This window comes from Coffea arabica, chromosome 5c, assembly GCF_036785885.1.
Source record: "Coffea arabica cultivar ET-39 chromosome 5c, Coffea Arabica ET-39 HiFi, whole genome shotgun sequence".
NCBI lineage: Eukaryota > Viridiplantae > Streptophyta > Magnoliopsida > Gentianales > Rubiaceae > Coffea > Coffea arabica.
Window position 1 is genome coordinate 5,187,878 of NC_092319.1, and position 72,089 is coordinate 5,259,966.

At 33.8% G+C, this 72,089-nt stretch overlaps 4 protein-coding genes and 1 long non-coding RNA gene across 5 annotated transcripts; 1 reads left to right on the forward strand and 4 right to left on the reverse strand.

Moving 5' to 3' along the window:
• Positions 1–10,224: 10,224 nt before the first annotated feature.
• On the reverse strand, positions 10,225–15,932 carry LOC140007415 (uncharacterized). Its single transcript, XM_072050173.1, has 12 exons — positions 13,193–15,932; positions 12,883–13,089; positions 12,689–12,778; positions 12,492–12,587; positions 12,109–12,414; positions 11,942–12,025; positions 11,705–11,836; positions 11,496–11,550; positions 11,186–11,269; positions 10,949–11,080; positions 10,740–10,794; positions 10,225–10,475 (listed from the first exon to the last, which is right to left on the reverse strand). The coding sequence occupies exons 4-8, from the start codon at positions 12,516–12,518 to the stop codon at positions 11,497–11,499; spliced, it is 603 nt and encodes a 200-aa protein (XP_071906274.1). The 5' UTR covers positions 12,519–12,587; positions 12,689–12,778; positions 12,883–13,089; positions 13,193–15,932; the 3' UTR covers positions 10,225–10,475; positions 10,740–10,794; positions 10,949–11,080; positions 11,186–11,269; position 11,496.
• A 7,386-nt stretch (positions 15,933–23,318) lies between these two features.
• LOC113691125 (AP-1 complex subunit sigma-1) lies at positions 23,319–27,192 on the forward strand. Its single transcript, XM_027209335.2, has 7 exons — positions 23,319–23,476; positions 24,121–24,207; positions 24,595–24,686; positions 24,841–24,949; positions 25,840–25,875; positions 26,849–26,935; positions 27,014–27,192. The coding sequence occupies exons 1-7, from the start codon at positions 23,474–23,476 to the stop codon at positions 27,083–27,085; spliced, it is 486 nt and encodes a 161-aa protein (XP_027065136.1). The 5' UTR covers positions 23,319–23,473; the 3' UTR covers positions 27,086–27,192.
• Positions 27,193–30,278: 3,086 nt separating this feature from the next.
• LOC140007630 (uncharacterized) lies at positions 30,279–30,949 on the reverse strand. Its single transcript, XR_011814946.1, has 3 exons — positions 30,860–30,949; positions 30,653–30,765; positions 30,279–30,416 (listed from the first exon to the last, which is right to left on the reverse strand). It is a non-coding gene; the product is annotated as an uncharacterized lncRNA (long non-coding RNA).
• A 36-nt stretch (positions 30,950–30,985) lies between these two features.
• On the reverse strand, positions 30,986–39,700 carry LOC113690477 (uncharacterized). The gene is made up of 10 exons (XM_027208394.2): positions 39,538–39,700; positions 39,288–39,392; positions 37,279–37,340; positions 37,095–37,178; positions 36,922–36,953; positions 36,662–36,743; positions 36,138–36,366; positions 32,661–32,888; positions 32,245–32,537; positions 30,986–31,530 (listed from the first exon to the last, which is right to left on the reverse strand). The coding sequence occupies exons 1-10, from the start codon at positions 39,559–39,561 to the stop codon at positions 31,170–31,172; spliced, it is 1,500 nt and encodes a 499-aa protein (XP_027064195.1). The 5' UTR covers positions 39,562–39,700; the 3' UTR covers positions 30,986–31,169.
• Positions 39,701–51,365: 11,665 nt separating this feature from the next.
• Positions 51,366–53,448, reverse strand: LOC113690143 (pentatricopeptide repeat-containing protein At4g21065-like). Its single transcript, XM_027207965.2, has one exon. It carries the CDS (start codon positions 53,377–53,379, stop codon positions 51,514–51,516), a length of 1,866 nt encoding a protein of 621 aa, XP_027063766.2. The 5' UTR covers positions 53,380–53,448; the 3' UTR covers positions 51,366–51,513.
• Positions 53,449–72,089: the final 18,641 nt, after the last annotated feature.

The window sequence follows — 72,089 nt, forward strand, 5'->3', positions numbered from 1 at the left end:
ACTATTCATCTGAAGGAGGAAAAAAAATTTCCATCTTAGGGTTTGAATCTCCACAGTTTTATTTGTGTCATTCATTTCTAGTTGTTTCCTTAGTATCTTGTTGAAGTCGCTAGGGTTTGTGATCAATCTTGTTGTCCGCATTTGTTTCCTTTGCTAGTTGCATGTTTATCTTGCTATCCATGGGTTGTTTCTATCCTTTGAGCAGTGTCTTGATTTGTGTCTTGTGTTTTGGGGCCTTGTAACAAAACAAATTCTGTTCCTAATTTAGGTTGGGAATCCACGGGCTGTTCTTGAGTTTTGAGAGCAATCTGTTGCTATTTTCATTCACTTAATCGGTAATTTCATTTGCATGAATAGTAATGAATTCCATAACCATAGGAGTTTTCTATTGTTATTTTTATTACTTTTACTTCATGTTTATAGTGTAGATTTAATTTATTGTACTTGTGATAGTCTAAATAATAAAAGACTTTGAAAATTATTGGTAATTGCCAATTTTTCCTGTGGGATTGACACCTAATATTCCCTATATTCGATAAATGATTTGTATACTTGTAGAAATGGGGTATTTAGGTTTTATTAAAAATTGGTGCATAGTAGAATCTTGTCAAGTTTTTGGCACCGTTATTCGGGAAGATTTGGTTCAATATCGATGCCAAGAACAATTTTATTAATTTAGACACTTTTACTTGCTTTTCTTAAATTTGTTGTGTCAAATGTCTTGTTTGTTATGTTTAATGTCTTGTTGAGTCTTTTGTTTTGTGTTTTTGTTCATGTCTTTTAAACCATTTTTCTTGACTAATTTTGCTTTTGAAAATGTTTGAAAGCATTTTTAAGTTCTATAGAGGATAGTAGACAAAAGAGGATAAAAGCTTGAGAGAAGGGAGCTTAGCAATGGACCCCAACTTTCAATGCTTCTACAATAGAGGTAACCAAGGAAGACCTGCCGGTATGTATGAAAATGATGGTATTAGTGTATTAAATGCTCAATTGGACATGTTGACATATATACTTGAACAAAAGAGGAATGTTAATGCTTTCAAGTCTAATCATGTTATTTGTGACTTGTCTGGAATTTATCATGCTACTTATGAAAGTATGCAAGCAAAAAATATGGATTATTATGATGAATTTGGGCATTACAATTCTCATTTTGATCAATGCAACCCTAGTTGGGGTAATTCTTATGAATATGGTTGGAATAATCATTGTACATATAGTGAATTTTCAAATACGTATGACTATCAACGCGAATGTGTCCAACATAAATCTAAGCCATCTTGAGAGTTAATTATAAAAAATTTAGCTGATGCACCTTTGTCTTGGGTGCAAGCTAGTAAAAGATTAGCTAATGAATTTAAACCAACTTGGAAGGTAGCTATAGAAAGGTTAGCTAATCAAATTGATTCAAATTTAAAAAAACTAGCTAATGCGACTTCCAATCGTTTTGATAGAGCTGAGGAAAGGTTAGATGAACTAGCTTCTCACTTTGGGACAATTCAAGATCAATTATATGTTTTGTATGAAGTTATTTTCTTCTAATGATATGCAAAATGACCCTAGCATGAATGGTGGGAATGTTGTATGTAAAAATGGATTACATTTTGACGAAAATGATGCATCTAGCCTATGTTTCAATGAGAAAGTATCTATTTCACATGATTGTATCTATTGGTGGTAACCAAAGAATGCCCACAGGTATATCCTTTGAAAATTGCGTGCAAATCTCAAATGCTAAACTTGATCATTTGATGCTACATGCTAAGTTGGATGACTTGATGCGCTTGATTGAGCAAAAGAGAAATGTAAATGCTTTTAATTCCAATCATTTAACTTGAGCTTCTTGTGGTGGATAACATGATATATGTGTGTGTGTGTGCGCGCGCGCATGCAAGCACAAAATGGGGATCAATTTGATGAATTTGGACATTACAATTCTTATATTCATCAATATGTCTCTCATTGGGGTAATATGCATGATTATGGTTGGTATAATCATTGTGCTTCTAATGATTCTTCAAATCTGTATGATTTTTGACCTAATTGTGTCCAAAAAGATACCATACCATCATGGGAATTGGCAATTGAAAATTTAACTAATGGCGGTAAGCAATCTTGGATATAGCTAATTTAGCAATTGAAAGGGTGGCTAACTAAGGAAAACAAGCTTTGAGCTAGCTCTAGAAAGGTTAACAGATAAAGTGGATTTAGATATAGAAAGATTTGCTAACAAGATGGATTTGGATTTTGAAAGGCTAGTTAATATCATTTTTTGCTGTTTTATTTGTATTGAATCTAGATTAGACGAATTGACTTTGCACTTTAGTAGCTTACATATAAATTACATGTTTTGTGTGAAGTTTTTTGTTTCAAATGGATGGGATACTAGCATGAATGGTAGGAATGTCACATGTGAAGGTGAATTATATTTTGGTGATCATGATAAATCTTATTGTGTGTTAATGATGAAATGCCCATCTTGCATGATAATTCCTTTGGAATTAATCTTGAATCTCAAGAGATGAGTTTTAGTGGTTCATTTTTAACCCCTCTTGAGGAGTGTTTAGAAAGTGGAGGTTCCAAAGATAAAATTGTCCAAGCAATTCTTGTGGAAAGCCTATTGATGAATTCGCAAGTGGTGCACATTCAAGGTGAAATCTATAAAACACTTGGGACAGGTAAATCCTTTCCTACTCTTATCTTTCAAGATTGTAAGAATAAGGGCAAAAGAAGTTATGACAGCCCCACCTTCCCTTAGGACGTATCCCAAGAGTTAGCAGACTGCCTGCGCAACTCTCGCTAGGATTCACTAATCCAAAAATTCACAGAAGGTACTAAAATGCACGATTAACTTCAAATTGTCAACCCAGAACCATGTAAAATAGAGTTACTATCGATTCAAACTTAAGATACAAACCAAAGTATTCAATCTTATACAATACATGTAAGGTTTACTAATACAGAGGAGCTTAAACAATATGCCTAAAAGCTGTAACTAGTTCAACTCTTCCCCAAAAATCACGCTCCCAAAACTTCGCCCCCTGTAAGGAAAACAAAGGTGACAGAGTGAAGTTTCGCTCAATGAGGTACCACAGGGTCACGCAGTCCAAAAATCACATAATTCGAACTTTAAACTATCACATATAAGCATCAATTATGGAGAAAGTAAACACCACAACTAACACAAAGTGTTTCAAGTAAAAGGATACAGATGGTTCTCAAGAGCCAAAATCCCAGTCGCATTAGCTTGATCCAAGCCCGTTGACACACAGTCAACATTTAGAGAAGTAAAACATTGACTGTAGATCCTCACCTTACATCAATTTCCGTCCACCAAATATACCCCTTATTGGGCCCGAATACCAAATAGAAACAGTGGTAGTAATACTCGAGTATACCAAGTATCAGAAGAATCCAGTATTCAGTAAATCAGTAATAGTTTCCTCATGGCTCGTCAATCTACCTTGACCAAGTCCTTGCTGACTCGATTCGATTAACTACCAATAAGGTTTGATCTCAAATTCATAGCAAGGCTGTCGGATATTGTGCTCGAAACGACATCAAAGTCATGCACAAGTAATATATTTCAAATGAACAGTAGACTAGTCAAATAGTCAAGTGGTAAAGTAAACACCCGTCCAATTCAGATTAAACCAAATCGCATTCATACAACTCATGAATTTCAGTAACAAGTAGTTCACTTTAAGCAACAAGTCATGCAAGTGGTACACTCACCGATTTAAAGTAGAGTAACGCTAAACGTTCGATCCCAGGTTGTTCTCGTTTCCACCGTCAAACCCTAAAAATAACCAAAACAAGATGTCATGGTCCGACCATTCAAAACTTTGGTTAATGAAGTGCACATTTTAAACTCAACTATGAGCCATACGCCTATCCAAGTTTGGCTTCTCAAAACACAAAGTTCAAAGACAAATTTGAAAGTACCAACTGAGAAAGATTCAAGTGCATTCTAGGGCTATGGTTCAAGTAAGTTATTAGAGTGAAAAGGAAAACACTTAGACTCACAAGATGTAAGAGGCCAAAAGAGGAAAATTAGATATTTATAAATCATGAAGCTTAGCAAAACATACGTAAGATATACGCACAACTTTTAGAAGAAAATCAACTAACGTCGAGTCTAAAGTTGGGCAAATGAAACTAGAAAGCATGTTAGAAGAAACCATTACTTTCTCTTGTTTTACACATGATTTTTGACAAAATTTCAACTTATACGTCACCAAGGCGGACTCAAGCAATCATAAGTAACCTAAGTCCAAACTAACCCAAAATCACCCCTTTAACATCACTCATATTACAAAAAAGAGAGAAACAAAATTTCAGCGGTACCTCCCCTTATTTCCTTGAATTTCCCTTCCAAACTCAACACTTATCTTCCTAGCAATCCAACCTCAATCACAATCACAAGTTATAGGCTATAAAGGACACTTGTTTAAGGCCACAAAGCCACCCAAAATAGCCAATACTCTAGCTCAAAAACAACCATAATAAAGCTGAAAAACGTTAACCCTATGCTAAAATTTATCTCTACAAGCTGAAATTTCTATAATGAAGCCAAAATAACAAATAAAAACTAGAAAATTCACATGGCAAAACTAATAGATCATAGCCAAACTCAAATCAACATATCAAAGCTGAAATTTCTCACTCAAAGCTGGAATTTTCCAATCACCACACAAACTATGAAATTTTCCATGAAATCTACCAAAATCAAGTCTTAAATCTACTCATATGCAAGTAACAAAAGAAAAGATGGCTTCTTGATATGTTTACCTTCAAGCCCTAAAGAGAAATGCAACCAAAAGTTCCTTTTCCTCCAAAGTCCTTAATCCTTCCTAAATGTCACTTTTTATGGAGTGGTTTGCAAGTTTTGGATGAAACTTCAAGGATTCAAACAAGAATGGAAGGTTGAAGTTGGAGTTTTTTTCTCTTTTCTCTCTCAAAGTGGTTGACCAAGAAGAAGAAAGACGAAGGGTTGTTTTGGTCAAAATTTTTTTTTAAAAGGCTAAGAATGGTCTTCGTCCAAGTCAAAGCTCCATGGCTTTGTTGACAAATGGCATTCCAAGGTTAATCATCATCTATGTGTCTTCCAAATACTAAAATATCTAGTCAACCTCTAATTATCCCTTAACACCTTATAAAATAATATCCCTTTGTACAAAACTCCTTCTAATCTTTAAAAATTTATTGCACACACCTCACTAGTAGGTCCTACTTTCATAATACACTACGAACTTAACATGCACTAACTTATACAAGAAAAATGATTAAAAATCTTAACTCTCTTATAAAATATCTAGGAAATCAAAGCAATAAAGTAAAGTAAAGAAAATGCATTCAAAGAAATAAAATAAAATAAAAATAATTTTCGAGTCCTCACAGAAGTACTATCAATGGAGACCTCGAAAAGAACCAACAGTGCGCAACTACAACAAATCACCTACTACACTTCCATTTCTTTCCTTTTACCTTTTCACATTAAGGACACTGTGTAATTTAAATGTGGGATTGAGGTTGGTTAGAATCGAATGCATCCCTTGGTATTCATGTGGGAATTAATGTAATTATTAAAAATTTGGATGGTTGGTATAATTGAAATGTTGAAATTTGCGATTGTTAGCAAGGAGTTTTGTCCAATAATAGGGGGAAACTCTGTCAAAATTTTTTTAAAAATTTGTTGTCTGTTTTGTGGTTGTATTTTAGTTGAATCACACCAAAACTACAAGGGGAATATCATTTCTAATTCTTCTTATCTCCTTTCTTATTGAGTATAATGTGAAATTTAAGTGTGAAGGAATGAGTTTTGAATTTGAATTTGATACTTTTATACTTGTTGTCATGAGATAGTTGCAAGGATTTTTGAGATTGTTATTGTGTGAGTCTAGAGTTTTGATTTTGGTAAATTAATAGCTTATAAGGTTGAGCTCATTATGCCAAGATTTCTTTGAGTTCATGATGTGCATTGTTCTTAGTTTGTTTGTGTAAATTGTGTGATTGGTATGATTGATGAATGTGAAACTTTTCTTATGATTTTCCCCTTAGTTCTAGTTTTTCAAGGAATAAGTAATATGTTTTCCCTTTCACATTAAAAAAATTACTTGTTCTATTTCAAAATATGAAAGGAAAAATACATACAAAATATAATTTTCTAGAAGATCTGCTTTTGTAGCCTCTAGGCCGTCTATTTCTTCTATTCCAAAATATGATCCCTCTTCTCCAATTCAGAATCTCAATTTACAAGGTGTTAATTTTAGACAAAATATTCTTCATCCAATTTATAAACAAGAAAAACAAGATTCTAGTCAATGGTCTTCCCTTACTTATTCTCAAATGAAAGCATCAGATAATAATCAAATTAATGATAATCAATTCAATGTGATTACAACTAAATTTTCTTTGGATAAAAAAATTTAAAGAAATGTTCATGAGCTCTTCAAACTTTGAAAAAAGAATTAGGTTTTACTCATAATTATATGAAAATAAAGGAAGTGATTTTGAGTAATATATTTTTCAAAATTAAACAAAGTTAAAACAAATATCAAGAATCAATTTGATGCCTCTTAACTTATCAATATTCTCTTTTTGAATTCTTTCAGGATCTGAAGTTTTTCTTTCATCATGTTCCATTGTAGAATTGTCAAATTTGACTAATTCATAGTGAAATTTTTTCCTTTCATTTCAATTGAGAATACCTAATTCCTAACCAAATTATTAAAACACAAGCCATTATTCTTGTAAAAACAGCACCCAAAAATACTATGTGAATGCTAGTCTAGATCCCTGCCTAACTATAATTCTATGGTCTCTCTATTAGATCTTCAGTTAGTACTAGTAGTGGAACATGATCTGTCTCCACTACACCTCATAGACCACTAACTAACATACTAGTTCAAATTTTCACAACCCAAATGTGGAAGTGTTCGTCACTAATAAATAGAGGTTTAGATAAAACGTTCTTTCCTATTATGGTTTTCCGCAAATAAAAATTCCTTACTAAATACACAATCTTAAAAAAAATATGGGCCCTAAGATTTAAGCTCTTGATTAACAATTTGTTGGAAAATAAATTATAAACAACGATATCAGACTTGTATTGAAAGCTGAAAAATGAATGTGGATTTCTCTTTAAACAACTCTCTAATTACACACACATATACATATATACAGTAGCAAAGTTAGAAATATTATTCAATGGGGGGTAGAAATTAACAGTCATACTTATTTTTATCAACAAGTGACTAGTAATAATAAGTTTGTATTTGCAAAAAAAAATCTATTATTTAATATCAATAATAGCACTTGCTAAGCATAAAAAAATGGTAAACAAGCCAAGCTTGAAAAAATGAAGATGTACCTGGCTTTGGAGCATTGGGATCGGATTCTTTAACCGTTACTTTTGACTTTTCTAATGAAGTATAAGTACAAAAATGAAAAAACAAAGGGAAACTAAGTGCAGATGGTGGCCACCGAAATTTCTTATACTTGATCAGTTGATTAGAGAAGAGAGAAGACAAAAGGTTGCTTTCTAAATAGGTTAAATATGATAAACTAATCAAATATTATCACTTTCTTAGTAGCAAATACAAAAGATGTGTTCCTAAACTAAAATGAAGATTTAGTACAATGGAATTTGGAGTTGTTTTTTTGCTAAATGCTTCCTCTGTCATTTACTTTTTGCAATTTACATTTATAATCTTGTTATGCTGTAAATATTTAAGAATTCAGTTGGGGCACAATTTAAATTTTTTTTTTAAAAAAAAACCCTAAGACTAATAGTAAAATATTTTTGGGTGCCCCATTGCCCCCATGTAAATCCACCCCTGCACACGTGCATGTGCACGCGCGCACACACACATATATATATATACACACAAATAATTGATGTAAAACCCTTACATAGGTTGGCCTTAGATTCTACAATTCTATTATATTTTAGAGATGCAAGACATACTTCAATTCAAAATTCTTTGCCCGAAGCAGTTGAATCAAATTTAGAAAATGGTCTAGTATATTTTAATCACCAAATTTCTTGATAGATTTATCTGATCCTAACATTTTATCTACTTTAACTCTAAATGTTTAGACTAAAATACTGAATTCGTAGAACATTCTAAATTATTAGCCAAAATTTATACAGTTTATTAAAAAGTTATGAAAGCTGCTATAAATCCAAAAGCTTCGAACACGTCTATAAAAGGAGAAACTATGCTAATGAAAGCAAACCTTGAGCATTCAAATGTTTTCATACCCTGGGATTCGATCACAAGTGATGCCAAGTGGAATTCAGAAAAGATAATTAATCCAAGACCCATTGAAAAGGAATCGAGTTCTATTTTCAATATTGTAGAAATAGAAGATAGAACTATAGAATTATAATTTTCTAAAAAAAATGCCTTTACTGCTCCTATGCCTTCCACTTCTTCTCTTTCAAACCTACAAAACTGCCAAATTAGATAAATTTAAATTTCCACCATCAATTCCTAAGCCTATTTATAAGCAACAAACAGAAGAGGATGCCGAGTTCCATTATTCGCCAACTAATTTCCAAATGCATGTTCTAGACAATCAATTAAATATTATTTCCTCTGCCTTTTTCATTAGAAAACATGTTTTTAAGAGACGAAAATAAAAAATGTTATTTTTCACAATCTTCTCAACAAAATTTGAACCAAATTTGAACCGGTTCAAATATGTAGATCAATAAAACTAAGTTACACATAGAATGTTTCATAAAGTATGAATTATATTGTCATTATTTCTGGCAGTGTCAGTTGGGGATATAAAGTCTTGAAGCGTCCCACAAAACCAACTAATGAGATGGAGCTCCAGCTGGACATATATTGGAATTGGAATCAACTATTGCCCACAAGTACAAGCATACCCCGGAAAAGCTTGAACTAGTTTCCAAGATTCACGAATTGAATATAAAGAATGAGAAGCAGTCCACCCGATTGAAGGGGTCCACCCAATTGGAGGCTTGCAATCGGCGAATAAACGATCTCTCAACCATGACATCACTCAGTTCATGCTTAGTGATACAGAGCGAGGACCTTCGGATTCAAGTCTATATCACTGATACTTTATTTAGGATTCTAGATTATGGCAGATTTCTGCATTTTTATTTATTTTTAGTTGGTAATATTATTATTAGTGTTAAATGTGTCAATAAGATTCCTCCATGCATCTAGAAACTTAGTTGAGTTTGTTTAGAATTTTACATATTATTTTCTTTCCTTTCATAGTGTATTTAATATAGCCTATAAATAGGCATATCTAGGGTTTTGTAATCAGCTTTTTATCAAATATTAATCAAATATCTTTGATATAAACCAAGTTCTTATGAGTTTTCTCATGTTCCTATAAATCTCTGATTCATGTCCGAGATTCGTTCATGTAACATTTCTCTTTTGAAAGGTGTTCATCAAACCTCTTTGTTTTCTACACTTCTACTGCCGCATCACGTGGTATTGGAGCAGCCTTCTGCTGCAACGACCGCTAATGCTTCCATAGTAATGTGAGATCTCAACAATTGGCGATCACATAAATGGTGTCCTTGATGAGATGCTGGGGATTATGTCATGGTTGAACTTGCATAAAAGCAAGAGATCTATACATCATGGGTGTGCAGTTAGAAGATTCGCTCCTGACGACTCTAGTGTTTCTGTGATCTCTCCATAATCTCATAGTTGTTCAGTCTATGGGAATGCCAGATTTATGGGATTAGGTTGACAGCTGACAAAATAATAAATTCTGATCCTATAGCATCACAACTCGAGGATAAGGAAGACAGGTTTGTATGCCTAATTGTGACGAAGTTGAACTCATGCTACACTACAAGAAAACTGACTTTTCACGAAGCCAGAAATGTGCTGCAAAAAGTCAAAAAATCGCCGCGAAAACCTTTTTGCGGCACAAATGCGACAGAATTAAATTGTGTCACAAAAGTAGCCGTTACAAAAGAAAACGACACAATTTTTCAATATGTCGCATGCCTTTGCATCGCTCTTTGCGACGCCAATTTGAGTGTCACCACTCTACTTGTGGCACAAAAAATGCGCTACAAAATGTCCACAATGTCATACGACAAAAACTTGCGTCGCAAAAAAGCCACCAATATAAAGACCAGAAATCAATTTTTTCATGGTACAATAATTATCATGCTCAAATATCCTAAAATTGAATATTATAACAAAATATAGTTCCACAATACACTAGAATAAAGTGCCATACATTGTTTTAGTCAAATTCTACAAATTTTATCATTTAATATTGTTCGCTCCAATTACAAGATGTTTCATGTATTCCAAAATGTGCTTGTCTTCAAAAGTACAACACTTCATCATACATCTCTCAAAAACATCCTTCATATCTCCCAATCCGCGTGCTTCCAACGTACCATCCATCCCCATTTGAACCAAACCATGAAACCAACTCCACATATAACATGAAGTCCAGGGCTGCAAAGTGTATTCTATTAGTCCCCTGCTCATATAACCCCAGTCCATTAAGCATGAAGAAAACGTTAATATAACAATAGATACTGAAACAGAATTTGTAATTCAATTCTAACATCAAGAAAACCACCAAAAAAAGGAAAAAAGGGAAAAAAAACCCCTACTTCAACCTTTTCACAGACATTGAAAATTAAGACCACTTCTACTACATTATGTCCCATAAATAGCTTGACAGAATAGAGTTATTTCCAGAAACTTTTCCAGTACCTCAAGCAAGTCGTTTGCAAGTAGTCCTGCTCATTTTCTTCTTTGTATGGTGGTTCTGGTATAACAAAAGACTAGTCAATTAAATATCAACAAGGAGCTCATGCACAAATAGTCATCAACAAGGAACTCATGCACAATTCAATATCAACAAGGAACTCAGCAAAATTGGTCTTCTATAGAAGGACCAACTAAAAGTACACATATTATACCTCAAGAATATCAGCAATTGAAGAAACTTTTTTATTCATTGCACAGTTGTTTATTTCAACATCATTTGTTCCAACTTCCTTGTACATTTCAGCATCATTTGTTCCAATTTCCCTGTTCATTCTATCACCAACCTGTTACATTATCAACAAAGTGTGAAGAAAAGAAAATCAGGCCATAGCTGCTGAAATTTCAGGGAGTTTGAACACAAAATCGAATTTTATGAATTAATATACAACCTCTAATGAGTCCGAAATTTGAGATTGTTTTGCTGCATTCATTTCTCTTCTTTGGAGTGATGCCAAGTCACATGTTGATGCCCCCTGGAAGAACAAAGATAAACAGTAACTAAAGCAATAAAAAAATTAGAAAAACTATAATATTTAACCAAATAGTTATCCCAAACCATTCTTGCTTCAAGGAAAAAAGGGAAAAAAAACCCCTACTTCAACCTTTTCACAGACATTGAAAATTAAGACCACTTCTACTACATTATGTCCCATAAATAGCTTGACAGAATAGAGTTATTTCCAGAAACTTTTCCAGTACCTCAAGCAAGTCGTTTGCAAGTAGTCCTGCTCATTTTCTTCTTTGTATGGTGGTTCTGGTATAACAAAAGACTAGTCAATTAAATATCAACAAGGAGCTCATGCACAAATAGTCATCAACAAGGAACTCATGCACAATTCAATATCAACAAGGAACTCAGCAAAATTGGTCTTCTATAGAAGGACCAACTAAAAGTACACATATTATACCTCAAGAATATCAGCAATTGAAGAAACTTTTTTATTCATTGCACAGTTGTTTATTTCAACATCATTTGTTCCAACTTCCTTGTACATTTCAGCATCATTTGTTCCAATTTCCCTGTTCATTCTATCACCAACCTGTTACATTATCAACAAAGTGTGAAGAAAAGAAAATCAGGCCATAGCTGCTGAAATTTCAGGGAGTTTGAACACAAAATCGAATTTTATGAATTAATATACAACCTCTAATGAGTCCGAAATTTGAGATTGTTTTGCTGCATTCATTTCTCTTCTTTGGAGTGATGCCAAGTCACATGTTGATGCCCCCTGGAAGAACAAAGATAAACAGTAACTAAAGCAATAAAAAAATTAGAAAAACTATAATATTTAACCAAATAGTTATCCCAAACCATTCTTGCTTCAAATTGAGCAATCAACTCCTTCTTAAAATCTGCCAATTTCGAATTCATTTCTTCTCGTAGTTCGCCACGTATGATTTCCACTTTCTCATTCACTGCATCCTCAAATGCTTTCTTTTGTCCAGCATTCATGTTATCTGATATCCTATACACGTCTTTTGAAGTCGCACCTACCCCATAAGTTCGAAGACGACCTGGTTTTTCAGGTCCAAGAATATTTTCATAGAGTATATCTTTCACAAAATTATCATTCTTGGATGTCTCTGGCAGTTTTTGTATTTTCTCAGTCATAGTTGCCTAAATTGAAAAACAAACAGAAGAAAGAATTATTTATAAAGTAAAACCAATAAAAAGTGACTAAAAGCTATTCTTACAATTGTTTGTGAAGTCAACTCATCCATTTGTTTTCATTGTCTTGAAGGAATAAAAACGTCTAGTTTCGAAGGCTCTTTTCCAGTTTTAATCCGGAGCTGCCACATATTCAATGTACAAACTAAAGTGTTAATATTTCTAAGTAAGACTATTTTCCAGAAAAAATTGCTAGAAACATAAGCATTAGAATTTAATATACCTCTTTCCTGAGGTTCACATGATCTTTTCACCCTGTTCGATGTGGCATCTTTTGTTTTTTTCGATTCTTGCTATTAATCTTGCTTTGCTTCTAATTATGTACAAAACAGAAAAAGGTAGTTAACAACACATCAAAATCATAATACCACTAGAATTTAATTCAAAAGCAAAAGAGATGTGACAATAAATACATGCCTTGACATCTTCTGAGCTCCAATAATCAACAAAAATAGGCCATTGATCCTCCTCAATTCTTGCAGGACAGTGTGCTAATAGCCATGACTTGTGCCTCCTATAAGGAGTGAAATACATGCTCTTGACTTTTGATTTCCAATTTCTCCACAATTTGCTGACCCTCATCATTTGTACTTTCTTGCATGTATCATCAATATTTGTATTTCTCTATCAAAAATTACAAAACAAAAGTTTAAACATTCACAAGCTACAAGATTGTATGAAATAAAAAGAAAAAAATGTTGCTAACTTTGATAGTGAGTCAAAATACCTTAATATCTTCCCAAAATCTCTCGTTAGATCCTTCAGGCATGGCCCTCCAATCTGTGTACGTAAGTGGTAATTTATTACCATCCTTTACTAAGATTCCTACTTGACTTATATACTGTGTAGCATTAGGACCAATTACTTGGCCTCGTGCATTCCAAACTAACTGCCGGATGCCTCAATTTTCCATCCTGGATGCGCTCCTCTTCATGTCATCTCATTAATGAAGCAGTCTTTGATGACATGAACAGCCTTTAGAGACGTGGTTTCAAAGGAAAATAGCGAACAAGCTTTGCTGGAACTTTGTTAGCTTGTTCACTTGAATCATCGGATTGTTTTACAATTTGCTTATACCTAGGAGTTCCACACTTTCTGCAAATGGTTTCATGTTCTGTCTCCTTCCAATAAATCAAGCAATCGTTGGGGCATGCATGAATTTTATGGTAGCTAAGACCCAAGTCTTTAACAATCTTCCAAGCATCACGATAAGAGCTTGGAAATAATTCATTCTCAGGAAAAACTTCCTTGAGAAGCTCCAGTAATATTGTCATTGAGTTGTTGCTCCATCGACAAAGAGACTTGACATGCAACAACTTGATGACAAATAATAGAAGAGTAAAATTTTTACATCCAGGGTATAACTCTGTTTCGGCATGCTTCAGCAACTTAAAAAACTTATTAGTCTCTTCATCACAGGCTCCTCTAAGTTCTTCTAAATTTATGTTAGAATTCTCGTCAAGTGTTCTTCCAAGTGTTTCGTGTATCAATTCATTCATGTCATCATTTTCAGTGTGCCTAAAGACTCCATTGTTCATATTTTCTTGATTGAAGTCCCATGGATCTTCACCATGATAAATCCAATTTCTATAAGTGGTCAAAAACCCCTTCAATGTTACATGTGCACGCATAGTTTCTTCCTTTCTTCGTTCTGAGTTTTTACATCGCCTACATGGGCAATATATTCTACTCCCAACCTTCTTCTTTTTGTAGGCAAATTTAAGGAAGTCACTCAGACATTTTTCAAAGTATGGATTATTGACTCGGTCTTCAATAAAGATCCAAGACCTATCATCCATTCTACAAGAAACAAGATTGAGAAGGCAAGAAAAGAGACCTTATAAATAGAATTGAAAAATAGCAAATTTATTAACATGCAAAAAAAATAAAAAATAAAGTGCAGTATGTGCATCCCAGTTTGCTATGCTCATAGTGGAATGCGATGTTAACAGTTAACCCAACTTCTCAATGCCAAAAGAATGTGGTGAATTTATGGCAATATGCAAACCAGTGCTCTATTTGCAAGAAAAAGAAACATAGATAAATCAGGGGAGCTAGATTGTCTTACAAATTCCTAATTGCAACTTGGTAGAACATTTAATTGCTAGCAAGCTACAATTGCTAGGCAGATAAAAATGATGGTTATGGGCAATTCAGATAGTTAGATTGCTGTTCAACCATGTACAAGAACTTGTATACTGTATTGAAAAAAGACATAATCCGGATAAAAGTGGCAAAAAAAAAGGAGAAGTAACAAATGCACGACAACATAACAATCTACACAGAAGTCCAAATTTTCAAACTGAAACTCTAGAATTCCACCTTAAATCACATTAAGTCTCAAATAATTGAAAAAAACCATTAAAATCCACATTTAAAAATCATATAGTCGTTCTCCATCTTAACCCAAAAAAAAGCATAAATAACTCAAGTTGACCATTACTAATCACTAAATTCCTCTTCGTTTTTTGGGAGAACTAATAGTTCTTATTTAATATCAGGAATACTCCACATAGAATCAAGATAAGAAAGCTTTCAAAGTTTCCAAACGATAATCAAGCACTAGCATGTGCAGTAGTATAACTCACAAGCAACAAGCAACATATTGGTCAAACAGCCACTAAAGATCAAATCATAACCAGAATGACGCATAAGGAAGGACAATGAAGATGTGGTATTATTAGAACAACATCTTAGCTTGTAACAAAAAACAAAATGTAGTCATTGAAGCGAAACGGCATATGCATACGATGCGGCATATCCAAAGCAAGTAAGAGAAGAGGATAAAAAAGCAAGCAAATTAAGTATGAGACCAGATAGCCCCAGAAATTTAGAAGGAGACAAACAAAGGAATGTCAAAGAACAATAATTTAATCAGCAATATCGATAGCAAATACCAGAAGTTGAAATGAGTAAAGTGAAAATATCACAAAGAAATTGACCTTAATTACCTTGCCTTTGAACCAGAAGAGCTCGTAGAATTGTTGATTGAGTTGTCTCAAAGCTACAATTGGTTTATCGATAGAGAACCAAATCCAACCGAGGATATCCAATTTATTCACCTTTCGAAAAATGACCTAAGACTGAAAGAAAATTCGGTTTGATATTTCTCCTGCAGATATAAAACTAAGAAACAAACACAAAAATTAATTGACCAGGAATTAGGAACCGAAGGTATTTCTACTGCATCATTAGAAATCAAAGGGAATTGAGAGATGGAAGAGAGAGAGAGAGAGAGAAAGGTGGAATTATGTTGTTTGCTTTCAGACTTTGGAAAGGATCAGATTTTTGGGTATTTAGGTGTTTAGTTGTCTTTAGAAAGGATCGTTTTCCCCCCCTTTTTTTGGGCTTTATTTTCTTTTCTTTTATGGGTTTTATTAAAACTATGTCGTTTTTATGTCAAAATTAGGAACCGTTGTGAAATTTGCAGCACAAATTGAAATTTGCTGCTTATTTACCGCACTTTCTCCTTGTGCCGCAGCAAAAGCGTTGCAAAAAGCCCGTTTTCTTGTAGTGCTAGACTCTTCAGCCATGGATGATTTGGTTTTCGATTCTTCCATCATGCAATTGGAGGTGGTGGAAGAATTTAAAAATTCGAGAATGGATGAGATCTTCATGGAGCTACTACCACAACAAGATTTGTCTTTTTCCAAAATTATACATTCCATCAAAATTATGGGTCACAAAAATGTTAGTACTTGTAAGCAAATTGCGCTCAGCAAATCCTTCCCTATACAAGGTAGTCACATAAGCATTAAGGTATGTGAAATTTATGTCACCAGAAAAAGCAAAGTTGCTTTCTTTTTACAAAGATAGGTCAAGAAGTTATTAGCTTTCAGATTTTTACAGAATTGTACATGGTCTTGATGTTCGTGGCCCTACAAAATTCGTGGTTGGATTGTTGCATGGCTTTCTTGTTGCTGTATCGAGATTCTCCATAGAACTCAAGGGCTGGTTATTTGATACAAAATGAGGACCCTCGAACTCAAGAATTCCTTGTCTGTATCACTAATACTTTATTTAGAATTCTAGATTAGGGTAGGTTATATATTTTTTATTTTTAATTAGTAATATTAGCATTAGTATTAAATGTGTCAATAAGGATCCTGAATACATCCAGATACGCAGTTGAGTTTGTTTAGAATTTTACATATGATTTTCTTTCCTTCCGTAATTTATCTAATATAGCCTATAAATAGGCATATTTAGGGTTTATAATCAGTTTTTTTTTATCAAATATTAATCAAATATCTTTGGCGTACACCAAGTTCTTATCAGTTGTCTCACATTTTTATGAATTTCTTATTCATGTCCGGGATTCATTCGTGTAACGTTTCTCTTTTGGAGGATGTTTGTGAAACCCCTTCTTCTTCTATGCTTCCGCAACCACATCATTAGCTATAGTTGGGATGGAGTTGTATGCCTCATTTGTGTAACGTTTCTCTTTTAGAGGGTGTTCGTGAACCCCTTCATCTCTTATGCTTCCACTGCCACATCATTAGTCATAGTTGGGATGGTTCTATTTGCCTAGGCAAACAGCAGTAGGGATGTTGGAGGTGTAAGAGTTACTGATGCAAGAAGACTAGTACGACGTGTTGATTTTGCCAACTAATGAAAACTAATAAAAATTCTTTTCCTGTTTGTTTTTGTTGAGTTGCATGCTTACAAATGATGCAGAATTTATGATTTGTGACTGAGTAAACATATTGTTATGTTCATATACTAGATATATGATCACAACATGAGACACTTGTGATAATGCAGTAGTTATGATCTATGACTGAGTAAACATATTGTTATGTTCATATACTAGATATATGATCACAACAGGAGACACTTCTGTTGTTCTGAAGATGTAAGTTATCTTAAACAAAAACGGAAAGAAAAGTAATCTTGTGATAAAAAACAAAAAAATTATATTGTCAGTGAATAAGATAGCCAATCCATTTATACAATACTTTATCCTTCTAGTTACTTTTAAGACTTTCAGAAAGACATTATCATGTATGCATCCTCCATCACAAGAAATTAAAATAACTCATAGGAAGTCGCCATTTAAAGCCCCATCAGGCGAAAATAAAAAAAAACGTACAAATATAGAAATTAATAAAATAATCTAGTAAAATAATTTTTCAAACCAAACCCTGGGAACAACAATAGCAAATCAATAGCAAAACCACTTGCCTCAATCTTAAAACCTCCTCAACCAAATCCAACATAGCCATTGTTTTGATCTTCGAATTACCTATGATGTCCCCAAATTACAAAGTGACTCTACCCTTATTAAAGATATTTTCAAAAAATTAGAAGCCCTAGATCTCAAAGCTTCTCCTAGATAAATAAGTGTAATTTCTCAACCTGAACTATCCAAAACAGAGAATATTTATGGATATATGTTTATGTATATCCATTTATATTTATATGCATATACACATAAATATATATAAATTCGTATTAATATGATATTGATAATATGATTGTTACCTTGCATCGAGCAACTGGTAGGACGTAAGTGTAAGAAGAGAGAAATGGCAGGTAGAGAGTCCGCGTTAGAAAGAGAGAAACTACTGGGTGAATAGGTCCTTTCTAGAAAACAACTCACTCTTTTAGTAGGCTAATAACAATTTAACCCTTCAACTTACTCACATTTTACCTTTCAACCTTAAATATGTACCCTTAGTGAAATGGTATTATTGCCTTTTTATGAATTTATCTATAGTTTAGTATTATATCCTTGCAATTGCTAAAAACTGTACATTTTCTTTGTTGTATTAACTATACAACAATACTGAACTGAAGTCTAATAAATTGGACTAAACATATAGGAAAAATTGTTCAAAAAATATTCCTCACATTTCACCAAATGAATTTTTTCGGCCCTCATTTTTAAAAATTTTATGTCCTTTACAAAATTAAGTCAATAAAATTTAGTCCCAACCTAAATTTTCAACCACTTTTTACCTTGAAACCATCATGTGATTATACATGATTTTTTTAGAGGTAAAAGGGTAGATCTCATTTATAGTTAAATAAATAACTCAATTCATATTCATTTTTGCCCCTAAAAAGTAAGATCTATAGCAAACAATATTCATTTTTGCTAAAAAAAAAGTGAGATTTGACTCAATCTATATTCATTTTATCACTAAAAAGTAAAACCCAATATTTTTGTACATAAAAAACTAATTGCATGTAGGCCACATAGTAATTTCAGGCCAAAAAGTAGTCAGAAACTTAAGTTGGAATCAAATTTTAATAACTTGAATTTATAAGAGATGTAAAATTAACATTTTAAAAATAAATGATGAGAAAATTCATTTGACGAAATGTGAGAGACATTTTGAATGATTTTCTCAAACACACACACACATATATATTGCTTTTTAAAATTTTAAATTATTTGAAAGCCTATACTTCTAGGACAAGTTATATGTCTTACCATTTGAACTCGAATAGTTTGATCTCAATTTGTTTTTTGAACTTCTAATATTTTTACATGAGTCAAACTCAAGCTTCAAAGCCAAATGTTCATCAAGTTTGAGTTCAAATTCAAGCTCAACTAATTTACTGCGAGCTTGAACTGAAGTACACCAGCATTCAAGTTCAACTTAGATAGTTGCCATCCTTAAAAAGAGCATTGAAACATTTAGATTGCAAAACCTTTATGACAGTTTAGATTTTCAAGACACTGGTTAGTATTCTCGTATATTTCTTTTAAGAGAGAAATAAACAAATATAGTTTTGACCCTTACTGTTTGACATTTGTGCAATTTTGGCCCCAAAAATTTCGGTAAAAATAATATGGCCCCAAATATTTGGTACCTGGTACAATTTTAGTCCTTAAAGTTTTGCTAGAACAAATCTGGTCCTCATTGTTATCAATTTGAAGCAGATTTAGGATAATGGGAAAAGTACACTTTTCATCCCTATTGTTTGGGGTGTTGGCTAATTTCATTCCTAAAGTTTCAGTCAAAACTTATTTTATCCTCATAGTTCTATAATTTCGACCAATTTCATCCCTAAAGTTTCATGCAAACACATTTCATCCTCATAGTTTTATAAAATTGACCAATTGAGGACAATTGAATGATTGTTAACCAATTTGAATTGAGCATCATCACATGACTAGCATGTCCTCATCTCATCCTTATAGTTTCATAAAATTGACTAGTTGAGGACAATTGAATAATTGTTAACCAATTTGGACCGAGTATCATCACATGACTAGCGTGTCCTGCTAATAATTGTATCATTAATACTTAATTTGATCATTAATTAAATTATATAAATAATAATGAGTGTGTTCAGATATGATATTATTTTTTTAAATGTGATATAATATATGTGAAATAAAAAAATAGATAAGATGATAAAGGGATAATTTGAAAAACATGTATATGATGCAACAAAACAAAACCAAATAAATGACAATCTAAATAGTTCTTTCTTTCACATTAATATTTTCCTTCAATTGGTTGCAATAGAATTGTTTGAAAGATTTATCCAATTGGTTGTAATGGGATTATTTCTTCTCCATGACTTGGTTTCCTCTCGATCTTTTTGTTCAATTTGTGATTAAGAAAATAACAATGGTGGCTGAAAATTTCTTAGTTTTCTTAAATGAGAAAGTGAATTAAAAAATGATTTTTTGAGGTTTCTGTTCATCCTATATTTTTTGCATTTTACTAATGGGCATACCGTGGTCAAGTGATGATATTCCATTCAAATTGCTTGACAATCCATTAACTATCCTTAATTAATCAAATTTATGAATTTATGAGGATGATATGTGTTTGCATGAAATTTTAAGGACAAAATTGGTCAAAATTATAAAATTATGAGGATAGAATATGCTTTGAGTGAAATTTTAGAGACGAAATTATCCAACACCCCAAACAATGGGGGTGAAAAGTGTATTCTTCCGTAGGATAATTGGTAAATTTTTTCCAATATTGAGGGAATCAGCCACGTACAGTCACGTGTTTGTTGAATTAAACTTCTTAGGAAAAAAACAAACAAAAGAATGAGTACCATTGAAGAATAAGAATAACTCACGCGATGGCACGTTAATAACTAATTAATCATGAAAAATGAAGAAAGGATATTTGTTAATCTATATGAAAAAGTTGAGCATTAAGATTTTTTTTGCTTGGGGGCAATTGGGAAAGAGAGTGAAAATAAGTTTTGGATTGATAAATTGAGTGTTTCGAGTAATTTTAGCCTTTTAGATTAAAAATTTTCTTCTTTTTACTAATTAATTAATTAGCACGTGAGTTATTAGTCCTTGTTGTTTAAAATTAACTACTATTTTGCTTCTTTGTTTTGAAATTTAATTTCACTGACACATGACGGATGCAAAAAATTCTATCAATAATTTGGAAATTTTCTTGAAATTTCCTAAATCTACTTTAAATTAGATCCATTGGATTTGCTCTTATAAAAACTTTAGGAACTAAAATTGCACATGTGCTAAACATTGAGAACCAGATTTGCTTTTTTCAAAATTTTAAGGTCTAAAGCTACATATAGACTAAATATTGGGAACTAAAATTGCATTTTTCCCTTCTCTTTTAATGAGGGAGATAAAGATGAATTAGAGGAATCCATTATGCACTAAATTTCATGTGTAATAGAGTAGGTGAAAGGAAAGCAACAAAACAAACAAGAATAAGAAGAAATAAGGTCTAAAGCTACATATAGACTAAATATTGGGAACTAAAATTGCATTTTTCCCTTCTCTTTTAATGAGGGAGATAAAGATGAATGAGAGGAATCCATTATGCACTAAATTTCATGTGTAATAGAGTAGGTGAAAGGAAAGCAACAAAACAAACAAGAATAAGAAGAAATAAGGATAGATGTGTCTTTTTAGGCAATAAAAATCAAAGTTGAAGTGCATGAGGATAAAAATTGGAGTAAAAATATCATATCATCTTCCATAGAAATAAACCAAGTTGTATTTTTCTTTGACTAATATACCCTCACCAAAAAGTATCCATAAATAAATGCCATAGTTGTGAAATTTGGGCCAACCCGACAATCCAACCGACCAACTCAGTGAACTAACCATTGGGTCGGGTTGGTCTCTAATCGGATTGTTTAAGCACAAAAGCCGTTGACTGGTTAATGACTCAGCGATTCAATCAGATTAAACTAGAAACTTGGTCAATCGTCAATGAATTGAGTTTTGTGGTAAAAATTTTATTAAGATCTTGCAAGGATTCAAACTTGGGACTTTATGCATGTATCCATAATAAGCTATCATGAGGCCACTTACTATATGTTAGCTAAAGAGCCTTCTTATGTTATACGAACATTTTGTCAATTCTATCTTTATTCCTTTTTATTTCTCTAAAACAAATTTATTTGGAAAATTTTTAATAAAAACTTATGACCCCCTCAAACTCTATAAGTTATGAAATTGATTTCAAAAATAACCTATTACGCAATTCATTTTAAAGAAAAATATTGTTTTTAATAATCTTTTGCACTTAAAATTCATAAATAAACTAGATAATTACACTAAATATAGATAAAGTTTTACACTTGAAGTTTGGTAGATTACTAGTTAAATTTATGTTTTGTTGATTCTTATATGAATTAATCATTCTACAACGAATTAAATTACATGAGTATTTGTTATAGCATTGTATATTACAATTTATATCATATACCCTATATAAAAAATTAGTAGATATAATATTTAAATATTTTAGTGACCCGCCGGTCCAACCACTCACCTATTGATTGAACCAGTGATCTGTTAACCCACTTCCTTCGCCGGCTTTCTCACCGAGTCGGGTTTAATAATTATGGTAAGCGCACCACATTTGATGGGTATAAGTAAAAGGGATAATTTCAAAAACCTCCCTTGAGGTTTCTAACTATTTCACTAACCTTCCTTTAGATTTTAAAAATTACACTAACCTCCTTTGAGATTTTTTATCTTATGACATCTAGATCCAACCAATAATTAAAAGTGATATTATGAGAGAAAAGATAATATGATTCCACTATTGCCTATCATCTACTAAATTGTTTAATTAAACTAATATCTGCCCAAACATTAAAAAAACTTTAGAATTTACTGTATATCATTAAGAATTAAATTACATATGACATTAAAAAATAGTATATCATTATGTATATTTCACTTAATATAAGATTCAAATTACTCTTTTCAGTTACAAACTCATTGTCAAACGTGATCAACAACAAATAATTAAAAAAAATCCGTAAGCAAAATATTACAAAAAGCAAACTTTAATATCATAAAAATCTCAACAACTAACCTTAATATGTTGATACGAATATTTATGATGTTAAAGTTTATTCTCTAATATTTTGATTGCAAAATTTTTTATTATTTGTTATTAATCATGTTTGACAATAGGTATGTAACTGAAAAGAATAATTTGGATCTTGTATTAAGTAAAAAATATAAAATGGTATGCTATTTTTTTGATGCTATATATGATTTGATAATTTGGATCTTATATTAAGTGCAAAATATAAAATGGCACACTATTTTTTTATGCAATATATGATTTGATCCCTAATAATAAATAGTAAATTTTACTATTTTTCTTTAATGTATTTGTTGGTATTAAATTAATTAAATAATTTAGTAAATGAGCGGCAATGATGGAATCATATTTTTCTCTCTCTCCTAATATCACTTTTTAATTATTGATTGGATCTAAATATTTTATGATAATTAATTTCAAGAGAAATTAGTGTAATTCTCGAAACCTGAAGGTAGGCTACTAATATAGTCAGAAACTTCAAGGGTGGTTTCTAAAACAACACAAGAGCCTTTTTTTGGCCTTTTTGTGAAAAGTCAGTTGGGGTGCAAATACGAACGGATTGTGAAAGAACCCGAGATAATCCGACATCTCAAAACGTTCACGTTTCTAAGCTCCATTCTCAAGACTGAGACGAGCTCAAATCGATTGGCGGCGGTCGTCGATCAATCACCGGAATACCCAGCCCCAAAATCGACACCATTATGGTAACTATTCCAAGTGCGAATTCCCTCCCTCAGTTGCATAAAAAAGAAAAAAAGAACCCTTGATTTTCATGAGCTAATAAACCGTTAATTTTATTTTTATCTTTTTCATTTAATTTGATTGATTTCTTTTTACCCTTTGCCTAACATTTTATGATTAACTCTTGTTGATTGTGGATCTGAAACTTCAGTAATGTGTAATTATTTGAACCGATGGTTGCTTGAATTGTCATAAAATAATGCATTTTTATTGTTGTAATCAAAATCTGATTGATTTTTGCATCTGGAAATTTGTCTTTTACTTATATGAATCAATTTCTGATCTTGGTTGGCTAAATTTAATTGGGATTTTTAATTTGTTTGGTTTAGTCTGCATATTGTTTTTATTTTTGCTATTGCTATTTTTGATTTCTTAGTTTCTGACGATGAAAGTTGAGTTTGAGTTTAATGCACCGATTATCTTGGCTTTTAACCCTTTCAGTTGCTATGTTGTTATTTGGTCTGCTGATTTGTTTAAGAATTAACAATACTGTGGCTTGTTTATTCTTTCCATTTGAAAAATCCTTATAGCTGTATAATTTACCCCTTTGGATTGTGGACATTTATCTGATCGAAGCTTGCATTGATCATAGCTTCTCCTTTTCTAGATTCACTTTGTGCTTCTAATTAGCCGGCAAGGTAAAGTCAGGTTGACAAAGTGGTATTCACCTTATTCCCAGAAGGAAAGGACCAAGGTACTTCTTTTTAACTTATTTTAGTCTAAGGAAACTAAAATATCTTAAAGAAATAGGCGCCTTGTTTTCCGCCAATATTCACCTTTCTCTTTTTAGCTTTATCTGGAGTTGAGGTGAAGAATCTTGGCTGTTTTTCATCATATGATTTTCTTTTTTTTTTTGGGGGGGAGGGGGAGGAGGGGAGATTGGATAATGAGCTCCAAGTTGGTAAAAAAGATTGTTATGGCAAAGGTGAATGAAAGATGTCTAAGCTTGTTGTGATATGAGACACTGCATATATATTAATAGTAGCCTTATATGCAAATCGCAGCTTGCGTATTGTAAGAATGCTATATGCATTTGGAAATCAACTGAAGAACTGTATTTGAGTTTGCATAAATTTTGTAGGTAATCCGAGAGCTCAGTGGCTTAATTCTCACTCGAGGCCCAAAGCTTTGCAACTTTGTGGAGTGGAGAGGTTACAAGGTTGTTTATAAAAGGTATTGTACAGTCGTCCATTTACTTTTAAGACTTTTAATTGGCGACCTCAATGCATATAGGTAGACTTTTTCTTGCGTTCTGTTGCCTCCTTCTCCTGTCTAATATTTTTTACATAATTAACTTTTTTTTGCTTTTATTTTTTTAATTTGGCAGATATGCCAGCCTCTACTTCTGCATGTGCATTGACGAGGACGACAATGAACTGGAGGTCCTTGAAATTATTCACCATTTTGTTGAGATTCTAGATCGTTATTTTGGAAGTGTAAGCCTGCTGAACTTTAGAGTAGTCCATATAAATGGTCTAACTACATTTGAACCTGAGATTTGCCCAAACTACCGTAACAGCTGCCATCTGGAAATTAATTTGTCCACTTTGACTCATGAGTGGACTGAAAAAAACACCTTCTAGTCTAGTCTCAAAGCATTTCATATTGTCTCGTATAAATTAATATTGATTTTCTGAAAACACTATTCACTGTTTAAATTAGCAATATTGGGTAGTAGAAAATTGAAATAGAAATCCAAAATAAGAAGCAAAAAGAAAAAGCAATCATTTCTCTCCGTGACTAATAATTTTTTTGATCCACTTATGAACCCTGAATGGAGCACTCTGTCCAGACCATGAAAACCATTTATGGGAGTCAAACCACCACACACACATATGCTTACCCGCCCCTCTTTCTCCCTCACCTCGTATGACCAGCAGCCACCACCCATGAACATTGATTTACTTAAATAAAACACAGGAATAGTGTCCATACAGTTGCCACTGATATGAGAGAGAGAGAGAGAGAGACCAGGACCGGGTATAGAGAAAGGATGTGTTATGATTGGGAAAAGCTGGGGTCTGGGCAATTGCTTCCTCAGCCTTTTTCTTTCTTTTCTTGTTTTTTGTGTTCTCTTTCCGATTTTCTCATCAATTCTTTTCATTGGTAGTTGCCAGTCAATTTCCACAACTTGTCGACACCATTTTAGAACTGTTAGTATCTCTTTTACCAATGGGATGTTGTTGTAAGTTGGCTTGTTGTGAGCTTGGTTAAATGTTATTAACCATAGAGTAATGATTGTTATCACTTATAAGGCTGAAAAAGATTGATAGTGATTGTGAGTACTGATTTGTATTGATGTGGTGGTATCTTTCTTTTTGGATAGGTTTGTGAGCTTGATCTGATCTTCAATTTCCACAAGGTATGATATTGTTATTAGTAGCTCAAAACTGAGAGTGCTACATTTTTGTTAAATTCCTTAGACCCTTCTGAAAAGCTTTGAGATGCATCATTTACAAGAAAATAGTTACCATGCTATGAGGTTTGTTAAATTGTTGATGTAGATGGAAGTACATACTTTTCGAAGTCTTCTTTGGGGATTATTCGGTGGTAGCAAAGGAAGGTTATAGTTTCATGGAACTAGTACCATCACTGAGGGCTAATGATTAGATCCACTTGGTGTTTATTTAACTTTTTACATGGGTACTTTTCAAATGGCTGAACGTTGTCCAAGGAGTTGATCCGCTACTAGCTTCGCTTAGAAGTTTCACCTTTGAAATCAGTTTAGTTGGACAAGGGAAGTCATATGACCATTCTATATAAATTGCTGTTTTAGTTCCATATGTCATGGGTCTCTGCTTCAATTTGTTCTGATACATCTCTATCTACGTATTTTCATATACATTGTGTCATCTTATTATGTGAGGCTTGGATGTGACAAGTGGACTGCTTTAGTTATTTGTGCGAGTCTTCCTATTTGCTGTCCATTTCATCTGCATAAAAGAGCACTCTCAATACAATAGGCTTCTGCTCCTTCGTCTTAGTTACTGAAGATCAAAATGTGCAATGTATTTTTTGCATTTGATGGTGTTTGGTGTTTAATTGAATTTTATTATGGTCCTTGTCCCTGAACTTGGGATTTATCCACCATGGAGGTTAGATGTCGATTTTGGTGTTTTAAGGTTATTGGATAGGTCTGAAGAAACTCCGTGTTTTGGCCTTGAAATACTCTGAAGAACTTGTATTTAGTTGTCTGACTGTTTAGCGACCTGATGCTGACATCTATGTTGACTTTTCGAAACAAACTCAACTCTGCAAAATCCTGGTTAATGCCAGCAACTCCGCATGATTTGTGTGTTTCCTGAATTCATAATTTCCTATCAAACAACTGGCAGGCTTATTACATATTGGATGAACTTTTGATTGCTGGTGAACCTCAAGAATCTAGCAAGAAAACCGTGGCCCGTCTTATTGCTGCACAGGTATGGTACTTCAAAGTTTTTGGTTCATTATTTCCTTGGCAGGTCTAAGAGGAATTTCTAACTCATGATAACTTGCAGGATGCTTTAGTTGAGGCTGCCAAAGAGCAGGCAAGTTCTTTGAGTACTATTATTGCGCAGGCAACCAAATGAGAGGCTCATAGAATTTTGGTGTTTGAAACTTTTTAACATTTTGTTTTGTAAGAACTCCTGTACCAAACATATAAATATATATATTTTTTGTATCGTTGGAAATCTTACATCATTTCTCATTCCATTGCAACTTTGTGACGTTCTAATTGTAATTATCTGTTCTGTACAATGACTGATGATTTGTCCTTGTAGTTCAGGCTTTTGCAATTATGTTATGCCCGCTATAAGTTGATTTTAAGGCATGTTACTCGTGAGTAGTTTGATCATTCCAAGATTATTATGGTTACTAAGAGCTCGTCACTTTTAACTAGTGCACCCCTGCGGTGGTTTCCCTCTAACCCTTCGACAATCTAGTTGGGTCTTCCGATGCCTTTAGAGTTGGATAATATAGGTATTAGGTAGAGTAGTATAGATATTGTTGTTTGTCAAGAAAAATTTATTAGAGCAATGTGAAAACTCTAGTGGTGCCCAGCTGCAATCTTGATTACAGACAGCGGTTCATCTAGTCTAGCACGGGTAAAACAAACCATGCCTTTAGCCTTGCCCTCAAGCCTATGCACCTAAAAATGTATCCCATCCTCTAGTGAAAGCAAAACCTTGGCGGCTCTTCATGTCACAGTAGAAGAATTCCCCTGACCTCACTGAGCTATCAAAGAAGACCAATTATATATGATCTTCACCAGCAATGTTCTCATTTTCCAGTAAATCACACAAAAGATGAAGAAATTGCATCAATGCATATTTCTTAGGGAAGGATAGACGGTTAAGTTTTCCAAAATCACTAATAGTTAGCTCATTTTGGAAATGTTTCTTATAGAGAAATATGCCTAACAATGATTTCCAACATCACTGGAAGTTACATCAATGCATATTTCTTAGGGATGATTAGACAGTTAAGTTTTCCAACATCACTAGTAGTTAGCTCATTTTGGAAATGTTTACCAACATCACTAGTAGTTAATTAGATTTGGAATTTTGGCTCCTCCTTGGTGATGTTTGTCCATGGAGAGTTTCCATAGGAGTATCTACTATGAAGTTTAATGGCTGCCGTATCATGTGCAATTGCAGGTTCCATCTCACTTTTAAAGGGTCAAGGGCATATAGCTGTGATCCCCCGTTTCCATTTCATTGAACAACAACTTCTTTGATCTCATGCTTGCAGCATCAGCATTTAGCTTTTGGCACATATTTCGGATCACATAGCTAGTACTGTTTGAACCAGAAATTTCGTGATGGAGATTTTCTGTAGAAACAGAAATCGCATTTTGCTTATGGTAAATTTGAAAGGGAAACAAGTCATAAAAGGGTAGCCAAAAGAATTTGCACAAATCAGCATCCAACAAATTTGGGCGGATAAAAGAGACCGATGAAACGATTAAAATTTTTTTTTTTGTTGAAGTACTAAAATGATCGACGAATTTGAAAGGTGAAAAAGAAATCAAGATCAATGCCAACCAAGATCAAACTAAAATGCCAGTCTTGATCATGACTATACGAATGTACAGCCGTTATGTAGCACTTTTCATAGGCATTTGATGAGCTTACTGAGAATAGTAATTCAACTTTAAAGCCAAGGAGGAGCCATGGAGACGTGGCACTTAGTCTCGCAAGTTTTAAAGCCATGGAGGAGCCAAAACTTAGTCTCGCAAGTTTTGAGACGTGGACGAAATTTAAAGCCATGGAGACGTGGCACTTAGTCTCGCAAGTTTTAAAGGTGTCCCCCGTCGAACATGGGACTTAGCCTTGCATAGTATTTAGTTTCTTGCACTGCCTTACATAGTTAGAACCATAACCCGCTGGCTCACGCAGACCCCAAGCAAGGTTTGCTTTGATACCAACTCTGATATTTTGCCTTCATAGTTTATGAAATTCCAACATCATTCGTAATTCAACTTTAAAGCCAACCTAAATCATACATGCCATATAAAGGGTTTTTCAGATTCCCAGAATGATTAAATTACAAAGATGGGGACTTGATACCTCACCTCAAAATGATTACATCAAATAACTTGAAAAGTAAAGCATTTAAGCCTTTTTAACCTAGCTAGACCATTTGCTAATGTAGTTGAATGATCATAGTAATTGGATCACAATGAAACACAACCTTCAATGGCAAGAAAATCAGGTCATTCGTTTGATTCCCCAAAAACATGTTTATATGAGAAATTCTCGCCATGAGTTTTCATATCTGAAGAACGTTACATAGCCTTCTTGTATACATGGATTAACTATTCACCGGCACTCTGCAACAAGTACTTCAGATACTCTAAAAAAATATTTCACACAGAAAAATATAAAACTTTTCACATTTAATTGTCGTTAAGTCCACTTCAAGCATTTCGTGTCTTTTTTCCCCCTAATACGGGAAGGGTGGAATTTAAGAAGTGGGAAAGGGAAAGGGGGATTTGAGGACCTCTAATTTCTAGAATTTTGCGTCTTTGAATGTTAAATGCTTTAAAATCAATTGAAAACATTTAAAGAAAACTGTTAAAATGAAATCTTTGAAATGAACCTTCAGTGGTTTTTGCTTCATCTTTTGCATCCCAGAGACGAGTATTTTCCTGCTTAATTCACTCGTATGCTTTCCCACGTTGGCTGCTAGCTTTTATATCATTTATACGTACCTAGATCCTAAGAGTGTGAATATTTTTCTATTTTCACTTTTGCAGATTGAGGTTGACAACCATTCAGAAACTGTATGACATCAAGTCCTGTAATTTCGCGAAGTAAGAGTGCCAGCCCAGTTGTTTATGTAGCCGATTGAATTGCAGAGTAATTTAGCCAACGGAGCAGTTGGAGAAACCGATATCCTCAGTGTTGCTTTAATTGTTTTTGGCTTTGCTTTAATTTCCTTTGCTTCCACTTTTCCCTTTATAAATTTCAGTGAGGCTAAGACTTTTTTTTTCTTAATGCATATCCATTTTGACGTTATGGTTTAATAGTTGCCAACAGCAGAGGTCATTGCATTATAACGTTTAATGTCCAGCAGGAAATCACAAAGGACAGAAGGACAAAGGTATTCCCTAATACCCAGCTCTAATGATCCTGCTCTTCTATGTGTGGCATTATGAGAAGAAATGAATTTTTTTTTTCGTCGGACACAATAGATTCTAAGTGAGATCTACTCCTACTCTATACTAAAGGGAGGGAGGACCCAAGGGGATCAAGTGGACTGAACCATCACCGATCCAGACGAATGTATAATTTTTTCAGTAGAGCCTTTGGTGACCAACTACTCTTAAGAAAGAAATGAAATATGTTTCTGTATTTTCAATTGCCTTTCCTTTCCAAACTTTGAGCTGCAATCATCTCGACCAGATCGGTGATAAAGCTGAATAGTCAAGAACCAAAACGATCACAAGTTCTAGATATCAACAGAAACCTTTCAGGTAGCAGAAATCTTCACAAAGTGTGTTTTGTAATTAGATTATTTGGGATAATATTTTGAAAAAAAAAAAAACTATATCACTTTTTTACTATGAGATAGAAAAGGGGTTGAAAAACATGTTGATAGTGCAAGCAAATAAAATTTTGCAAATAAGTAACCATCCAAACAAAATTAACTACCGGAAACGGGATTAGGCAGTCACTGAAGAATTATCCTCAGAGAAAAGCAATTAAGCACTTCCGGCAAAAAGGCCAGCTTTCCATTGGGGCCTGGACTGCCATCCAAAAGACAACTAGAGAGAAATGCCACAGCATTAAAGGAAAAGGGTGTAATCTGAAATTTGAAAATTGTTAGTATTCAAGTAAATTCACTAAATTACAACTCACGGTGTCATGCAACAGGGAAGAAAAAGCCTCTTTTGATTTTGGTTTTTGTATGCCATTGTAAGGAACATAAGCAGTCAACAGCTACACTCTACATAGTAATGGATCAACATGAAAATCTGTCCTACATTGTACCAAGAAAATGGAACCTGATATCAACATTAAATAAGAATCCGGTATGCTTTCCAAAAATTTAGCACCATACACAAGAACGTAATAAAATTTTTAAAAAATAATAATAAGAAAGAAAGAAAGAAAGAAGAAGCTTCTTTCTTTATGTTCATGACTCGGACCTTTTAGGATGGAATTGATCCTACGGCTGATGAGAAGAGTTCACTCCTTGGTCATGTTCAGTATCTACAGGCAAACTGACTACAGGTATATCAAGGCTGCTCCTTTCGGTCTCAAGTGCAACCTCTCTCACGTCAGCTATTCGTGCCTCTGTTGTTTGAATGTCATTCCATTCTCCGTCTCCACTTGGCTCCATGTTGGCCGGGTCCACCGCAAGATGAACTATACTTTCTCTGTTCATAGGAATAGCCCTAGAAACACTTAGACATGCTTTATCGACATTCTCCTCTGATGGATCCACATGCTTGGTCAGAGGAACGTTACTACTATCAGAACATGACTCGGATTTCTCCTCAAATACTTGTTTGGTGTCAACCTGCTGCCTGTAGACAGATAAGGATTTCGATTTATCAAGAACCTGAAATGTACAATTGCCATTTGGAACAAGGATCTTTATCCACCCCAAAAAAAGGTGGGGACAGAAACAGCAAAAATAAGTGCAAGCCCAATTATCACATGAAAGTAGGTCCAAACATATGGGAGAAACATGTTTTACACCAGGAAAGGAAAGACCTTTACTAAGTATATTTTACTCTGATAATTGCTAGCTCTGAGTGATCATATCTTCATTTAGACCGTCTCCTGTTCCAGGATTTTTGCTAATGGAGGAAGCTTGATATTTCCATTCCATCCAATGGAGAAAGCTTGGAATTTAAGGACCTCACAAGGTTTAGATGTTGTCTTCTCAAATGTTTGGTTCCATTTAAGGTTGAAATATTAAAGAGTTGCATCCATATTGAGTTACTTATTTTGTATGAACTTGTGTTTCTTGTCCTGTACACCTCATCAATTCATCTGAAACTGCTCCTTACCCCCATCACACAATTTCTTACAGTTTTCTTTTATTTAATCACTAAATGAACACCTTTCTTCAATCCTATCCTCTTCCCAATGCACCTCTTTTTCTTGCCTTAATTACTCTAATCAAAAGTAGGTCTGAACTGTGACCGACTCCAAAAATTAGGAAAATGAAGGCCAACAAACTCAATACAGAATAAGCAAGCCATGCATCTACACATGATTCATTAAGGACCAACCTTTTTAGTTGTTCTTGTAATGCACTTATATATGCCAGCAATTCTTGTTTCTCTTTAATGGCTGCAGCCTCTTTTTCTGCTGCAGCTTTTATTCTAGCTTCTGCCTCAGCCTCTGCAACTCTAGCCTTTTCCTCAGCCCTGACAACAGCTCCCTCCAATATTACAACCCGTTCTCTTGCTTTCGCAAGCTCAGTACGCCATAAATGTGCTTCTTGCATGGCAGAGTCTCTTTGCTTTATAAGCTGATCTCTATCTTTGCTGAGCACCACAACCCTGTCTTCTGACTCCCTTAGCTACATATTCAACAGCACGTCAACTAAATATAGATAAATACATACTAAAATTCCAAAAGCCTTCAAGGCAGCTGACTAATACGATAAGATCTGAAAAATTGGTAGGATTAAAAAAAGGCACACCTTCAACATGGATGACTCTAGCTGTTTCCCATAGTCTTTGGCCAAACGCTCAACCTCTGCACATGCAATTTTTCTTTGTTCATCCATCATGTGAGCTGCAGATGCTGCTGCTTCAGCAGCCTCAGCAGTTTCAGAAAGTTTTTCTGCTAATTCTTTAATTGTTGAATCCCTAGCACGAAGTTCTCGAGCCAAATTTTGCAGCTCTTCATCCTTCACTCTTAATGTTTCCTACAACATGAATTTAGCATATTAACCACTAGCCACAGACCATCCAAACAGCATATATATATATAGATAGCAAGAGAGAGATGCATTTCAGTCCCATACAAGCCTAAGCATCACAAGAAAACTAACAAATTGGCCGGTTAGGCCAAAAATGCTCAGTTGTTTCTCTTAAGCATGGACGGCTGAAAAGGATGTTGACGCTGCCAGAGCAAATTTAAATTAATTGAAAAGCTTACCTTTGATAGTAATTCGACACTCTTTGACTTTAATTAACTGTTTTCAGGATACACCACCCATTACAGTTTACTGTCCCAGCCCTACCCAATCCTTAACCAACCTTCCCTTCCCAGTTTGAACCATCTAATCTCTGCTGCCACCTCTCAGCTAGAACCATTTAAAACCTGCCAAATTCTACCTTCAAAATGTGAGAACAGCCACTGCACCATACACCTTTCACTTTCTCTCTTCTCACCCCATGCCACCACCGGATACGCCCAACGCACTGGTCTCTCTCTCTCTCTCTCCCCTTTTTCTGCAACCATCACTTCAAGGCCACCCCAACCATTCCAACCACAAAGCAAGCATTAGTCTCCTCTTTCTGCAACCATCTCTATCTCTCTCTGTCTCTGCGTCTCTCCCCTTTCCCTTTTTCTGCAACCATCACTTTTAAGGGTGCCCCAACCATTCCACCCAAAAAAAAAAAAGAAGCATCAGTCTCTTCTTTTGCAACCCCCTTCCTTCTCCCTCCCCAATCTCTACTTCTTTTTTAGTTCCATGAACGGAAATTAAGTTTGAAAGAAAGAATCTTCATGTGACATTTTCGGGTAGAGAAAGAAAATGTGTGTGTGTGTGTGTGAGAGAGAGAGAGAGAGAGAGAGAGAGAGAGACGTGTGGGTTGTCTGGAAGGGATTTTTAAAAGAAAATGAGACGAAGAAACAGGAGACAAATGAGGAACAAAACTTTGCTGTGGGACCCAGAGATAGATATTTGGAGAGAGGCAATTAAAGTGTTCATATTCGAAGAGTAAGCACACCAATTACCACAAAACTGCTTTTGTCATCAAAAGAGTTGCTTTGCAATTTTCTCCAAGGAAAAACAGAGGGAGTGAGAATTTAAAATTACTACTAACTTTTGAGGATCAAGCGTTGCTTTAGCACTTCAGAACATTCTACCCGACATGAATATGAAAAACCAAATAATTTGCTTAGCATTGTTCATCAAACAGTAATGAATGCTTTTCCTTACAGTAGGATTTCAAAATTGTTACTAGTGCACCAAAGGCTTAAATGTACCTAAACAGGAAGCTTTTAGTTGCATTAAGTTTGCTTATACAAGAAACGATGTAATGCAATATTTCTATCGTAGCTCGTAGCACCATCTTTATTTCTGATGTGTAAAAGAATTTCTGCAACATTATACAAGAGGCATGGGCGCAGAAAAATGTACAAAAAATGCCAGTAAATTCATAGATAGGTGGTCACAACGACAAAGTATGCTAACATTTGTAAAACAACTTCAATAAGCTAAAAACCAATTAGCAATTAGCAATTGGATTAGCAATTGGCAAAATGGCTCAAGATTGCACTAATTTATTTTCAGATCCCTCTAATTTGATTAAACACTCTCCCTTAACACCTGTGTCACACACGACTCATGATTAACAAGAGCCCATAAAAACTTAGATTGACTAGGAATGAACTCAGTCTCATTTGAAACTGTGAACTGGCTCGAATGGAATAAAAACACTGAACCCAACTCCATTACCACGTTAAGATGCCTACGTGTCAACCTGAAAACCAACTCCCAATTAGACTACGGATATGTGATAGGCGCAGATACATGCTCAATTAGGTAATCTATAATGCAAGCCCTATATATGCTACAAAAACCCAACCCAGACCTTTACAAGATTTGGTTTACCAGACTCCCTCCCACTTAATACTCCGAGTTCTTTATTAGTAGGGTAACCTACTAATAAAAAGGGGCCAAAAAAAAACCCCTGCAGTGAACTTGATAATTTAATACACAAAGTGGTCACCTAAACAATCGACTCAAAAGATCTAATCAACAAACTTCTCAGTAAAACAACTCAGTAGAACAACGTTGTAGTCACTAACATCAAACTAATATATATGCACACAAACTCGAACAGATAAACAGAAATTTTGCATCCATCTCTTCCACTTCGCCCATTGAACTATTTACAAAAGAAATTGAAAAAAAAATAAATGTGCTATATTCAAGAAAAAAAGATAAATACATGATGACAACAGCACTTTTCCTATATGACCAAAAATAGATTTAAAGTAGAAACAATATAAAGAAATCGAAAACTTCGAATTTTCTTTAAAAGACAACAAATAGCTGTATTTTCAGTCTAAAAAGTTTTCTATAGAAACATTATATGGAGTTAGTTTAACTACATATATGACCAGGTGCACAACTTCGTAAGGGACCCCAAACCCAAAGGGGTAACGAGCTGGGTGGCATTGTTTCACCCTAATCCTGTCACAAAACTGTAATAGAGTTAATCCTGGAAATCCTGGAATGGAGTTAATCCTGGAAATCCTGTGTGGTACAAGGTGTCCTAAGGAACAATACTCTTCTGAAATTTGCCCAAGATAACATTACTTTCTTGGGAAATCGACATGGAGTTTTGTCTCTTAACAATCCCTATATGATTCCACAGAAAGCTTACAAGCTCTCCTTGATAAAGGGCACCAATGAAAGAACCATCCAGGCACTTAGAGTGGAGCAGAATCTAGCTTTAACTCATTGGCAGTCAAGCTGATTAATGGTCCAAAAAATTCACAAAAATTACGGTAAAGTGCAGAGCACTTGAGATTTTTAAGATTAAGGAGTTCTGGCATTTTGATAAACTCAGATCCTAAAGTGCAAGTTCTTGCCATTACCAAGACAGAGATATCCAATCTCAAATATAAATAAAGCACTAAGTTTTTCTTTTTCTTTTTTTTTTTGGGCGCAAATAGGCACTAAGTAATTAAACAGAAGAAACTTTAACATGAAATCAAGCAGCATTATGGTAACAGCCAAGCGTATGAAAAATACTTTTTAACAAATTAAGCACAGTAATGAAGCAAAAATTCCTATTTAACAAACAAAGTATCTGTAATTATGAAATTATCACAAGACGAGGCAACAAAGGGGACCAAGTTTACCAATTCTCTGTACCTGCCACCACTACTGCTTGCAATACAATTATAAAAGCACAATGATAGGTACCAAACTCACCTTCATAATTGATAGGTCATCCATGGGACCATCAGCGGTCCTATTTAACATGTTTCCTAATGCATTTCTCACGGTAATCTGCATTGCTGCTTCAATTTCCTTAGATGCCTCTATAGCTGTTGAATTAGCAGCAGCAACCACTGTGGCAACTGTCCCTAATTTTGTCGATCCATTCCCACTCAAGGAATTCACAGCCTCTTTATGAGCTTTTAAAACAAGTTGTGTGGCACTGGTTTTAATATGAGGCCAAAAAAGGGCAAAAAAGGAAAGTTAACACAATCTTTGATATAAGATTTATAGCAAAAGGTAACGACCACATGCAACTGCAAGATACAGGTAGAGCCATCTAAGGATCCCCTTCTGTCATAAGAATAACATGGATGAAACCCAAAAGTAAAAAGTATTGAATTATGAAATTTGAGTTCATGACAAAGCATGAAACTTATATTGAAAATTCTAACACATGGAATATCCGCTATTATACGTACTCATAGGGGTGATTTTTCAAAGAGCTGATAACTCACTGTAAAGTAGATACCCAAGCTCTAGCAGCACCAGGAGTTTCTGCGCACAGGAAGTAGTCCTTTTTCTGTGGTGTCCCAATATCTAAGGAGAACAGTTAAGCATCAAACAAGCAAAAAAAAAAAAACAACACAAGTCGTTTGGAGAGTAACAATCTCCATGCTCCCCCTTCCCAACCATCTTACTTACTCTGTTAGAAAAGATAAGCAAGATTAAAAAAGTAGAAGAAGAAGAAGAAGTTTAGATCAGTAAAGATGGATACAGAAACAGCAGCCATCATACTTTGGTAGCCCACTGAGTCAGAGGAACAAGATAAGACACAATAGATAGCATTAGCTTAAAACCAAAACAAAAGACTAACATACTTGAGAACCTGAAAAAGACAGTAAATTTAGTTCACCAAATTCAACTGAAAAGTAGCAACAATAATCTTACTGGAAGTTTACAGGAGATATTGTTATTGTGCTATTTGCATCAAACACAATGGTCCCCTTGACAGCAGGCTCGTTTCTCCTGGTCCTGAAGACTCAAAAAGCAACACAAGGAAATAGCTGCACTATAATAACAAATATAAATAACAAAAACAAGAGGACCAAAAAACTAGCTGGTAATATCTTACTTGTACTCCATTTTTCCAGTAGTTGGGTCCAAGATCACCCATCTCTCATTCCATTTTCTCAGCTATTGAGACAGACAAGAAATCCACATTAGCTATTGGGTGAATCCAAAATAACACGGATCATATACATACCCACAGTTACACACAGCCACCACCAAATCTATACTAGGGACCTACTGGTCACTTTGCATGTCAAATTCTTTTTTTTTTTTGGGGGGGTGTTGTGGAGGGAAGAGAGGGGCGGGGGGGAGAGGACAGTGTCATTTCAATTTGTGTCTGACAGGTTTTGTTTTCTCTCAGTGTTCTAAGCCCCAAGGAGTGAAATCTGGCAAATAGTTAAACTCCGCCAAGAAAACAGAAAAAGAAAATCTACATAGCAGACCTACATATGAACAGCAAAGAAGAATCATTGACCATCTCATGTAACAAAGTGTACTTCCTTCTTAAGACCATTACTGACACAGAAATAATCCAATAAAAGGATTTTGTCAATTTGTAGAATTTTAAAATCACATACTTCATCGTAATTAAAAAGAAAAAATGAAAAATCTCAGGTATGGCTCCTAAAAGAATGGATGTTGATATGAGACATCTAAAATGCTTCAGTTACATGGGAAAAAAATTTCAGAAATCTGTGAATGAAAAAAATCTTTCTCCAAGAGCAATAAAATAGTTAGCCATCATATTCATGCTAAGTCAAAGCTTCAATCAGAAGTAATTTTATCAATATAAAGAACACTAATACCATGGGAAGCATCAATTCAAAACTCACACACTCCCAAAAGTCCGCTCTACATCCCAGAGTACACAGCTTAAACACCTTCTCTTCCTTAGTCTATTGATTTCTAAAGCCCCTGCACTAATCTGTTTCTTGAGACACTGACAAATTGCAGTTCGCATGTCAATATGAACAAACATCTTTAATTTCTCCAGAGAAATATCATGGAAGTGCATAAACTGCTATATTCACTTTCAAGTGAAAATCCTTAAATTACTAGGTGCCCTGATAAATTCTGACCAAAAGTTCAGTAATTCTTAAAGCCAAGTTCCCCCTTCATCATTCTGCATAAAATGGCTTTGAATGGAGTAAGTTGCATTTATCCTCAACACTCTACTTAAGAATCTTTTCAAAATTGTTAATCCTCTTCAGTCACAGCTCGAGTCAAAAACAACTGAAAAACCAGATACATGAACTCTCAGGCAAGCTAAAGGAACCTTGAATTGTGAAATTTTATCTGTTCAATTCAGATAAAGACTACCTACCAATAAACCTGTCTTTTTTCGGTTCCTCCATAACTGGTGGTTGTCATATAGTCCAGTCTCTTTTCAATTCCTCCATAACTGGGGATCATCATATAGTTTCACAAGATGCACTCAAATTGGACTTCTTGTCCTTTTTAAAAAGCACATCTTGTGCCCAAAACATAAATAGATAAAATAAATAAAAGGACTCATTTCAAGTCACACGTCTTTGGTATCAGCTATGACATTTTCTAATCTTTGCCTACTGGAATGGACCCAGACGTATTAAATCTTTTACTCAAATCAGACATCCCACAACCCAAATAAGCAGAACTGAGTAAGCATAAGAACAAAATAAGAAATTAAGAGAGAAAACACCAATCTCATCAGACTAAATGATCATTCCTCCCCCATTTCAATACGCCGGACAACCTATCTTGTCATAGCAAAACAACGAATGATCAATAGAGCCCATAAGGGGTCTTAAAAACACCAATATTATAGATATTTAGTCTCTAGTTCAGCCCCGTGATTCCCATATAACAGCAGGAAGCGGAATTTCACTAGCCTTGCAAAATAACAAAGCTAGTACACACATATTAAACCCTACAAATTGGTCCTAATAAACCAAAGAATTACCTCACACCCTCAGACTAAGCCTAATCAGCTGCAGCTTAAGAAAAATCCAAAATAAACATGCAAAAACCAAAAACCGAAAGCTAAAGAAAAGCACAAAAAGACATCATTTCCCCTCTTTCCAATCTTACCGTCTCCGATCGTTTCAGCAGAGGACCTTGCAGTAAATTCCGACCAGAACCAGAAGCCAATTGCCGCTTGATTTTCTCCAAGCTCGTCCTCGTATCCCCATCGCCCTAACACAAAAATTTTCCAAAAATTAAAAAAGAATTAAATCACTATAATCAACACTATTCTTTTCCTCCCCCATTCACAGTACAATCATCCGCGATCAATACAGAAATACAGTGAAAAAAAAAGGAAGAAAGAAAGGGCACTTACCAGAGGAGCTCCATTGGTAGCCATCAATGATGAAGAGAAATCGATGGAAGAAATGGGAAAGTTTTTCTAAAGAAATTTAATTTAATTTAATTGGGGTTTTTACTATAAGGCGGAGAAGAGGATTTAGGAGAAAAAGAGTGAGGGGTTATGAGTTGTAGCATTTGGATTAGTTATTACTGGTGGTTAGGTTTGGTATTTATATGGATGGACTTATAGTTGTAAGGTACTCTGCTCTCACTTTCTACTGTTTCAACTAATTCTGCTTTTCCTTTTTTCTTTTTCTTTTCTTTTCCTTTTATTTAGTTGTTTCTTTTCTTCTTCTTTTTTTGGGCTTTTTTAGTTCTTTTGGTTAGGTATAAGAAGATTTCTATACACTTTGGATTGAAGCAAACTCAATGCGTGTGTATAGATTGAAAAGATTGATGTTAATGAATGAATAAGTTACAATCTGGTGCGAAAAGTTTTTTTTTTTTTAAGTTATGAATCATAAAAGGAATCGATTTGCCTTTATAAGGCTTGTTAACAGGGACATCAAGTGTGAGTCAAGGAGGCATTGATCTAACGGATGAAGATGTGATTCTAGGGATTAAAGGTTGTAGGTTCAAATTCTTCTATGATCACTTTTCCCCGCTTTTTAAATTTCATGCCTCTGTTAGAAAAATGTTTTAAAAAAAACCTTAAGTATTCTAGTGCTTTGGACAAGTATGATCAATTTGAGAATGTATTTAAATGTAGGGCTCCAATAATTGTGATTTGTGTCTTTACATAGCAAGTCAAATGTAGTTTAAGTGTGCTAACCATAACCCACTGAATATAAGTAACACTCATTGTATTAGTAAGACGGAGCTTCATAAGGATGCTTTGGTGCTACTGTATGAGTAACACGCTTTGCATTCTAGAGTTAAAAACATGTTAATCTCGAAAATTAAAATAGAAAAGGTGACAAAATTGAGATAACACCACATTAGTTGCTCCTATATAAACATCACTGCATATCTACTTGATTTGCAAGTGTAACGTAAATTCTATTGATGTCTTCAATGTATGTACGTAATTGATATTATTTTTCTATTATCAAGAGGTAAAAAAGATTTAGACGTACTAAATGATAGATGTCTACTTCTAATCCATTAAATACATATAATGAATAAGATTAACTATATTGGGTATATAAATAACTAGAAAGTGTTTTTATAATAAACAAAAAAAAAGCCTTTTTTTTATATCTCATTATTATTAAATTATGATTTTTCATCTAAAAGGTTTTCTGATGCGGTATCTAGTTGACTTTGAAGCTTATCAAGTTCATTTGCATCAATTTGAGTCTTAAGTGAATGGTCTTGTTATTAGTTATAGTTGTCGTTTGTTTTATTCAATTTTTTCCAGCCGATTGTTGAGGTTGGATTGATTAATGTTGGTTTCATGTTAGTGAGTCGTTACTTTTTAGAAGAATAATCTATGTTGACCATGGTTGGAGCCAAGTTTGAGTTAGTTGCTTTAGTTAGTAGTCGAATTAGAGTCTTTTTCTTAGTAGTTAATGTTTAGTTAAGTGAGTTCTAGTTTGATTAGGAATAGGGTCGTATAAAGGCTATAAATATGCCTTAGTTTTGTCGTTTTTTATGATGAATAATATTTTGAGAAAAAATTTCAGATTTCTTTATTGTAAGAAAGAGCTCTTCTTGGCGTGAAAAACCCGTCTTTGAACGTCTTAAAGTAGGCCTAAGGCAGTTCGTTGATAAAATGGATTTGTTAAAATGGATTTAGAATCTTTGATAGCTTTAATCTTGCATAGTTGCTTTTGCATTACTTATGGGAATATAAGACCTATTGTAGCATTTTGTCTTAGTTTATGCTAATTGCGAACTTGAACTAACAAGAATGCTTTGTATTGTTTTCCCTCATTTATGCTTCATCTACAGTGTGTTGTTGTATTTCTTTGGCCCGGGGGAGGCCTTGTGAGGGGTTGGAATGATTTGTTTCGAGGATAAAATTTACAAAAGACGCAAGGTCATGGAACAGTTTAGGAAGTAAATAATACTACTAGAATTTTACATGAGTGCCTTCTAGGGCACATAATAGACAGATAAAACCTTTTTTGCATTTTTGCAGTATACTCCAAGTTGACACAGCTATCAAATGCATGAGATCAGGCAACCATGCATCAAAGGCCTCCTTTTTTCCCTAACCATGAACTTTTGAACATCACTGCTGAGTGCAGTTACTTCACCCAAAATCTCATGCCTGTACCAATACATTTGGTTGACAAACATGTGTAAGATAAACAACCTATAACACTAGTTTACTGAACACTTAGCTGCTTGTCAACTTCTTAGTTCCAGATAAAAAAAGTGGATGTATACATGGATCTCCATGGTAATGTCAAACTTAGATGCCATTCTTTAGCTATCAAAGATTCTAAATCCATTTTAACAAATCACATGGGATTCACATGTATTCATCTTCATCATAGAAAACTATCAATCACTCTGACAAGTGCCTAGGTTGTATGCTTGAACTAATTGGTGTCAACTTAAAGTTCTACCTCAAAAAAGCCATGCAAAGAAACAAGAATATTATCACAAGTAGGGGTGCAATCAAGTCAAGCCGCTCGCGAGTAGCTTGCAAGCGGCTTGATCAAAAGCTTGGCTCGAGCTCGAGCTACATTCAACGAGTTGAGTTCGAGCTCCAAAAATAAATACTTGAGTGCTCGACAAGTTTAATCAAGTTTTCATATTATATTTATATTATATATTCATATTATATTCATATTATATATTCATATTATATTTATATTATATATTTTGAGAAAATATTTATAGGTTTAGTTCAAAACTCGAGCTCGATCTCGAATAGATCAGGCTTGATATTTACTCGAATTCAAACGAGTCGAGCTCGAGTTTAATTTGATTTTATAGAGTCGAGATCGAGTCCAAATTTATATACTCGTTTGAGCTCGAGCTCGAGCCCAAGTAACACTGATTGTGATCGAGTTCGAGCTCCAGTATGGTGCTACTCGAGCTCGACTCGCCTCGATTGCACCCCTAATTACGAGTGAGTCACACATGCTGTTTTGTTAAGTTTACCACTTGAAGGCAGATTATATTTCACGACTACCGTATGAAAACATGCATGTAACAAATTCCTGTAAAGATTAGGGAAATTCATGTATTAGAAAGACAGGTTGATACGCCCCCTAGAACTAAGTGTATTTGGACTGGGGATTCAGACAATGCAATATTCTAGAATGACCACACATTTCAAAACCAAGTCAGAGGAAAAGTTTCACATACTCAACTGGCCAACAGGAGCTGAATTGAAGGCATTCTTGGCTTGGAATTCAAGCAACCCCACATTGACCAACGGAATTGAGCTCCTATACACAGTGAAGTACTCAGATTTTACATTCCATTTAAGCTTCATTTTGCTACATAGCAATATTAGAGGCGGTAGACCAAAGAACCAAACAGAGCATTCTGCAACCATGGACGGCATAACCATAAACACCAAAATAATCAGAAAGACAGATGCCGCTATTGTGATATGTAGGAGCACAGAAAATAGAGATACTGATAGAAAATAAATAGGCACTTAAAACAAGTACATGTTCAAACATCATTAACCAACACCTTCTCAATCTTATTAATTGCAATCCAAACAACAATGCAATCCTATATAGAGCGCAAATTCAATAGCCAAGTCCAATAGCCGCTTCAGAGGCTGCAACAGCTATAATAAAAATCGAGAAGATGTCTCCTTTTAATTGACGATTAACCAAAAAAATTATCAGAAAAGCTGAAAGTAAAACGGATATTAATTGATGACAGTCCAACAACTAGATCCTTCAACAAGGAAATTAGTGAAAAGTGGTTGGCTTGGTTAACAAACCTTGTTAGATGCCGTGAGTGCCCATGTCTGCATAAGGAAACAGAAGCTAAATCCTCCGAAAAGCAAAAGCCAAAACCAGTTGTAGCTTTATTTGGGAAAATAAATAGATTAACTTTTCCATGATGGTAAAATCATGTTTCAATGGACATACAGATGGTTAAAGCATTTTGAAACACTGTATCTTGGGTACGTACAAATGAGTTGGTACATAAACACTTGATGCTCTTGTTGCTGAAGTCCAGCACAAAAAGGAGAACATGACTCCAGAAATCAGTCCCACTTGGAAAGCTAGCACTTCCTTTGTGTGGGGGTCAGACATTTCAGCAGCAGTTAATGTGGCTTTTATGACAGTGTTCTTCTTGTAACTTGTAAGCTGTAAAAAATTTGAAGAGCAAATAAGTTTTAAACCATTAGCTATGATCATTGTATAGTTTTTCTAACTAGTACCTATAATCTTGAATTACAATGTCATGCAACCCTACCATGTTTACAACTGGTTATGATAAATGAAAGGCCACATCTATGAAAAAGCAGTTTCAATACTGAACAGTTCCTTTTTTAATTAAAATTTGCAACTAAATCACTAATCAATTGATTAGTTTCCTGTGTTCTGCCTAAGTATAGAGATGGAGCATTAACTGATTCACTTTTTACCTCCTCAATTTTGGAATTCAAATCTTCGACAGCTTTTTGCAGCAGTCAAAGTCATTTTTGATGTAATGTCTTCAGAAACAAATTCCACCTCTTTAACAGATCTGAGGTCAAAGAAAAGTCCATCCAGTATAAACAGCTGTTTCACATCTTCTGCTTTGAAATTATCCCTCAACTGTGTAAATTCCCAATGTTGCTTAGTCATAAAAACATGTAGCATAAAATATAAGTGCAAATTTATATTGTCTTTTGGTGACACAATCCGGATCAGGGATTGGTATCCTTTCATGCGGCTCATCTTTATTCAGAGACATGGCTTCAAGCTTTTTGGTGTAGATGTCTTCTGTGGAAGAAATGCACTTTAATGCCTTTATGTGCTTAGCTCAGCCTAAATGAACAGAAATATCTTTCAATTCTTTCCCATAATGCAACACCAGTAGGGGTGGGCTGTGCGTAGCACAGCCAGTGCCCATTGAGATGTACTCATTGGTAGTAAACAGTCAGGAAATCCGAGGTGCAGAATAATGAGCTGGAAGGTACAAAAATAAAGCATTAAACATTCATCCAAAGAAGCATATTACAAAGCCAACAAATAACTGAATAACTAAATAGAAGAGCAATGCAGACAAGAGTTCACCAAGCAATAGGAAAAGGAGATGCTGCACACTTTGTGTTCCCTGTTATATGGAAATGACCAAGAAGGAAGCTATGAGAACAGACAAAATGAATAAAAGCTTCTGAGCTTTAATCTACTTCGTCAAATGTAGCCTTCTTGTTTACTGTTATCAAAACTTTCATCTAAAAAAGTAGTCAATGGTGGTAAGTAAACCACTCCATTGATTCATGATCCAATCTAATGGTGAATATATGATGAAAGTACAAAAAAACAATTGATCAAGTGGCTGAAATTTATACAAAGGACAACCTAACTCTTAGCAAATAGTAAACATCCAATCATAGTAGGTCATTTAAGGAAGTAAAATAGTGGCCTATGACTTGTAAAGATTGTTTGAACGATGTAATGGTTACAAAAGGAAAGCAATTAAACACTACAAATCCAGCGGCCCAAAGTTAAGCAAGATATCAAAATTATTTTATAAAAGTGAAAAATCTCAAATAAATAAATACCTTAAAAGTTGCTTTGTGATTAAATACAGCTTAGCTACAAATGATAATTCTTTGACTGTTTCATTTTAATTATATAAAATAAATTATATACATCTTCCCTAGCACACACTTGTAGTCTTATTGCAAAAAAAATCAGTTTTTCCATATTCCTTTTTAAATATCTATTAGAGATATGATTTATACATCTTAACTTTTTTCCCACACTGTAAAAATATGAATTTTAGCTTTTTTTTTTCCAATAAATCCTAGACAAATAAAAACCAAAGAAATTACTTTCTAAACACATAAGGCTCATAACTGCAATATTTGTTTTTATTTTTATGCGACCAATTAAATCATCTCTTATCCAATGTCTATGTATTATGAAAAATTTATCAATTTTTCGTATCTCTTCTTGTCACTAATCCAAAGAATAAGGAGAGTGTATATAAAATTAAATAAAGGCGATGCACTTATATATGCTTTATAAATAATTAACCTAGCATTTAAACCCCTTCTCATGATGTTTATACTCTCATTAGAAAAAATATCAATTTTGGTATTTTATTTTCCCTTAAAGTATAAATAATTTTACAAATCTATAAAAAGAATAAATAAGGTTGCATTCTGAGTATTAACCTTGCATTTTAACGCTTAGGTAAGGACAAAAATATTAACCTTGCATTTTAATGCTCAGGTAAGGACAAAGTGTCTAGGTAGAGAATCTAATGACTTAGAACAATCATTTCCCAAACTTTATTTTCACAAGAAAATGCTCAGTTTTCCAATAGATTAAATTCGCTCATATTTAGCATTGTCATTATATAAAAATTATTGGCAACTTAAGCATGCTAATTTCAAAGCTCTAGCTTCAAAATAGAGTTTTAACATCTACAGGAGTACAAGGAAGAAAAGAGCAGGGACAAAAAATTATTAGAAGTACCAAGAATTTTTTGTCAGTACTGTAGAGTAGGCCATTAAATAGCAAGAAAAATAGTAAAATAGTCAAAGCTACAAAAATAAAGCTATAATTGAATCACAAGCTCAAGACATACAAACTATTAAATATAATTGAACAATCGAATCTGACAATCAAAATTAAGGCTCAGATTATTAGTTAATAAAAGCTTTGCTAACAGAAGAGCACAAGCATTGAACTCAACAAATAGCCCTATAGATTCCAAATAAGAAGTGTAAAGGACCAATTTCAAGTCACTCTTCTGTGACTCACTTATTTCTCCAATTAGCAGCAAGAATAAAACAAAACATTTTTGAATGACTTAACGGCTAAAAAGAAGCAAGAAACACCTATTATTCAATTGATGGTAGAAAGATTTGTCTGAATTTGTTGCCTCCTACAATAACAACAAAAACTCATTCAGATACTTACAAAATAAATGAAAAAGCATAAATCGAATATTCTTTTTGATGAAGAGAAGAAAATTAAAAGAAATCAGTTTTAGATTAACTATTCTTCTTTGCAGCAACGGTCAAAAACGTAGAAATTAAAAAATTTTAGACACAAAGACTATCTCTCAAAAGCAGCGAAGAAAAATACTTTCCTAGAATTTCTGATTTTTAGAAATATAGGAAAAAGTCTTAAGAGTTTGGTATTATGAAGCCACCAAAAGAGAAGCAAAAAGCAATTAGGTTACGCTACACTCAGTTTTTATAAAACAGCTGGTTACTTTAATGTCAAAAAACATAGGAAAAAATGGAAAAGACCCTTAAGTTAACATAAGTTTGGAAACTTACCAGTGAATTCAGTGCAAAGAAGAAGAAGAATCTGGACAGCAAGTTGAGTGACAATGTTGAATCGCTTGGAAATCTCTAAAATCCATCAAATGGCCAACATTTGATTCAAAATAAAGCTAATTTATTAGTTTTAGATATCAATAGAAACCTGAATGAGGCAATTCTTTTGTTTAAAGAACCTTCTCAAGAGATCCAAAAAACACCATCTAGATTTATTGTTGCATTTGCTATCAACCTAAGAACTAATTATCCCAAGTTTCAGACAGGCATTTCATCAAACACTTGATAGCCATGCCTATGAGATTTCACATATTCAACCCTCTTCTTAGTAGTCTTATAAACTGAAGGCAATGTCGTACCAAAACCATGTGTTGAGATAACGAAGCAAATATAAAATAAGCAATCATTGTAAGGGATCATAAAATACCTGATATAAGTGATAAGAAAGCATCAAAACATGGAGCAGTAATACTTGAAGTGAAATTGAATTTGTACGAGAATTTCAGAAGAACAAACTAAGCTACAGTTGGACTAATAAATGAAAAAAAATGAACTTTGACAATTAAAAGTAAGGCTCAAATTTGTTTATCAAAGCCAGGCAAAGAAGAAGAGCACAACCATGGCTGCAAATCAGTTGCAGTTCTGGAATAATATATACTCCAAAATGCCATCCAAGTTGCCTCACCAAGATACAGCTTAAATCCAGTTAGTATCAAGCCTGAAACACAACTCATGGCAACAATATTGTATCATCACAGCCTCAAATGAGAATAAAATAAATTCACCTATTTCTGATCTTCATCTGTTGTGAAAACCCAACAAAAAAATCAACAGTATAGTCCAAAAAATCTAGATTCATTAAACCCTAGTTAGGAAATAAAAAGAAGAAACAAACAAATGTTCAAACCAAAAAGGAAATAACAAAAAATTGTACTTCCATATGAAATTGCACATACCGAATCAAGAGAGAAAAAAAAAAGCCAAAACCAGAATGAATGAAGGTTAGAGCGAGAGTGTGATTAGAGAAAGAGATGTGCAAATACAGATAAAAGGAAAGGGAAAAATTTTTCCTGGAAATCAGGATAGATTAGGTGCTATTAGAAGGTCAAGATGAGATGAAAGTATGCCTATCAAAGATTGAAGTCTTGGAAGACATCCAGCCAAAGAAGCAAAACACGGAAAAACAGGGATTAGATGGCTGGTCTCCTGTCTTGGCAGAGGCTGCACAGCTACACATTCAATTCTACCCAAAAAAAAAGGTTACAAAAACGATAACATGAAGTTGATGGGCCCTTTTCCCGTTTTCTTTGAAAGCAGGCAGACCGGCCCATATGTCAAAGTTTGTAGCCCGAGCTCCCAGATCAACAAGCTTCCACCTTCCATAGTGCCAAGTGGCAGCAGCTGGAATAGCTACAGGAAGAGCCAAATGGTTCTTACATTATAGTTAGATATAGCAGTGCAGGATCAAAAGACTAATGAGTGAAATAATATCAAAGAATATCCACATAATCTTTAATTATAAACAAAAAGAAAAAGCATAAAATTTAAAGACACGTAGAATGACATGTGTTGCTTCAAAGCCAAGAGAGGACAAGATCTCTTGAGCATCTGAAAGACTTGGTGAGCAGCAGCAAAAGCAGAGTCTGTGTGGGAATACCTTCTTGTGAAAGGGAAGCCAATTGGCCCTAGGAGTTTACACAATGAAGAATTTGAGCTCAGGTAAGGAAACTAACAAGGGCATTCCGGACGGTCCTAGTAAGCTTACAATCTCAATGTGGAATGCAACTTGCTATTCCACTTCAACCACCAGTAAAAGCATTAATTACATTCCCCAGGACTTAAAAGCATTTGTTGATTTAGTTTCTTCAAGAACTCAACCTTAAGTCCAGTTTTTTTTAACTTCCTGAGTTCCAGCCAAGTCCACAAGCAATGTTACTCAAACTTGTGAGCAGGAGTCCCGTGAACACAGCTACTCTAATGCAAAATAAAGAGTCCAACATGGGTACAAGAAGGCAAAATGAAGAGTCCAAGTAACATAGTCCACGGGTATCTAGTCCAGATTTTGTCCTGTTCAAAGATTCAAGAACTTCAAGTTCAATATATTTGAGTCTTCACAATACTTACTGAAATATAGCTTCTATCCTTTGTGATTCCCTGCTGGAAATTAAACTATAAAATGCAATGACCTCTGCTGCTAGCCATACTCATTTCCGGAGTTGTTAAACCATATAAATTGATATGCATTAAAATAAGTCTAAAGCCTCAGTAATTTGTATAAAGGGAAAAGTGGAAGCAAAGGTAATTAAAAGACAGCAAAGCAAAAAACAATTAAAAAACAACATTAGCAATACAGGTTTCTCCAACTTCTCTGTTAGCTATCCTGTTCTATAATTCAACCAGCTATATAAATTGTACTGGCACTCATAAGTACGGAAAATTCCAGGAATTGACATCATATAAGTGGACTTTGTAATGCTTCTGTACTATTGTCAACCTCAATATGTAAAATAGAAAATAGAAGTAGTTTTGCATTCTTGGAATCTAGGTATGTAATAAGTGAGACAAAAGCTAGCAGCCACCATGAGAAAGCATATAAGTGAACTAAGAAGCAAAATGTTTGTCTCTTTGGATGCAAAGGAGAAGCAAAAAGACAACTATGGTTCATATAAAAGATTTCCTGCAAGTGAGCTCTACTCAACATCCAGCTGCTATCAAGCTTGCACCACCTTTGAAGTATTTAGAGCAGGCAGCAGAAAAGTATCAGTTCTTATTCCTCTAATACTCAAAACTCTGCACTTAAGCACAGGAAACAAAGACGATAAAATCAAAAGCTCACAACCAAGCCATAGTAGAGCCTTCAATGAACATTTTGTTTTCCTTAATGAATATAGACTTTTTTTTCCTACTTTTGAGGCTTTGTAATGATTAAATTAAAATGAAGGAATGAGGATGGAGAAGGCTATTATACCTTATCTCTGTAACTCCACAAAGAAATATTGCCTGCACTCTATTCGGCTTAATCTGTGTATTGTTATTGGATGAATCAAACAGGTCCCTGAAAGAAGGGAGATCACTTATCATAGCAACAGTCTTCTCTAAAGGGATCATCCAGGTGCCAAGAAGGAAGCAGTAGAAAAGAACAACAGGAACACTCAGTTACGAAACCTCCAAGTGAATGTCTTGGTGTATCAGTTTAAGAAGATGATCAAAAAAGGTGAGAACAGAGGAAGAGAGAGTTTACTGTTCTCATTCTGAGTTAAAACCACCAAATGCCTCTTGACTACCAGGTGAAACAATTGCTTGAAGAATACAGAAAAATAACATCTCATAAGTCTACAGCTAGTAGCCAGATGTTTGAGCAGATTTATCTAAACTTTTCTGCTGTACCACCATGAAATTTACAGTAGCTGGAATAAGGTTATTATGTTGTCAAAATTATTTATAGAGAGAAAGAGAGAGATTAGAAAATATTATCGAAAAACACACAAATAATACTTTATGACAAGGGATCTAAAACTAGCTAACACATCTTAGGCTACCTTCATGATTGCAAGAAAACACATCCTACAGATGTAAGGATAAAACATATAAGTGCTACAACTAAATCAGACATGCCCAAATTTTGAATGATTAACTTTCTCAGAATTCAGATGCCTGTCATTTGAAGTTGTGGATGAATGAAAAACTTATTAGTGTCATAGTCTGTTCAAGTTCAAAGAAAGCTCATTCAGCAATCATGAAGAACAACATAAGCAAGCCAAAAGAAGGAAAAGGCCCCCCGGGGGGGTGGGGGTGGAGAAGACAGAACTATAGTGGTGCTTTTTGGAACGTAAAAACTCAAATCTGGCTGATTCAAAAAGACAAAGCAAAGGCAAAGTGAATACAGTCATGAAAACCAAGAAAAGCTAAAGAAGCTGAAGTGAAATCTTCAAATCGTATGACTGACAATGAACAAAGAAAAACTTCAACCATAGAAACTTTTATGATCAAACGGAACCTTCAGTTCAATGATGAGTGGCACCATTGGTAGTAGATGGAAAGCAACAACAATCAGAGTGCCTAAAGCAGCCACAGCACAACAAAACTGTGAAATATGTGAACATTATGACTACAAGATCTCCGATTTTTCTTCAGCACAAGCTAATCTGCAGTATGAACTTAAGTTCATGAAGATTGGAGTACATGATAGCTAAATACTGTCAATTAGAAGTCCTCGTAAACTATAAGCCATTCCTCTTCTTCCCTTATCCTCTCATTTTAGTAACCATAAGAACTAATGCAATACTAGCAGTTAAACAATCAGCGCCAAAAAAATAAATAAATAAAATTATAAAAGTTCTTCTGTCATTTCAATCTCAAATTAAAGTCAATTAAGATGAAAGGATACAGGGAAAGAAACGCCCAACTTGAGTACAATTTAAAACATCAAATTAGGTGTATTTGACTGCATTAATTCATTATCAAATATCAGCTTCCAGTCCATAATTGTGTACAAGATGGAAAGGTTCGTGGAAATTCAACAGATCAGCATCTTTCTTTAAAAAGAATCCAACTTTGTATCACCCAGCCTCTAGTAATCTACCAATAATCTCTACAAGAACAGGTTCCATCTCTAAAATGGTGGAATCTACTACGATCTCTCACAACAATTTCCCGTTCAAAAACCTTTGACACTAGTTTAATTGCGAGGTGGCAATCAGCACAAATCCGCAGGTTTTTGACCACTCTAATTGGGGTTCTTGGTGGTGTACTGATTAACATGAATGCAATTGCAATCTTCTCGCTATGGTAAGAAAGAGCAGTCTCCTTCTCCTCATCCTCTATGTCAGCAAGCACATTCACTGTATGAGGCACATAACCCTCCAATATCAATAACCTAGTCATCTCCACGAGCATAGCATAAATCTCTTCAGTTTGAGGATGGGACCTGTCTCCCATGACAAATTCGTGTATGGAATTCCCCAGCTCAACAAGACTATGCCCTGGCACTTTCTTAACACCTTCTTTAAGCATTGTCCTCCTTATTTTATGAGCATCACCCCAACGTCTCTCAGATGCATAAAGATTTGACAGGAGCACATAATCCCCACAATGTTTAGGCTCTAAAATCCTAAGTTGATCTCTGGCAAGCTCTCCCAAATTCAAATGCCCGTGTATTGAGCAAGCACCGAGCAAAGTCCTCCAAATCACAGCATTGGGCGGCAGAGGCATTTTCTGCATATACTCGTAAGCTTGTTTTACCAAACCAGCTCTACTCAACAAATCAACCATGCAACCATAGTGTTCAATCTTAGGCACAATTCCAAACTCCTTTTTCATCCTCTCGAAATAAGCAAAACCTTCGTCTACCATCCCACAATGACTGCAAGCATACAACAGGCCAACAAAAGTAATCTCACTAGGCACCCAGCCTTCTTCCTCTAACTTCTTGAAAAGCTCAATTGCCCTTTCACCAAAACCATTGACAGCCAACCCAACAATCAAAGCAGTCCAAGAAACCACACTCTTTTCCTCCATCTCATCAAACACCCTTTCTGCCTCCCTAATCTTCCCACATTTTGCATAAAAATCCAATAACGCATTAGCCACATGCAAGTTCTTATCCAACCCAACTTTCAACATGTACACATGAGCCCTCCCACCCAAAGCTAAAGCCCCTAGCTCAGCACAAGCAGTCAACAAACTGACCAAAGTGAAACCATCAGGTTTAACACCCTCCAACCCCAATTCCCTATAAAGGGTCAATGCTTCATTAGGCCTACTATTCATAGCATACCCATTAATCAAAGTATTCCAAGCCACAAGGTTTTTCTTCTCAGACATTTTCTCAAACAGCTTAAGCGCACTCTCGGCTCGGCCACAGGCACCATAGAAATGCACCAAAGCATTCTGAACAAATACCAACGACTCAAACCCATTTTTCATGCCAATGCAATGAACTCTCTCGCCTTCTCTCACAGCAATCATCTTAGCAATGGCTTTCAACAAAAAGGGGTACGTGTGAGTATCCGGCTGCACAGAATCCACACGCATTTGGCGGTGTATCCCAACAGCTGGACTCGGGTTTTCACTCTCAGCATAGCCTCTAATCATCGTGTTCCAAGTGAATATATTCGGGTTTTGGATTTGACTGAAGATTTTCTGAGCATAGGACATAGGTCCTGCAAGGGAAACAAGGGTGAAGATCAAGTGCTTGCCCATGTCTGGGCTGCTCAAAGCCACCCCATGTCTGATTGAGAAGGCATGAACTTGGCGAAGTTTGTATCGCGAAGTGGTGGCACATGAGAGTAGAAGTGCTATGCATTTCTTGAGTACGTATGGCTTTGGATTTTCTTCGAAAATTGTTGCTTTTTCAGAAGATGTGGGGTCTGTTAAGAAGCTGGTATTACTCGGGCTGGTGTGAGGAAGGTCTGATGATGTAGAATGTTGCACTTGTGGGGGCATATCAGATCAATTCATACTTTAGCATCCTTAGGTGGCTAATAAAACATTAAAACTGGCCAGATGATACGCTATACGGCTGTAGACACACCAATAGCATGCGATGGTTCCTGTTTCTTGGGAGGGTTTTTGGCAAAGTATGGATTTGAGAGTTTTTCAAAAACTTATTTTTCATCTACAATGCTATAGTAAAAATTTTGTAAAAACAACTTCAAAAACACTATATCCAAACAAATATTTTAAAAATAACTCCAAATATACAAAAAATATATTAATATATATATTTATATATAAATATTATATACAAAAAATATATTTTGTTTAATAAATATATAAATACATATATAAATATTAATACAAAATTAATATACAAAAATATTTATATATATAAATATTATATACAAAAAATATATTTCGTTTAATAAATATATATTTATATATAAATATTAATACAAAATATAAATATATATAATTAAATATATTTACATATATTTATAAATATATTTATATTTATTTATTTAAATATATAAATATATTTAATTATATATATTGATATAAATAATATATTTATATATATTTATCTAAATTTATAAATATATTTATTTCAAATATTTTTATAATATGTAAATAATATATATATTAATATGTATATTTTGATATTTATATTTCAATTATGTATATTAATATGTATAATATATATATTATATAAATTGAAATAAATATTATATTTTTATATATAAATGTTAATATTTTGTTTAAAATATATTTATATATATTTATTTAAATATAAATATATATATCTATATTTATTTATTTATTTATTTATATATTTATATAAATATGTAAATATATTTATTTCAACTTTGTTTTGTAATATGTATACTAATATATATTAATATGTATATTTCAATTATGTATATTTTATTATATATATAAATTATATTAATATTAATATGTAATTTAAAGTATGCATATTAAGTATGCATATTAATATGTATATTATATATATTATATCAATTGAAATAAATATATGTATTTATATATAAATATTAATATTTGTTTAAAAAATATATATATTTATATAAATATATACATATCAATTTTGTTTTATAATATGTATATTAATATTTATTAATATATATATTTGTATATGTATATTAAATATGTAATAATATACATATTAAAAAACAAAATTGAAATAAAAATATTTTATATATAAATAAATAAACATTAATATATAGAAACAGAGCCAGTATATATTTAAAAAGAATCTCAACAAAATTCTAAATTATAGAAATATTCAAAAATATATTTTAAAAATACCTCTAAAAACAATCCAAAAACACCTATAGTAAAAGTTTTTCATATACAAAATTACAGTAAAGTTTTTAAAAAACACCTCCAAAAACAGTTAATCTGAAGTATTTTAGAAACATCAATATATTATTTGCCGTAATTTATTGTTTTAGTGGATGTAGTGCTTTTAACCATTACTTAACACGATGTTAAGTTGCATGTATGGGAAAAAATGGCTACTTTCATCTTTCAACTAAATTGTCTATATACTAATTTCATCCCTAAACGTTTTAGTGTAATTTTGTCATTCAATTTAAATTTTCTTTCCAATTAAATCCTTTTATGGTTGTGGTTCTTGACAACAACTTCTTTGTCAAACTCACTGATATCTCAATGCGGATTCATACTATTTAACACAAAGAAAGTGAGCAGGCAATGGCTTGGAAAATAGTCAAATTTTCAGGTGAAGGGCTAAACCAAAAAGCAGTGTATTACCATTACAACATCATGGTATTTTTTTTGGTCTAACGGCATCTTTGTATTTAAATAAACACTACATAATACAAGTTGTAATTACAAAAGAAGGCAACTATCATCATATCTACTTGTGCACTTTGAACAAGCCATACCCGGAAATTAGATTCTCATTTGATATCACTATCAAATCCAGTATGTGCACTTTGAACAACTATCATCTTGTTTCAATTCCAGTATGTCCTCTATCACAGTTCCAATAAAGTTGGGATTAGAGTTTTGGGTTTGGATTCTGTTATTGAGATCTTTGCAGCATGATTGTACATCAATCTCCTAACACTCTGCTTCCACGGCCATTAGAATTGAACTGCCTGTCCTTTTTCTAGGATTGGGATCCCTTGTTTTGTTCCATTAGTTGTAAGGAATCATAGAGACAAGCATAGAGAAAATTTAATTTTTTTTATTCATTTAGTAGATCGACCTTTGATTAAATTCATGTGACATAAAGTTGTTTAAAAAGATTACCTCAATCCGTGGATGGAGATCTTCTTGAACCAGTGGAGATTTGATGCAGAGAATGGTGAAGTGATCTATTTAGTTGCACAAGTGTCCAGCCTCTAACAATGGTCCACACGGACCTCCTTTGTTTAGAATCTCCTAGGTCAAATTAGTTTAAACAAGATTAGTATTAACTATTGTTAAGACACCTCCCCCAAATTGGCTGAGAAAAACCCTCACTATGAAAAACTTGCCTCAATAAGAGAAATAAGAGACATGATTTTTTCCTTATTTTCTTGGACGAATTTTGGGTATTTTTCTCTCAAGATTTTTCTCAAAAATCTCACAAAGCAATTTGTATATCGATTAGTTTTGATAGCAAAAGTTTAGTGAGTATTAATAAACAAATAAGTTGTCCATATCCTTATGGAAACTTGAAACCAGTTTCCAATAAGGTTCAGGTTCTTTATTATAATACAACTCTTGTATTTGAAAGATTTAAACTTATTTGCACAATAAATCCCTCAAGTTTAATATGTCTCACAAATTAAATTATAAATTATAAAAACTTATCTATCAAGTTCCTACTTGAAACTTATTTAATCTAATTAAAGAAGTTCTTAATGTATGTGATCCATTAGATTCTCATATACGTTGATAATAAGCATGAATTATAATTCTTAATAAATAAGATTGTTAGGCCCGAAAACAACCCTTTTTTCTAGGCGACCACACAATAGAGCAGTTGATGAGAAAGTACAAGTGCTTGTGAGTAGAAGAGATAAACAAAGTACAGATTTCAAATGTAACAATAAGTAAATAAAAAGGAAAGAATAGCAAACCAATTAACTACCCAACTCCTCTTGAGTTTGTAGGTTAATTCAAACAAACTATTTCAAGTTGATGAATTACAATCACTCTTGTGTACAAAAGAAGGTTCACCTTCTCCTTGTCTCGAACACCACTTGGTCAAACCAGAAAATTTTACTATCCCTCAGGACAACTCTCACATAACTACACTCATGAAGTATTCACTCACAAATGAAAAGCTTACAATGAACCTCACACCACTAAGATTACAAATCTTCTTTGAAGAGTATTTTCTCACTAAAATCACTCTAGATCTTTTGTATCTTCAGTGTGCAAAAGTTGTTTGAAGTATCTGACCAACCACTATTTATATAGGATCAAAAAAGTGCCCCATTAGTGCTTCCAATGGATAGAAAGTAGTTGAAGAGTCAACTAGCCGTTGGAGTGTCGGACGTCCGATAGCCCTGTTTTATGCGTTCGACAGCAGGCAGTGAGTTTAAGAGATTTTCTTCAATTCTTTCGGACGTTCGGTGCAAGTTTTTGTGCGTCCGATAGCAAACAAAGAGATTTGAGAAATTATCTTGTTTCTATCAGACGTCCGGTAAAGACATATTCAGCATCCGATAGTTTTGCCGACTTCAAAGGATCCTATCGGACGTCCGAAGCATGCGTCGGAAGTTGTGCAATGATTATTGGACGTCCGGTACTATCTTCTTGAGCGTCCGACAAGTTCAGCATACTCTGTCTTTTTCAAATGTGCTTAATCTTTGAACCTGATTTGTTTCATTACTGAAAAAACCTTTGAGGAGATGTTAGCAACATCCATTTGTTTTGTAATCATCAAAATCTAGGGACCAAAATCAACATTCTCCCCCTTTTTAATGATGACAAAACAATGGATGGAAAAAAGAAAAAAATTGAGCATATAAGCATAAGGTCCCCCTCACACAATGCATCTAAACTTATGAATTCAGAATAATTTCCCCTTACATATAGCATCCATATCTCCCCTTTTTGTCATCATAAGGTGAGAGTAAAAATTTCATACCGTAATCCAGCAACAATAACAGGGAATCCAACATTCCAAACAAAAACAGAGAAATGATACCAGAAATCAGCAATTACCAACATACCAACATATCACAGAGAGTTTAACAAATCAAATCATCATTAGATCAGAATTATTCTTTTTTCTCCCTTTTTGACATCATATAAATTCAGTAATATTCAAAAACATCAAGAAAAAAAACTCAGTTCTAAGCATCAGAAACTTCAAAAAAGAATTACAGAAAAGCATTATGAACAAGAATCTCATCAATCTTACCAATATCTCCTACTTATTAGAGTTAGTATCATGTCTAACTATCCACATGCATTTCATGTCTTTTTTTATATTCTTTCTCACATGCAACCACTTTTCATGTGACCTTTTTGACAATAGAAATTACACATAATCAAGGAGTTATTACATGAACAAGTTTAATAAATTTTACTTGTCTTCTTTTATAAATAGCAAATTCGTTGAAATTAGAATTCAACCTATTCTTTTAAAAACAGACTTGTTTCTTGTGTTTAAGCAACTCATTTAAACCATCCATTTTTCTTTTCAAATCACCTTGTTCCTTTTTGAACAATTCACAAAACTTTATTTTTCTATCAAGGTCAAAGTGTAAAGCAGTCTCACTCTTTTTGAAATAATCATTTTTAGCTTTCAACTTTTTATTTTGTTGAAAAAGATTTGCATTATCTCGAAGCAAAAAACTAATTTTCTGTTTTAACTCATTGTTTCTAGCATAGGATTCTTTCAAACTATCATGCAATTTTATAATGAAAGATTCAAGATCATCATCAGTTTCATCATCACTTTCAAATTAAGAGTTACAAGATGTTACCTCATCATCTCCAATGGCCATAAAAGCCAATTGAGCAGATTCTTTATCCTCTTCAATTTCACCATCGGAGTTACACTCATTCCATGTGAATTGAAATTTGTTGAATCTTGATTTTCTTCCTTCTTTTTTCTTCATCACTGGACACTCACTTGCATAGTGTCCAGGTTGGCCGCATTCAAAGCACTTATCAGTTTACTTTTTGTTGAACTCTAGCTTCCCTTTGTTTCTCAAGTTGTTGGACTGATTCGGGAAGGAGTTGCTAGGTCCACCTTTTCTGAATCTTCTCTTGTTGAGTATTCTTTTGAAGCCTCGTGTGATGAGTGCAATATCACTATCATCACCTTCCATGTCATCTTCACTCACGGAGACTGTATCATTTTCATTTTGTGAAGCCTTCAGAGTAATATTCTTTATCACTTTTGTGTCTTCTTCTTCCTGCACTTTGGACTTGAGTTTTAACTCATAAGAAATCAGTGAATTAATGAGAGATTCAATAGGTAAGGTATTTAGATCTTTGGCTTCCTCAATGGCAGTTACTTTACTCTCCCAATCCTTAGATAAAGCATTCAGAATTTTTCTATTTTTCTCACCTAGAGAGTATTTTTTTTCCAGCACCTCCAAATCCTTAATGAGGTCATTGAATCTACAATACATCTCATCAATGTTTTCATGAGGTTGCATCTTGAAGGATTCATACTTTGTAACTAGAATGAATTTCTTTTGTTCTCTAACATTCTCTCTACCTTCATGAATTTCTCTCAATTTATTTCAAATTTTCTTGACTGACTTGCAGCCTTTGACTCTAATAGATTTATTTGAATCTAAAGCACAATATAACACATTCATGACTTTTGCATTTAATGTGAGATGAGCTCTATCCGCAGCAATCAGTTCACTTCTTATTTTTTGTCTAGATCTCTGAGTATTTTTTTGACGCCCCCACTTCTCCCTAAGGCGAACCAAAGGGTATTCGCAGGACGCGTGCCTAACTCTCGCCAGGACTCAAGCAATTCTATTTAAACTTATTATCGATCTACACAACACATGTAAATAACTTAAATACAGTAAATGCGGGAGCGTTCAAGCTTAACAATAGTTATCCATTATCCAACCCGCACGTCGGTGTTCAAAGTACATCATGAACCCCAAATATATATCACGCCCCAAAAGTTATATTTCAATTCCAAAAATACAACCCAAAATCAGGGCATAGCCAAAATGTAATAGAAATCGTAAACAAAAGTACATCAGGAGGGTTTTTCCAGTACACCTCTGAGTTCCATCCTGTTAAGGAAAACAAATCTATAGGGTGAGCAAAAATGCTCGTGAGGCCAAGAACACACATGCAAGCACGTTGTTCAGGTAACAAGCCCAAATAACAGTTCAAGTGATAAATTACAAGTAATTCATAAAACCAACGAAATGTAAACAGAAACAATTCAAGGATATGGTAGCTCTCAGGAGCTAAGTTCCACTTGCTTTGCCAGTTCATTCGTATATCTTCCCGCGATGACTCTCTGTCAACCGGGTTGATATTTCCGAACCGTAGATCACCACTTACTTCTCATCCGTCCACCATACATCGCTCCGGGCTCGCACGACATTTAGAAGGCTATACTCCACGAGTATGCCAAGCAAGATCTCTCAAATAGATCAAGCTTATCATGTAATTCTCATGACTCACCAAGGTTCCCGACCAAGCCCATGCCGACTCGAGTCTCAAGGTTGGCCTATGAGTTTGGGCGTCCCCCATGTATCATGTAAGTGTCGAGGAGATTCACTCCAACGACGTATGCAGTCATAGCATACCATGTCATGTATTCAAATATTTGACAGGTTTAAACATGTATTTCAGGTCATGTAAACCAAGCAAATCATGTTAAGCATGAGTCATTTGTTTCAAATGAGAACGAGTACGATAAATTACACACTCGACTCCATTTTTCAAAACCAAGTAGGCTAAGCATGTAATCAGATAAGCCAAGCATGAATCAAGTCCATAGAGTTCAAGTAGCCATACACTTGACACTCACCGAGCAAATCAAGAAAAAATATTTTCCGGAAGTTCAAGTGTTCATTGTAGGATCCTCTTGAAGGTTCTCGTGTGCGCCTGAGCACATATTAGTGAAACATCACTCATATATCCAATTATCAAGGAAGATTGTACACTAGTACAATCTAAGGAAATTTCATGAAAACGAACCACAATTACTCATAAATTGAGATTCAACTAGAGTTTTTTAAAGTACAAGAGCGATCGAGTTTTCATTTTGGAAAATCAAGTATAAAACGTTCAAGTAATATCGAAGGAATAAGGAGTGCTTGAAAACTCTCTTCCTTTGGAATTCGGAAAATTTTCAGTTTTGATATGATATTTTGAAAAATCGTATCTCACATTTCACATGTCAAAAATTGGAAAACTTGGTACCGTTGGAAAGCTCTTTAAAAGTACTAAAATTTCTTAGAAGACACTTTTTCATGATTCTAAATGAAAAATATTCAAAAATAGGCTCAAAGTTACTGTTTCAGAGTACTTAAGATTGTGTTGGGTTGGTTTTTTGCTAACTTTGGAAATTCGGTAAAATTCACACGTTGCGAGCTAGCCTCTAAAATTTGTAATTCAATTAGAGTTGCAAGTAAGGTTTATAACAGAAAAAGTGGATCAAGAATCGGAGTTTCGAGCACCGAGATACGGTAGCTCAAAGTTAGGGAAAAATCCAAAACTGGTGAACAAATTTCCAGATTTGAGCTTCCAACTTTGGAACTTTAGTTAGGCATCGAAATGAACTTGGATTGGTACAAAATTCGGCAGTATAATATTCCTATATAAAGAGTATTCCTCTATCAAATTTCATGAAAAAATACCTTCGGGAAGGTAGTCAATCAAACAACCAAAGTTTCAAAAATTCCAAGACAAAACTGCCTTGACCCTTTTGTTTTCCATTCCAAACATTTGGTCAAGAAAAAATCCCTCAAACATTGCTCATTAGTGTAGGCAAGCCTAAGGAACATTCATAGTACATTTGGTAAGTTCTTAGCACCTAAAATATTCAGTTAGCAAGTCTATACCAAACCTTGCATCAAATCTGTCCAAAAGTCAGGGTTTTCAAGAGCAGGACAGGCTCCATATTTGGATCACAAATCACTCAACTTAACTCAGAATTGGGCATGGTTTATGGCGTTGAAAAACACATTCATAGAGCTAAAATTTCACAGAAGAAATCATTTGAAAATTCGGCACACAACTAGCTCGAATTCGAGCCACAAGTTGCAGCCTCAGCATTTCGTTCCAGTAAAACAGAGAAACAGAACAACCGACTTTAAATGGTTGGTTCGGCTCACATACATGGAACCAGAATGTGCATTTTATACCGTCGGAAAGGTGGGAATGTCTAGTTTCAAATGCCGCTGATGGAACTTTATTTTGACGTCGAAATACAAAATTATGGCCAAAACACGAAAACTAGTCAGAGCATTACGGGAACAGTTCCAGATTTACTAGTTTTGTGTAATTGATTCATTTGACCAACCAAACCTCAATATTTTTCAATGAAATTTTATACAACATATAAACATCATAAATAAGTCATTACAACCTCAAAATTCTGCAAAAATAGGTATGTTCAAGGCAGGGGCAGAATCGGAACTTTTCACCCCATGCATTTCTTGAAGTTTATGCTAATAATACACCATTAATCTACCATTTTGAGCACTAAACCAACATCAAATCCATCATCAAGCATAAGATCAGCCCTCAAGACAATGGTGGGAGTTCATAGAGCCCACCCATTTCATTTTACACCATAAACAAGCTAACCCATGGCATACTAGAGCTTAATCATGTAATATAACTTCCACAAGACAAGATTCTATGAGTTGATCATTATGTACCTCCTTGGTATGCAAAAGCTAGAAATTTCGGTCTCCCCTTTGGCCAAGAAAAACCGTGAAAGCTTCCCCTTTTATAGCTCAAGATGATCCTTTAGTGTAGAGCTAAGTGTTGTGAAAATTTGGTAGGATTTGATTGAAGATTGTGCAAGAATTTGGAGATGGAAAAATTTGAGAAGCCTTGGTTGTTTTTGCTGCTTGGGTGCCGGCTGAAATAAGCATGAGAAAGGGAAAGTTTGGTTCAAATTTGGCTTCCTAAGGAAGCTTCATTTGTGTGGCTAGAAATGGTGCAAAAGTCAACTCTTCTACCCCGCGCACTCGCGCGCGTTTCGTGCTCGATTCCTCTCGCGTTTGTTTCACTAGTGCACTAAACCTCTAATGCACTTATGTACATATAAATATTATTCACTCTTAATTCTCCCAAAATAATGGTGTAAAATTCCTCAATTAATCGCGCGCGTGAAAACGCGTATTTTCAATTTAAGCGCGATAAAGCGAAACCTCCAAGAATTTCTTATCACGATAGTACTAATAACTATCATTTGAGTACTTAAACATAAAATTATCTATTTTAGGACTATTATACAAATCTCCAATCTCCAAACTTATTGTACTCTCAATCGGTTAAAATTTCCAAACACATTTTCGCTATTTTCACTAAACAAGCTTCCAAAAAATTAATTTTTGAAACAAGTCACTTTAAAAATATAATGAAGGTATAATTCCATATATTTAGATCTAATAAGGATAGAAAATAATATTCGGGACAAAAATCCAAATAGATAATTAATTGAGCCAAAATTAGGGGTTTAAAAATAATAATTTTACGAGTCCTCACGTGAATTGAGTATTAATTTCTCAATTAACCTTTCTTAATCTATTATTGATCGTTCTTAATTCTCCAATATTAATACACTTTCGATTCAAGTATAGCCTAGAAAAACGTGCACCCGTCGTTCCGGACTAAACAAATTTTTGAAAAGCAAATTTTTCAACAAAACGCTTTAAAAATATAAAGAGGCGTCGTTCCATATAAATGGATTTAAAATGGTCGAAATAAATAATTCGAAGAAAATGAGTGAATAATCATTTAAATATTCCAGTAATATTCTATAAAAATAAGAAAATTTTCGGATCCTCACAATTTTCATCTATAAGAGAGGCATCATATGGACCTTTACTAATAATAAATCACAATTCAATATCAATAGATTGCAAAAAAATAATCATTCTTTCTTTCCAACTCACATAATTTGACCCATTAAACATAGGTGGTCTAATGACAGAATGTCCTTCAAAAAACATAGCATTGTTGGTTGTCATCTTTACTTCAAAATAGATTGAACTTAATCTCTAGGAGACCAAACTCTGATACCAATTGTTAGGCCCGAAAACAACCCTCTTTTCTACGCGACCACACAATAGAGCAGTTGATGAGAAAGCACAAGTGCTTGTGAGTAGAAGAGATAAATAAAGTACAGATTTCAAACGTAACAATAAGTAAATAAAAAGGAAAGAATAGCAAACCAATTAACTACCCAACTCCTCTTGACCTTGTAGGTTAATTCAAACAAGCTACTTCAAATTGATGAATTACAATCACTGTTGTGTACAAAAGAAGGTTCACCTTCTCCTTACCCCGAACATCACTCGGTCAAGCCAGAAAGTTTTACTATCTCTCAGGACAACTCTCACAGAGCTACACTCATGAAGTATTCACTTACAAATGAAAAGCTTACAATGAACCTCATACCACTAAGATTACAAATCTTCTTTGAAGAGTATTTTCTCACTAAAATCACTCTAGATCTTTTGTATCTTCAGTGTGCAAAAGTTGTTTGAAATATCTGACCAACCACTATTTAAATAGGATCAAGAAAGTGCCTCATTAGTACTTCCAATGGATAGAAAGTAGCTGAAGAGTCAACTAGCCGTTGGAGTGTCGGACGTCCGATAGCCCTGTTTTATGCGTCCGACAGTAGGCAGTGAGTTTATAGTACTTCCAATGGATAGAAAGTAACTGCAGAGTCAACTAGCCGTTGGAGTGTCGGACGTCCGATAGCCCTGTTTTATGCGTCCGACAGCAGGCAGTGAGTTTAAGAGATTTTCTTCAATTCTTTCGGATGTCCGGTGCAAGCTTTTTGTGCGTCCGACAGCAAACAAAGATATTTGAGAGATTATCTTGTTTCTATCGGATGTCCGGTAAAGACATATTCAGCGTCCGATAGTTTTGTCGACTTCGAAGGATCCTATCGGACGTCCGAAGCATGCGTCCGAAGTTGTGCAATGATTATCGGACGTCCGGTACTGTCTTCTTGAGCGTCCGACAGGTTCAGCATACTCTGTCTTTTTCAAATGTGCTTAATCTTTGAATCTGATTTGTTTCATTATTGAAAAAGCCTTTAAGGAGATGTTAGCAACATCCATTTGTTTTGTAATCATCAAAAACTAGGGACCAAGGTCAACAAAGATCTAGATAAATTAAAACTACTTTTAATTTATCATTGATTCCACCAATCAATCAACTCATTCTTATAGCTCAAAGATTAGCATCTAACAATGCATCATGACCACCAATTAGAAAAGTTAAGTGGACAACTTTACCTTTTAGTGAATATTTACCGTATAATTGATATCTTTTTACTACACTTATTTCACATTAATCTTGAAATAAGTTGTACCTATTCCAATATGTGATTAATGTTCATTTCTTGTACCCAAAATATAACTCCAATGAAGAAGTACTTTGAAACACTTTCTAAGACTTCTACTTAGCACTAAAAATTTCGAATTATACTTCTACAAATGACTAAATGTGAGATAATTCTTCTTTCATAAGAGATGGTAAATCCTTATAAGTTATTCACCATTTTTTCATATTTCAAGTATATACCCATTTACTAATGATGTGAGCATTCCCTCTTATGGGAGCAATCTTATAACAAACAAAATATAACTGTCCGTACTCAAGATACCATGATAATCTTAACTCTAAGGATCACTTACACAAACGTCACTTAGAGATTAATCCTTTGCACTTAAAGGATATCTCTATACGGATCAATCTATTGAATTTAATCATCCTATCAACCACCCATATACTAATTTAAGTGTTTCACACACCATAGTAGATGAGGCCTACTACTTCTCAAGTAGAACTAGTATAGTATAGGCTAGTCTAAGCATATTAACAATGCCCTGTCTTGTTAATATTTTGGCTAGAAATATTTAAAAATAAACCTTATCTATAATCGAATGAATCTCACCATCATAACTCTTATAGTTTTATTAATTAGCTTTACTCTAAGGGTTTTATCATACTTATATAAATATAAGTAATCAATATAATAAAATTTTCATTTATTATAATATAAATAATTCAAGTGCATATTGAATTCTAGAAGTTGATTGACTTTAGGACACATACACTTTTATTAGTGCCCAATCTTTAAGTATTGTTCTTGTCTAGTTCCTTACTATGATTTTTTGGCCAATTCTTATCATCTGAGAGGAGATTATCGCGTCCGTATTTATTCTATAAACCCCTTCTCTTGGTGGACTCCAATATTGCCTAGATTGAAGTTGAGCTATTCTTGCGATGCTCTCTCTGTTGTCACATTCCTCAACTTTCTTGAACTTGATTCATTCTTGTTGGACTCTTTGAAGTACATCATATTCATTAGTGCTGCTACACATGTGAATTGCACCTTATTCTTGGCTTTCCATATCTACTAAAGTATATTTATTGTATGTTCGATATGGCCCTCTCCATTCTCTCTAGTTCTTGCCTCTAATAAACCTTCCCACCATCTCCAAAAATTGAATCGCAGGTTCTCGAGCCCTTCCCAATTAACAAGAGCCAGCTTTTAGATTCTTTTAGCCACACTACAATTAAAAAATAATTACTCTAAGGATTCTATACCTTCTTCACAATTTCTATGGAATTTATCTCCTTTTCCAATCCTATGGTTAATGACTTCATTTAGTGTAAGCTACTATGAAAGCACTTTCAAATGAAGTGTTTTAGCTTGTGTTTCATATTGGAACCTTAGAGACTATTCCACACTTTCCTTTTTATCCATGCTTGTCTAAGTTTTTCTTTCCCTATAGTTCTATTGCTCCTTTCTCTCTCTTTTATCTTGTTGCTTGAGTAACCAGATTTAACTGTGTATATATCAGATTCAGCATATTTGTAGTACATTCTATTTTTCCTGTGGTAAATGCTTAGGGGGATTCTAATAATATTGGTTGCGTCCTATTGTTCTTGAAATGTCTCTTGTATCACCTTTTTTCTAAAATCTCCCTTCAAATATAAGGAACATATATAATATGTAAATTAAGATATTATCTTCTTCTTCTTCTTCTTCTTCTTTTTGCATATTCAAAATATTCAATAAATAATGAAGGGATAGAGAAAGGTGGTGATACTGCTGTTAAAGATACCATCTTGGTAGTATTTTTGTTTATTTTATAATTTTGATCCAATACTTTAGTTTCTCGCAAGAATTTTCTTTGTAGCATTTTTCTATTTAGTCAGTAATTAGTGACATGGCCAACTTTAGATGGTAAATTCGTTGGTTTGGGATAGTTGGACATTTTGAGCTTTTAAATAGTTTACCTACTATATCAAATGAACTTATTGTTAGTTCCAGTTGTTGGATATGATGCTTTTGATAGTGTTTTTTTCCTGTGGCCACATTCTAAGTCAAACCTATATCTCTTGAAGCTAATGCTTATGGCGCTTTGTTGGGACATATATGCTCCAGACCAATCACAATTTTTCAAACCCTTTAAGTCCTGTAGTTAATACTTTGCATATATATGCTAAAAATTACATTTCCTTTGCTCACCCTAATTGATGACATTTTGAATGGTATAATCAATGAATGGTTTATACTTGGATTCATTTTACTTGCCAATAATATTTTGATCAATATGGTAATAGCATTTCCTTCTTTGAGAGAACGACCTAGAAGAAAAGGATCTCAAAAATGATTTAAACAAGTGAAGCAGGTCAACTCTTTAATGAAGGGACTAAAGAAGAAGACCAGTTTGGCTAATTTATATTAAGATTTAGTTTAAAACAGATGAAAAAAATTTTATTTGCCTTAGCATAGTTTCTATAACAGGAAACAAATACCAAATATCTTTGGACAAGTGGAGATTAGTTCTCTGCAAGTTTTAAGAACATGAAAATATCGGCTACTTTCTTTTTTTCAAATGGGATGTTGAATTTGGTAATTGTTTTATTGTTTTGCCTTTGTCAACATTATTGGTTATGTGTGTAATTTGATTTTTCCTGAATATTGCAGCACCTTGATTTTTGGGCATCAGATTTGCCTATTGATTTTGCTTTCTTGTTTTGGAGAAATGTTTTTCCAACCATATGTCGAAGAATGTGTAGATGAGTTGTTTTTGAACTGTTATTGAGTTGCTATTTTCTATCCAATCGATTTAATGTTTTATTGCAATAACTTTGTTTGCTTTTCTTGATCAAAGTGTTCGTATATGAGATTGGTAACTTAGTTTTATCTTTCTTGTCTCAGTCTTCTATTCATCAATCTCTTGCATTTTGTTGAATCATAACTCCATGTGCGTGTGTTGGAAAGAGTAAGGTATTCTTCTCATAATGTGGTATCCTTATAGCTCTTATTGAAAGGGAGGAGAAACTCTAACAATTTGTGTACACTACCTGGTATATCTCTTTTATATTATCTTTACGTGGTTCTAATCTAATGTGCCTTTGTTTAGAAGGGACTTTAGGTGATTCTAATCTAATGTGCATTTGTTTAGTAGGGACTCATAGTAGTCTCCCATTCACCTCGTCTTGGGATAGTTCTACTCCAATATGCCTTATGTTTTTTGTCTCAAATGTTAAAAGAATTGAAGAGTTAAATATGTACTTTGTATTTTATTTGACCGTGCCCTTCTATTTGATCTATTGAATAATAATTATTAGTTAACACTTTACTTTCTCTTTTAAGTGATCTTTTAACTTATCGATTGAGGCCCTTACCCTGCTTCTTTATTAATTGATGATACTATTCATAAATATTGTTTTAAATGGCATTTTTTGAAATTGAAAACCTTTGAAGGTGGAGTATATAAGTTAATAGTTTTTGAGAACTACATAAAATTTGATCCTAGCGATGGATAATAGGCAGCCTAAATATATTATTCAGTCGAAACTTTAAAAAAATAAATACTATTTAAATTTCTCTAGTTTTTTGTTTAATGAAATTGAAGTCTAATTAATTAATTTAAAATTGGAGTTAAAGGTGTTTTACCTTCTAGATATACCAGTGTGAATATTGATGAAGAGTGATTTTTGTCTACTATGGGTTTTTGGAAATTTTCATGTTTGTTAACATTAGCATTAGCAATTTAGTTGAAATTGTTAGATATGGTTAGTCATTTTTCGGTGTTAGAAAGAAAGAAAAAAAAGTTGATTTTTTTTTAGTTAGAAACCAAAGCAACTCAGTTCAAATTTTGACCAAACATTATAACGACAACTATGTAGATTTTAATTTAAAATTTTCAACTCCAAAAGACATCAATATCAATTTATGCCTTAAATGAAGATGGCTAAAGATCCATAATTTTTTTAGGAGTAACTTTTACTTAGAAATTTCTTGGACTTATTCATTATTTTTCATTAATACCTAGAATCCTCAAAATCAAAGTTAGATATCTTTTAAAAAAAATAAATTCTTTATTTGCATAGTATTGTTATCAAAATTCAAAAATTAAACATATTCTCAAAATGTATTAACTAGACTCATGTTGCACATCACACGAGTCACAAATGCAAGAATAAGATTCAAGACTAAACGTAGCCATTTTTAGTAATTGGGCAAGTGTCAAGAAAAGTTCATAGAATTAAAAATCTTACCCGAAGAATATTACATCAGTGACACTATGGCATCCGATTCACTAATTCCTCTTTTTGATAGCTATCTCAAGGATCATAGCTATCTCATTTTACTTTCAAAATTTTAGTTAATTTCCAACATGACTAACTAAGTAGGAGTCAATATTAGCATTAAATTAGGTTTTTCAGTCAAATTTTAGAATCCTTTTTGTTTTGTAAGTATGATTATTTAATTGGCCTTCCTATTTTAATTTTCAAGGACTTATTTACTAAAATTACTATAAGAATGTCTGGATCATCACGGCAAACATCACCACAAAAATACTGCTTTTTCAATTTGTAAAATTAATTAAAAATAATGTGCAAAATTTTAAATATGGTAAGACAACAAATGCAATATGAATGTTTCATTTGATGATTACCAACTATAACACGAATAAAGATAGTTTATAAGTTAACAATCACTCCTAAACAAGAAATCTACTCTAATATCAATGTTGCCTACAAAAATCCTTTTAGAAATTGCATTTTTTGTAATGCCTATGTCCTCTAGTACGAAATAAAAGATGATACTTCCCATAAAATAAATCAATGGTAGCCATAAGAAAAAACATCTAGATTGTCAATCCAAAAAATAGTAATAACATGATCTAGGTCATCACTACAAGTGTCACTGAATAAATATTGATCTCATAGGTAGCTACTAATGCATTATCTCAACATGGTAGTTGTCATCAATCCAACCATGAGAGGTAAGAGAGTGTAATAGTTGAGGATGCTAATAGCTATTATTAAAAAGAAAATGACTGAATTGAACATACTCAAATAGAAATTAACATTCTTACCTAAGTAGACAATAAGGTTCTGTTTGGCAAATAAGTTTTTTGGATGTTTATCTAAAACTTTACTATAACTTACTGTAGAAGTTGTAAGAAAAATTTATGAAATGTGCCAATTTTTGGATATTTTGAAGTGTATAGTTTAAAATTTTTGAGAATTTTTTTGAGATTACTATAGCTAAAATTATTAAAAAACTTGTAGCAGACAAACTTGGTCAAAAACTTATTTGCCAAACAGGCCCTAAGTTAGGTGGAGAGTTATAATACAAAAAGAGGAGTTCATTAGTGTAATATAATTTAGATAACAAAAAAATAAAATAAAAATAAATGATGAATGAAATTTAAGAAATACTATGAGATACAAGTACCTATAAATTAAATATAATGATGCAAGACAAGATAAGGGGAATCATGCATTCAAAATTGATCTACAATGGTTGCAAATGCAACAAATACAAGAATATGAAACATGCTAATGCAAATAGGCCAATCCTATAACGGTTTGATGCAACTTGTAATCTCATGACTCCAGGAGGATCAGGCAAAAAAAAAGATCAATAAATTGGTCTCAACAAACTAGTAAAGAAGTTGCATAGCTAAGCTGATGATGAACATAGGACGACTATTATGATGAGTTACGTCCCTCAATTGCTTCGTCTCCTGATGGTTATCCTCTGCCATTATTGCAAGCTCTATCTCATCTCACTTCTATCAAAATCTCTAGTGGCTCTCATCTAGTTTTCACATTAGAAAAGTCATTTTGGACTCTCCTTGGTATATTATGATACCAACAAGTAAGCAATAGCCAATGAAACTAACATGCCATAGGCCAGTTTCCAACCCTACTTGGGAAATAAGAGGTAATGAAATTGCTCGAGTATGTTAGTACATTGCCTAATGACACTATATATTGAAACAGTAGGTTAATCTAGACTTTGGAAATTGGTGTTACAAACTCTGCGTAAACCATAGGGATAACTTACAAATTACTCAAAAAAGACATTAGTAATATCCTCTTTTTATGGATAGAAATAAAAACAAAACTAAACAATTAAGGGGCCACTGTACATGAGACAACTCCGAATCTAAGCATATCATGCTAATAGTTACGAGGGCAATTGAAGAGTGGTACATGCATATGTAAACTCTAACAACACAAAATTTTAATTCAAGTATCAAAATTGGCTTTTGGCACAACTACAAGCTAAGAATAGATCTTGCCAAATGTTGATAGTGAAATTAATGTTACAAAGAGAACCAGCCAAGTATTACGTCCCTCAATTGCTTCGTATCTTGATGGCTATCCTCTGCCATCATTGTAAGCTCTATCTCATCTCACTTCTATCAAAATCTCTAGTGGCTCTCATCTAGTTTCCACATTAGAAAAGTCATTTTGGACTCTCCTTGGTATATTATGATACCAACAAGTAAGCAATAGCCAATGAAACTAACATGCCATAGGCCAGTCTCCAACCCTACTTGGGAAATAAGAGGTAATGAAATTGCTCGAGTATGTTAGTACATTGCCTAATGACACTATATATTGAAACAGTAGGTTAATCTAGACTTTGGAAATTGGTGTTACAAACTCTGCGTAAACCATAGGGATAACTTACAAATTACTCAAAAAAGACATTAGTAATATCCTCTTTTTATGGATAGAAATAAAAACAAAACTAAACAATTAAGGGACCACTGTACATGAGACAACTCCGAATCTAAGCATATCATGCTAGTAGTTACGAGGGCAATTGAAGAGTAGTACATGCATATGTAAACTCTAACAACACAAAATTTTAATTCAAGTATCAAAATTGGCTTATGGCACAACCACAAACTAAGAATAGATCTAGCCAAATGTTGATAGTGAAATTAATGTTACAAAGAAAACTAGCCAAGTATTTTATTTAGAGAAAGTTGTTTTCTGCATATTTCTTCTTCAATGTGAAAATTCGATAAGGAAAGCACTCTCAAAATACATTCATCTTAGCATACCACCTAAAAAATGAGCTATAGATCACATCGTTAATGTGTATCAGAACAAGTCATGTATTCTTCTACTAATATATAATAGTAAATTAACTAGCAAAATAATGTGCATATAAGGTGAAAATGTGAAATTTCTCACACATCTACTTCAATTAA

Excerpts from the sequence above, each read along its gene's own strand:
- LOC113691125 (XM_027209335.2), top strand. Across the intron at positions 24,950-25,839 it reads TAGATCGTTATTTTGGAAGT|GTTTGTGAGCTTGATCTGAT; the intron begins GTAAGCCTGCTG and ends CTTTTTGGATAG. Across the intron at positions 25,876-26,848 it reads TGATCTTCAATTTCCACAAG|GCTTATTACATATTGGATGA; the intron begins GTATGATATTGT and ends AACAACTGGCAG.
- LOC113690477 (XM_027208394.2), bottom strand. The coding sequence starts at position 39,561 with ATGGCTACCAATGGAGCTCCTCTG. Across the intron at positions 36,954-37,094 it reads ATATCTCCTGTAAACTTCCA|TGGGCTACCAAAGTATGATG; the intron begins GTAAGATTATTG and ends CCTCTGACTCAG. Across the intron at positions 32,538-32,660 it reads TAGAGTCATCCATGTTGAAG|CTAAGGGAGTCAGAAGACAG; the intron begins GTGTGCCTTTTT and ends TTGAATATGTAG.
- LOC113690143 (XM_027207965.2), bottom strand. The coding sequence starts at position 53,379 with ATGCCCCCACAAGTGCAACATTCTACATCATCAGACCTTCCTCACACC.
- LOC140007415 (XM_072050173.1), bottom strand. The coding sequence starts at position 12,518 with ATGGATGAGTTGACTTCACAAACAATT. Across the intron at positions 12,415-12,491 it reads AGTTGACTTCACAAACAATT|GCAACTATGACTGAGAAAAT; the intron begins GTAAGAATAGCT and ends TTTTCAATTTAG. Across the intron at positions 11,551-11,704 it reads CAATTGCTGATATTCTTGAG|AACCACCATACAAAGAAGAA; the intron begins GTATAATATGTG and ends TTGTTATACCAG.